We start from the raw sequence: 72,089 nt of genomic DNA on the forward strand, positions 1-72,089 counted from the left end.
AGTTTAAATTTAAATCAACTTCTTAAAGGGGAATGTTCCATTTTGAAAGTTTCCTGGGGTGGGTTAACTGTTTAAATGGAAAAGTCCATATTATTTTCATATATTTTAACACTGATATATCTGGCTTGCAACACATATTGTGAAATGTCAATTAATTTTCATTTATTAAATACATACCTATTTGATATGAAAGGGTCTTTCATTAAAACAAAGTTCATATACTCTAGTCACAACCAATTCACTGAGATTTCTAACTTATGGCAAATGATTAAACTATGATTTAATCGAGTTACAGTAGAAAAAAAAACATACTCCCTAAGAAAGTTTTAATAGAAAGAAAAAAAAATCCACCATGATAGTTATAATTTTTTACAAATGAGAAAAAAACTCATACAAATTATATCAATAGCATTGAATAAAACAGATGATGAGACATAAACTACATATACAAATAAATGCTAACCCATTACCACAAATAATAAAGCTTTCATTTATAACTAATCATTAAGAAAATGAACCACCAACAATATGTATATAGTTGGAAGAAAAGCAATTTGACAAGAACAGCTGAAATGGGTAGGTATAAAATTTCATTTAATCATAGAGCCGTATACTTCATAGAACCAGCTTTTTTAATGATACAGCGATTAAAAAACATAACTATAATAATAACTATAAAAACAAAAATATTTTGATTGCAACTCAAATCTCTTCTTGTATGTAACCTAAGTCATTATATTTTTTAAATAATCAATCACAAAAACATGCCAAAAGGCTTATTAGCCAAGGGTTGTAAAAGATACAATCGACCTATCTATGGATAAAAAAATATAAATTTACCGTACATCAGAAAATACTTAATTTCCAGGAAGAATATTGTTCTTGATTGTTAAGTCTTTGAAATTGAACCTTTTAATGAACAAGCCTTAATTATTACACTAGCACCTGGCATCATGTTCTTTCACAAGCCCTGCTATATCAAATCAAGAATAAGAGCAAGCCAAGAAGGCATTTCACCAGCACAGGGCTTGCGGGTTGTGTTAATTTCAATCACTCATTATTTTCTTGGTATTGTATACCTAACATCAGATTGTAAAATTCAAATTATTATAAAATATGTATATCTTTCAACAAAAACAGATAAAACACATCAGACAAAAATCCAAAAGTCTCATTAGAGAGAAACACACCTTAACATAACTGGGTATGTGGAATGCCTTAAGTTTGGAAGAAACAAAGCAAAATTATTGTATTTCAAATGGTTGTTCTACATATTTTAATGTGTTTTTCCCAGGAATCTGAGCTTGCATGCCTAAAGTAAAATTAAGTCGTATTGTTCAATCTTATCTTTAACAAAGATACATGATTTAAACATGATCCAATAATTTCACAGTAAATTGACAAATCAGGGTGGGGTTTCTCTCACCATTCTGGACTGTGGCCTTTTTGATAGTGATAAATATGCCATTTTGACTTAAACTGGGAATTTCCAATTTTGCCTAAATTTGGGAGCCGAACTTTTACCTTAATTTGGTCAGAAACCCCCACTACAAATACATTTTCAGTGTGGTACTATTGATATTGTGTATACATTACACAAATTATCACCACAAAGTAGAAACTATAAAATGTAGAATTTTCATCTTTTACTATACTTTCAACCATTCCATTTTGATCAAAATAAACTGAAATTGTGCACATGCCCATGATAATTTATGAGAAAATGATAATTCCTTTTCCTTTTGAAGTGGCAATAATTTTGCTTCATCTTTTCAAGAATATGTATAATCTATAAGATCATTAATAGTTATAAGAACTAGCTAAATGTGTTGGTTAGAAGAATTTCTTTGCTTGATTTTCTTTGTTTTGCCTGAAAAGTAAAAGACAAACAATGAAAATAAACTAAACATAGTTCAATCATTTCATTATTGGAAGTTAATATTACCAGAAGCACTTGACCAAATTGACTTTAGTGAATAAACATCTTTTCTAATTGGTCAGCCAACATTTTCTTCTGAAATACTGCTATAAACTGACAAAATATCTATTCTTCTGCTGTTTTTAATTGAAGGATGGGTAAGTATATCATTAAAATAAATGAATTTTAATGCTGCTTATTTTCAAATCACCCTAGTAATTTGCCAGGATAAACACAAGCACAGCTAGACTCGTATGGTACGTTGTAAAACTGATGTAGAAAACATTTTAAAGAGCAATATTTCAGAAAATGAACAAAAATTATATCTCATAATCTTATTCCAAAGGGATACTAAATCTGTAAATTTGGTAAAGATATGCAAAAAAAAAAACATTGCTTTAAAACAGTATACAATTACGGGTTATTATGTGTGAGGCCATTTCCAATAGTCCTTAATTGAAATCTAATTAGAGAAATTGCTTAATGAGCACACGCTTAGCTTTAAAAAAATGGCATTAAATAACTTTGCAGAAATGGTAATAAGATTATACCAGTACATACCTATAAACCATATAGCCTATGATAAGGGCGCATTGTAATGCTATAGCTATGAAGAATACTGTTGATGAAAGGCACGGTGGTGGTACTGGGCACCCTCCTTGACCCTGTAAGAAGAAAACACAGGTTATGGATGTACTTCAGTCACATGTTTGCAGATAAGCAAAACCCGAGACCTTACCACATACATATTTTTTTAGATAAAAATGGATGTCAATTTATTCATAAGTTTACAAACATTTAGTAATTCTAGACCTTGTGCTAACAGTCAGTAGTAACAGACAGCAGCCCATTGTACAAAGCTGGTTAATTATTTGGTTAAAGCTAGTCAGGCTGTTTATTGATAAAGTTAGTCAGACTGTTTATTGATAAAGTTAGTCAGACTGTTTATTGATAAAGTTAGTCAGACTGTTTATTGATAAAGTTAGTCAGACTGTTTATTGATAACGTTAGTCAGACTGTGTATTGATTGGTCAATATAATATTTTATATTCAATATTAACTGCTGATCAATTAAAATGCTTGCATGTGTTAAATATAAGATGCGGACAAGTTATTCAGTTGTAAACACTTACCCAGGTAAACAAAGATGAGATAACACAATTAACACAGCGCGTTTGTCATACAGCAGCCCAGTTGACCAATGAGAGGATAATATTTACCAGGCTTATCTAAGCTCCCATTTGCATAATGTTCATTATATTTTGTCAATATATTATAGAACATTAAGTTTAATCCAATGTATTATTTTGACTTCCTCTGACAAAAAATGTCCAACAAGTAACTGGGCAAGCAAGGCTCTTATTCGCCTCATGTTAATAAACACATGCTTAAAGGGTACCCTTAACATATGGTTTAATGTAGCTATAGCTATAATATAATATATCTTTCTTAAATAAAAAAATACTCAATATGCAAGCCAAAATCTATACCCATAAACACAAAGTATTACTACTCAAAATTAAAAAAATGGTATAATGTAACCTACCTGAGGTCTATTGAGCATATGACTGACATCTGTTTTGACAGCACGGAGGTTTTCCTGCACCTCATGCATAGCAAGCTGCATCTGGGCGTTGGCACCACCCGCATTCCCACCACCCCCTCCTTGCTGAACCTGACCCCCCTGGCCTAGATTGCTCTGTATGTAATTGGCACGCTGTTGGACATCATTAACGATGTTCCTGAAAAAAAACCACAACATTAAATCACAACCATTTCTACAAAGCTTGTAGAAATTGGGGGTTTGCCCCGTCCTTATGGCAACCCTTTGCTTGCTTAACTTGACCATCCTCTTTGGTTAATATTGTTGCTCTGTATGAAATTGGCTTGTAGCTTGGGTACTATGTTTCTGAAATAATATACTATATACTGCTTTCATCATTTTCTACATACGGGCAACTGAAATTTGGTCCCTCTCAGTTGACCCCTCCATGTTGAACTTGTCAATATACTGCTCTGTATAAAACAGGCACATTATTGTACACAATTCCCTGTGTTTGTGAAACAAAAGTCAGCATTCAAATTCTAGAATATTTTAACTTATCAATTTACATACCTCAGACAAGTTATGTAAAATGCAAAATTAATTTATCCAAACTAGGTAAGTGCTCTTTTTCATATTCTTCCAATATGTATGTAGTATATCTTAAATATAGATGGGCAAAGTATCAGGTTATTTTAAATTATAAACACAAATTCCTTTTATTATCTTACCTTATTTGTTTGGCCTCTTGTATAATTTCATTTTGAGTATTCAACACTCTGTCAACTTCATGTCTTTTGATTGTGTCAATCATTGGAACACCGCCGCCACCTTGCTGCTGACCCTAAAATGTTAAGAAGAATTTGATTGGTTATATTTTGCAAGAGTAGAAATATGATTGGTTCTTAATCTTTGGCACACCTCTGTCTTGCTGCTGACCACTAACAAGGAAGAATTTCATTGGTAATAAAATTTAAGAGGAGAAATATGATTGGTTCTTGATCTTTGGCACAGATCCTTAATGCTGCTGTCTCTAAACTGTATAAATGAAAAATTTCAACGCTTTTATTTTGTCTACTTTATTTATTTACTAAATTCTGCTGCCTTTATGAGCGCCTGGGTGATCCCGATGGTATCATCGTATCGTCGGGATCATTTCAAACGCTCATAACTGTAGTCGAATTAGTCGAAAGGACCTGTGTATGGCAAAATTTTGGCGATAGTGTGTATATTTTTAATCTGATTTCTGCTTCAATTTGGAATATTTGGTAAGATTGTTGTGTCATTTCGATGTAAAAATGATTAATCTTTGCGCAGAACGCAGTGATACGCTTAGGATTCGTATATTAACCATAACATTCATGTATGAACTTTTCATGACAAGTTGTGTTTTGAAGAGTTTCTTCTCTTGTCAATTATATAACCCCAGTGTTTTTTTTTATTTTATAGAAAGTTGAAATATCGTTGACAAATCATGTTTAATAGTTGAATTGTGTTCCATGACGTGTTAAGCAGCCCATAAAATGTTGTATTTTCTTTATTTTCAGGGTCAAGACCGATTTTACCCAACTGATGCCACAGGCAACTATTAAAAGTAAGCCAGGGGCAGCTGTTGGGATCTGCATCATACATTCAAATCTCTGTGGTGCAAATTGTCATTGGTGCTACCAAGTTTAGAATGCTTTTAAATTTTAAAATGATCATGATTAAAGGTTGAGTTTTTTACAGCACCATCACTGTCACCAACAATGAAGACACTTAGTCATTTCAATAGCAGGTGGGTTTTATGTGGAGAAAGACAGACAGCTAAAAACAATTGCTCTTACAGTCACATTCACTTCTTATACAAGGTTAAGCTTAAACATAGGTTACTGTATAAGTCATAGATGGTAAAAAATATTTTATTTGGATATTCTTATTTGTACATTATTCTATATTTTATAAAAAAAAAATATTTTTTTCAAAAAGGTTTTCTTCACCATCTTTACTTTAACAACAAAATTTAAGTCTTTAAGTGTTTTGTTTTAAAAAAAACCCAGCTCACCCCGCCCTGCGGAACTTGAACTCCTCCTCCTGGTGACATCTGCGACACTTTGGACAAAACCATCTCCTGCCGTCCCAGAAGCTCGTCAAACCTCTTTCCAAGTTCTCTCAAAGTCTGGTGGATGAAGTTCTGGCCTTCGAATATCATTCTCAGTTCTCTGTCTGCCTGGTTTTCATACGCATTTTCCATGTTTTCATGTTGCTGGCCGGCTTTGTCAGGGTGCTGTTCTGCGTATCTGTGGAAGAAGAATGTTCATTACAATATGTCACTAAGTTTCACTGACTATGTTAATTATAAGATATAATACAAAAAGATGGATGCTTATGATCCTCCTTCCTCTCAGTTTGCCAAGGGCATAACTCAACAATTATTTAAGGAAGGGTTATGGTCCTTGCTTTAGGGATGTGTACTTTCATTGGTGACATGTGTTTGAAGTTTCTTATGAAAGTCTTGAACATTTTTATGTCCAATTTATTTAATGTGACTTTCCACTCCCAACAATGTTGATGGCTGCATGGCTCTAATAGAACCCATCACTGTATTCTTCTTTAGAAACAGACAAGCGTAAAATCACAAAACATACACCACTATAATATATCTCGAGAATGTCAACACTTCATTTCACTAATTAAGCGTCAAATGTCACACGCAAAATTAATAAAATCTTTATTATGTGTTGATGTATGTGAGAAATTTCTTAAATGTGTTACCCATTTAATACAAAATTTATTGAAACTAATAACAAAAATGTCATAAGGCTTGCAAAAGGCTGTCTTCATAATTTTTCAGAAACTTTTTCATACAATTTTTATTTATATATGTATTACATGACAACCCATGTGATATCCTACTGTACGTATCTCATTCAGAAACACATAAACACTTACTCCTTCTTCTGTTTCTCTAGCTGTTCATAATACTGGTCAAATTCCTTGTCATATTTAGCCTTCTCAACATCATCAATCTTTGTCCCAACATTCTGGCCAGGTGGGGTGAGAGAATGGGTCAAAAATGCTAGAACATCATGATCATCTGAAAAGAAACATTTGATTGGTTGGATGATTTGTAATGAGTTATCTCATTGGCTAATGCATCACCACTATAGGTCTCAATCATCTGACTGGGAGAGGTAAGATAATGAATCAGGAGACATTTCATTGGTTTAGGAATTGTTATGCACATCCTGATTGGCTAAGAAAAGTAAAAAAAAAATATCCTGATCACATGAAAGGAGAAATTTGATTGGTTGTTCATGTTATTTAAAGTGTTTTTATTGGGCATAAGCAACATTGCCTGAAGAAGTTAGAGTGGGTAAGGTACGTAAAAACAGCATGACCATCTGAAAGGAGTTACATTTGATTTGTTGGATGGCTGAATCAGTTCGGGTTTCCAATTTCAAATTTGTTATAAGAAGTCTGATTGGCTCAATCAGGAAGGTAATTGCTGATTGCTAAAGTAATTCCATTGGCTAAAACATCATTGGCCCAGAAAAGGTCATCTAGCAAGATATTTGATTGAATGAACTTCAATTTGTATAAATAAAACAGAAGTTTTATTTGTGACTAGATATCATCAAAAAACAGAATTTTGTTTCATACTTACTGATACACTAAAACAAACATTAGTTCTTTAGTTTGAACATAACTTACCAGCAAGACCGCCAGTAGCAGCACTGACACCAAAGTACCCAGATTTCGGTAACTCAACATTCTCAGCCCTCAGACACAGTTCAAAGTCATCTTTGTTGTTTGTGAGACCACTGTTGAAAAACACCTGCAAGGGGAAAAATCCAAAATGTTTCACATTACTGGTATACAAATAACAAAAACACTATGAGGTCATTAAGTAACTGTTAAAGAAAAATACTAAAATAAAAGTATGAGGTATTTGACGAAAGTGTAGCAAAAATGAGTGTCTAAAGGTATGAATGTGGTACATGTGTTTGTAATGTTAAACAAGAAATCAAATTTACAGATAGACCTTTAGGAATTAATAAATCTGATTGCCCGGATGGCGAAAGGTCTGTTCACAGTTTATAAGTGTTGACCTACTTTGAAGACATCACATGACCAAAGCTTAATCCACTTACAGTGAGGACTTTCTGGTAGTATTCAATCTTAGCCCGGATGGGGAAAGGTTTGTTCCTGAAATCCCGCATACATCCTCCCATCTGCTGGTTGATACCATCACTAGAATAAACAAATAACAAACATTTTCTTCATGCTCAAAATAATCATTAGTCACCATGGGAGATTATAAGTATCTTCCATGGCCGAGAGTGCAAGGTTCATCCCAACACGAGTGTAGGGTGTTCTGCGGAAACCAGGTTTACACCAGCGGCAATGGTAAATGCTTTTTCTCCTACCTCAGGTAAAACAAAATAAAGTAAAAATGTGTTTTTTGTTGGACTCGGAGCTTACCATTATTTTAAGCTTTGATGACAAGTTACAATTTTGACAAAATTTTTTTTTATATGATACAATACAATTAATGCCCTGTATGTCTGCACTACTACATTTTAAGAACTTAGTTTTTTAATCTGATATCTGCTAAAGATGCACTCTTACTCCCAAATAAGATTTACCATCAATTAATACAATTGTTTTAATATATCAAATACGATGATTTAATGTCGAAAACAATGGCTTTTATGAAGGATCCTGAGTTTAATTTGAAAGAAAGATGCAGAAAATATGGCATTTCTACCTTATAAAACTATAGTAGACCACAATAAATATTTTAGCACTCACCAATTATTTAATATTTGTGGGTTATCAGCTATTTAATATATATGGCTAAAATCTTTATATCAGTATTTAATATTTCCGTCAATGCATTATTTACTAAGTGATAAAAGGTTTATCACTTAAAATCTATGTTTGTTATATATGGTTATGTATCAATTATGAATAAGCATGTCACTTAAAGATGCAATATCATTTCTATATGTAACTCTCCTCGTTCATACGTCATCATGGGAGAATTAAGAATTATATCTCTATTACACAGAAATGAGTTTGTCAAACTTATGCTTGATCAAAGCTTGCCATAATTTTAAGCTTTCGGCAACAGTTTTCCATTTTGGTCATACAAAATTTCACATCTAACAAAAAAATAAATGTCCTACATGTCTACAGTACTGCATTTTGAGAACTTTGCTTTATAACCTGATTTCTGTATAAGATTACAGATACTCACTTTTGGTGTTCGTACTGCTTGGTGCCATCATTGTTCATGGCCATGATGTACGGGTTATTGTGCTGAAATAAATAACAACAAATATAACCAGTTGTATGAAGAAAAAAGAAGCATTTCGTTTAAGGTACATTCTGTAAGATGGGTTGCTTTTAGGCATTGTACTGGTTTGTGTTCTGAATTTACACAAACCAGTTTGTACAATACAAAAAATACATGTTCATGTATATTATTTGGTGTGTTTTTGAAGGTGTGTTTTTTTAAAATCATTTAATATTATTTATTTGTACATTCCCGTCATCTTATCAGCAACAAATTATGTTTCAATTGTTACCAAAATTATAAAGGGTCACTTTGCATCAAATTTTAGAATTATTGTTAATGTAATTATCTGACAACTAGCTTTTTGTAGGTCAAATTCCTTCATGCTGATTTTGCCAACAAACCTTTGAATTCATTGGTATAAACAGATCAAATAAATTCAAAAATATATCTGAATGCAATCAATACATTTTGGAATACCACGGATGCAAAAACAAATTTAAACAAAGATTCAGCTTTGAATACAACACTCTTTTGTATTCAAACCTACCACCGAAAATGACAGAATGTACCTTAAAAACAATAGTCCTTTAATTATTCATTAGCATGTTGTATACTTCCTTAATAGAAAATGTATAACATTGAAGTATCATCTAACATTTTCAAACACCAAATACATTTTTAATACCAATTTCTTTATACTTAAGATGAAAAAAAAATGAGGTTAAAATAATTCTTCTTATTCTTAAGTAAAGTCTGAATACTGCCCAACCCTCAGTCAGTTAAAAACATTCCTAACATCAAAGTATACTTATAGAATAATGACGTAATGAAAACATACATGTTAACAATAGTAATAAATTTACTGAATGTGAATAAAATAATTTAATTAAAAGATGAACTGCAGAAAAAAGTTGAATATAAATAAAAATGAAAAGGGTTAAGCTGAAGACAAATGTTTGAAATAAAGATATGAAAAAACATGACAATAACATTATCAAAAAGCTTTAATAAAATGTATGAACTATTGAAAAAATATGGCAAGAAATGTCATGGTTTGATGGAATGAGAATTAGTTTGTTTCTTGAAAATGTGAATTAGTCACTTTTTGGTTTTTGGTTATACTAAAATGGTTAATATGTTAACCATTTTAGTATAACCAAAAACCAAAAAGTGACTAATTCACAATATGTTAGAAGCATTATAAGCTAGATCATGCTATGTGTTGCTATGTGTATATAAGCTTGGCTGGACAATTTCATAAAACGATAAATAATGTATACTTGTCTTTTAACAATGATTTACATTCTATATAGCAGTGCACATGTGTAAAATCGGCTAAAAGCTTATTAAAATGTTAGTAAGTTTTCATTCTGCTGACTAGTAAAGCAGTTATAACATCGCACCTTGGTGGAATAATCATGACAAAATGGATAAAATAGTAAACTTTAAACAAGAATCAAGGATATAAAGCCATCGATGTTATTCTGAGCTGAGGAAAGTCAAGTTTTCCTTGAGTATTCTTGCAAATCTGCCAACAAATGTTTTGGTTATACAGATACAACATGAAACAATGAATGCCTCATGCTGATGAGATTGATATGACTTTATTTTGCTCTTGTGAACATTCACCTTTTTCAGTAGCTTTTTTGTTTCTATCAAAATTCTGAGCCTTAATGTAATATCTCATCAGTGCCTAATGTCATTGGTTCCCTTATGTCACACAGGGAAACAGTACCCAATTCAATGCTTGATATATAGAAGCTGATGTTTCTATCAAAATTCTGAGTCTAAATGTAATATCTCATCAGTGCCTAATGTCATTAGTTCCCTTATGGCACACAGGGAAACAGTACCTATTTCAATGCTTGATAGAAGCTAAACTCAGTTATAATGTTCCCAAGACATAATTACAAATGTTGCATTTGTTCTTAAAAACGATCACATTACAACTTAAAGTGTTTAAATTTGGTTTTCTTTTCGTCTGTACTAGTGTTAAGGGCTGTATTTACCAGGTTTTTCTCAACATTTTCCCCTACACATTATCTACAGTGAAACTCAGTAATGTCACTCTGGTCACCTTATATAACACAGAGAAACACTACCAAATGTATATTATAGATTATATTAATGGACATCATTTTCTTTTCAAATTTGTTTACTGTACTTCCCCCATATTAAGAGCCTTTACCAGTTTTTTAACAATATCTTCCCTCTATGTAGTATCATGTATTATCAACAAATAACTTCAGTAACATCACTCAGAACAAGTAAATAGTGCAGAAAGACAAAAGACAAGCTATGTGGAGGCTTACAATATTGTTACATTACAATACATTACAATACACAAAGTCAGAACTAATCCTGGTCTATCTACTAATTCTAGGCACATCAAAAACAGAACTTAAATTAAAATCAAAATGAAAATAAGTTTGATCATTATTTTTACTGTAAACCGTCTCAAGCTGTATTAATTTTGCAGGCATCACATAATTAACAACATATAACTTACAATGCCAAGACTGTTTTTAACTGCAGCCTGAATGGAAAACAAACACATCTTTGATGCTAAAGATACATTCACAATTTTGTTGCTATAGAACCAAATTCCCTTTGAGAGTTTGAAAGTTCTTAAAAAATATTCCTAAATTTGTCAACTTGCTGTACAAACAAAATTCCATCTTTATCTTCTCATTACTTTAAAAACAACATCCCTTAACTTTGTGGTTGCAATAGAAACAAGCCCCCTAAACTTTCTCATTGCTATAGAAACAAGCCCCCTAAACTTTCTCATTGCTATAGAAACAAGCCCCCTAAACTTTCTCATTGCTATAGAAACAAGCCCCCTAAACTTTCTCATTGCTATAGAAACAAGCCCCCTAAACTTTCTCATTGCTATAGAAACAAGCCCCCTAAACTTTCTCATTGCTATAGAAACAAGCCCCCTAAACTTTCTCGTTGATATAGAAACAAGCCCCCTGAACTTTCTCGTTGCTATAGAAACAAGCCACCCAAACTTTCTCATTGCTATAGAAACAAGCCACCCAAACTTTCTCATTGCTATGGAAACAAGCCCCCAAACTTTCTTGTTACTATAGAAATAAGCCCCCCAAAATGTTTAGTTACTATAGAAACAAGCCACCTTAACTTCCTCATTGCTATAGAAACAAGCTCCCCAAATTTTAGTTGCTATAGAAACAGGCCCCCCAAACTTTCTCATTGCTATAGAAACAAGCACCCCAAATTTTAGTTGCTATAGAAACAGGCCCCCAAACTTTCTCATTGCTATAGAAACAAGCTCCCAAACTTTCTCATTGCTATAGAAACAAGCCACCCAAACTTTCTCATTGCTATAGAAACAAGCTCCCAAACTTTCTCATTGCTATAGAAACAAGCTCCCAAACTTTCTCATTGCTATAGAAACAAGCTCCCAAACTTTCTCATTGCTATAGAAACAAGCTCCCAAACTTTCTCATTGCTATAGAAACAAGCCACCCAAACTTTCTCATTGCTATGGAAACAAGCCCCCAAACTTTCTTGTTACTATAGAAATAAGCCCCCCAAAATGTTTAGTTACTATAGAAACAAGCCACCTTAACTTCCTCATTGCTATAGAAACAAGCTCCCCAAATTTTAGTTGCTATAGAAACAGGCCCCCCAAACTTTCTCATTGCTATAGAAACAAGCACCCAAAATTTTAGTTGCTATAGAAACAGACCCCCAAACTTTCTCATTGCTATAGAACAGCTCAATAAAGTTTATCATTGCTATAGAAACAAGCCCCCTTAACTTTCTTGTTGCTATAAAAACCACACAATACTCTCCCATTGCTATAGACACAAATCCCATTTACATGATGTTGCTATAGAAACAAAATCCTTGGTTAACACAACACCTAGAACTGGCTTTGAAAAGAATGATGCATGTAGTATAAACACATATGCTACATACATAAGAAATAAGGGTCATAACACAAAGCATGGACTAACAACTACCTATATGGTAGATTCACTGACCTTCACATCGTCACACATATTTAGGCCAACAAGAATTTAAAAGGGTAGGTAGTGTGGGACAATTTCATTTGGTTATGTTTGAACATTATTGTCACACTTTGAAACAGTGCCCATTGGGTTTGCATTCACATTTAGTAGAGTGCTATATGAAAACAATACATTTAGGTGTCTCGTTTAATCGCATAAACTACCCAAAAAAATGTAATTGGGGGAGTAAAAAAAAAGTCACATGGCAAGTTCCAAGTTTCATTTGAATAATACAATTATTGTTTAAATTCTGGACAAAATGATAGCTTTTGCACACAGATATTGTCACACAGGCTGTTAACATTGCAATACGTCAAACTTTCCTCTTGAAACACCTGACGAGCTGAAAATGTCTAATTTCATCTAAAATTAGGTAATGTTATTTGCTGAATGCAGCCTCCCACCCCCACTCCCACTCTCACAATACACTAAGATTTAAATTAAACTAGCTCTATACACATCAATTCAAGTCTTAAGCCATGCATACATATAAGTACATGTGTGCCATGCAGTTCTTTATTTCATTTAATACATGTTTATGTTAAGAATTGAGCCAAAAAAGTTTTTATGTAAGATTCCTTTGCAGTAATTTTGTATTTATTTTAAATGGTGTTGCCAGCATGAATTAGTCATTATATATTTTCTTATAACTGAATGCGTTGAAAATGTGAGCATGAAACAGCAACATTTTATGTACTTAGTGCTGTCAGTTATGAAATTAATAATTATTATATAAATAGTGTATCATTGTCATCCAATCTGAACTTCATTCGTCTGGCCAAGGCTAATGTTTTCATGATTTATAGAAAAAATTGTTAAATAAACACCGTACTGAATGACCATTGACCACTCATGTACCGGTAATATCCTATATATAACTTTGAGAATAATAAACTAATTTGGTCTTTTAATTTATAGCCATTTTGAGTTGGGCATAACGAAACATTTGTACACAAAAAGACCAGAGAAAAAGAGCTCCTTCTCCTTAAATTATAAAAATATATATAAGAAATATAAATCATTTAATTGTGCTCAAAGACAGGAGTGCATAAATAGACAGAAAGGTCTCAAAACACAGAATAGAATATTCAGATATGCCATTTAGTCCGAGTTTTAGAAAATTGTCAGAATCGAAAGTATTGACAAACATGAAACGGATGCCATCACTTCTATGTTACTCTCAGGCTCGTCTGATTGTTTCACTTGACAAAGGTAGATAATTTGAAATATTTGAGCTATTTAAGGGATTTAGGTACCAAATAAAATATTTCATGCCTGGCCCATTTCAAAGTATTTGGTAATCAAAAGGTATTTTTAAATCTGGAAAAATCGTATTTCCAACTTTCTTGCATTGTAAATTAAATAAATCGGAACTACTGGAACTTATGAAAACTGGGAATTCTACATGACTTTCTACAGAACATTACTGTATGAAGATCAAACTATTAGGTAATGAGCAAAACGACTTTCATCTCAACCAGATGATAGCACGAGGGCTATGACAGTACCTCAACATTTCTCCCCCCCTCCACCTCCCACCTCCCCAGAAAAACAACAGACAGGGCCACAAAGCCATAGTCAATAGATGGAAAAGATTTATGAAAAGACAATAATTTGTTTGATCCGAACAGGAATTGAAGTTAAACCCTGACCACTTATATGTGAAATATACTCATATGTATATAGATATATACCAAGGCCGTCAAACCCTATGACAAAATACAAGTGTGTTAATATTGAAATCTAGACAAGCATTTCTTGGTGGGTTAAAGCAAAAAGCTTCTAAGTGCATAATTGTTATATATATCACTTAAAGCCTTTTTGCAGCTAAACCCCTTGCAATTTACCGCTGAGTTAGGATTATTCTGAAAATAACAGTTGTAGCAAACAATGTGAAAAAACACAAAGTGACGACTGAGGTTTAAATATCAGTGGGGTGACATCACACTCCCTGGCTGTGAACTGTTAAAGTACATTGTTAATGGAAAGAGAGCTTAGATAGCTAAATAAAAGTGAATATGCAAAGCCAACTTTGCAGTAGCTTTTTCATCATGTGTCTTTTGGTAGAATAATTTGTAACAGCAATGTAGTTAAAGGGATTAATGAAAAAGAACTAGCTTATTAAAAGTAACTATACTACAACAAGGGTCGCAGTATCTGTCAGAGATGGTGGAATAATGTATTTGTAATATAACTTGATCAAAACTTTTGTTTCTACCATCCCTGACTTAACTGCCACCCCTTGGCTTCAGAAGGTCACTAGAAATATGATAAAGCTATTTGAATTAATGGAATACAAATGGTGAAGTTACAGCGCAATTTCTCTTTTAAGGTTATGTTACGTGTTGAATGAATCAATGATTATATAAAGTTTAACTTCAAGAACAAATACACTTGACATGAAGCTAACATTAAAAAAATTGTCCATTATATTCATAGTAGCCAAAAAAAAAATGAACGAACTGTATTTAAATGTACATGATATTTTTATATAATTTTAAAACCTTTTTCATTGATTGACATATAGAATTAAAATTTAATTTAACTAGAGAAGACCCACATTTCTCGAAGTCCCTTATAACAGGATTGAACCAAGATCACTATTTTGTCACCTTAGTGCAAGAACTCAATATCAGTTATTGCACTAAGGTGATGATTTGTGTTCAGGTACAGTTTATGTAATATTTACATTTTTAAAAGCTTTTGGACTTTCAAAGAAAATTATCTTTAAAAAATCACGAAAAATTCCTTTTTTAGTAAAATCAGTATTCAGTGAGAAATTTGGCTTTATCAAATAAGCTAATTTGGTTGTAAGGCTTAAGAAATTTCTAGAAATTGGGACCAGATCAGCTTCATGTCAATTCTTTTTTAAATACAAATTTATATTAATTCAAGAAAAGCAGAAATTCATTAAATTCTATATCATACAAAAATATGTTAATTTAGTATTTCAACTCAATGCTACAAGGGTGACATTTGTTACCCCTTTTTTGTTTGCAGGACCCTGTAAAATGCATTGACATGTATGTACAAGTACATAAATATGCTTTTATATCTGTAAGGTTTAAACCCTGACTGTAAATTTTCATAAAAATATGAGCACTTAAGAGCAGACACTAACGCTTATATGTTTATTTCAGTCAAACAAGGGAATGATTACTAGGCAGTTATTAAAGACACAGGTATGGATCCTGCTTTACATGAGCATATAGTCTCTCAGTCATCAAAATTAGGCTTTTGGATGAACAGGCTTGAATTCTTATACTATTGCTTGGCATCAAATTTTGGAACAAGCCCTGCTACATAAAATTCAGAATTTGAGCAAGCCCCGAAGACATTTTACCAGCGCAGGGCTTGCAGGCTTGTGCTAATTTCGAAAATTGGTCTCGAGCAACATGTGTACCAAGTTTCATTCGAATATCTTGAAATGTATTATAGATTTCTCACTCAGGCTAACAGTACTGTTAAAGGTTAATTGTATCAGACTTGATTGATTTACATGTTTATGTTATATCATCTAAAAATTACTCAAAATAGCATTCATGGCATAAAATCATGAAACAATGCACCATCATGTTCTGTCTTAAAGTATAAAATACGGGCCCCAATCTCTCGAAATATCTTTTACTAGCATATCATGTTTAAGTATCTCATTTTATTGAGACAAGTAGCTAACTTAATCTATTTTCTACAAATAATAAAATATTTTATTGCAATTTTTATATGGATTATTTTTATTAAAAGTCTAATATTTCTACATGATAAGAATATATTAGAAGTTACACACAAAAAAAACAGTGTGTTAAATAATCTTGATCCAGCTATAAGAGATTGTTCCAGAGATTGGATAATTCACTAAGCTTAGCAAGAATTTCAGGAACATGATGCACAAAATTATCAAACATATAATAACAAAATACATTAATTATATCATGCCTCATTGATTATGTCTTTACATTCATAACTTCAGAGAATTTTAGCTACATGTTCAATAGGATGGGGAACTTTCTGAATATAATTCTACAATTTTAAATCACTAAATTAACATTGAACTATACAACTCTGCAGTGTTTTTTCCACTACTTTGGGAAGATAGTCAGGCCTACTAAATTAAGAAAACTGTGTCGATTCGGCTTTACTTAGGAATTCCAATTTTTTCAAGAAAAAAAATAATGCTATAAAAAAGAAAAGAAATTGAAAGACTTTGATCAGATTTGTTCCAAAAAATGAAAACATTGATTGTTCCAAACAAAATAATTGATGTCGAATTTCTGGCAAAATTATATCGCCAAAATTGAATTTGGAAATTTTAATTTTATTTCAAGGAAAAAGAAATTCAGTTTTGGAATTCAGAATAAGACCGACTTTAGATCTAAATTTGGTCAGAAAAAAACAACTGCAGCTCCGAATTACTAGCATTCTTGCAGGAGTCATATTTATTAAACAATTTTGGTTTAATTTTCAACTCAACAGAGTAATAAAAGAAAACTAGATAGTTGAACAAAACTATAAAAATAGGTGGGAAAAGATGTTAATTGCAATAAAATTACATATATGAAAAATAATTTACTCAAATAGAATGATTTTTTTGTCATTTCTTTTAGTAAATTATGTCCGAGTTGAAACTTGATATAAAGTTGTTTGATGAACATGGCACCAGAATACAAGGAAAGGACGACAAACGGAGGCTGGCGCTTGAACGCTGACTAGGGGGATAGCTCATTAGTTAATAAAGCTGGAGTTATGGATCTTGCTACATATATGCGTATTTTTTCTTGCAAAATGTGAAATGAGCCATATGTTAATGTACTGAAATACTTTAGAATACTTTTGCAAGACGCCATCAATGACAACAACAAGGCTATTCCTTAACAGACAAGCTTAACATTTCAAATACTATTGCGCTAACTCTTAAAAAATATAGCCATACCTGTCCATCATTATCGAAGGAATCGAAGAAAACGGCCAATCCTTTCCAATAATCGTTGCTTCCGAACACCGGCCCCTCAATTCCCTTCATCTCAGTAAACCATACCGCCTGTGGATAAAGAGATTATGACAATGATTGAAGTAACATGTACAAAGAAAACAGCAGTCTATCCACATCAGTTATTGTAGGCCACTGCTTTGGGGTACCAATGTGTAAACCAAACAACCTTGGTGAGAAATTCCATGAGTGACTAGTCAAAATTGGGAATTGTGCTTGATACTAATTTAATACAATTTTGCTAATTGGAGCGGGCCAAATTATCTGACCCATGATATGCATAGAAAAAACTTTTTTTACACCATTTTAGGTATGGTGCCTGGTCTTTCTGGTTCGCAAAAATGTTTCGTTTAGGCTTAAATTGGGAACACTTATTGTGATTAGAAATGTATCTTAAAAAACAGACAGAAGAGAAAACAATGTGATAAAGTTTGTTTCTTTACGATTTTTTATTCCATAAAAAACTGGTTTGGGGTTCAATATTATTACTAAAAATTAATAAAAAACAACAACATTAAATTGGGATTTTTTTTCACATTTCAGAAGAAAACTACGGTATATATTTTATCATTATGAATAGGGCTGAAATTGCCTCAAATTGGTCAGAAAAATCTCACAATACCTAGTTAATTTTAAGACATTTCAAACTAAATATTTATTACATTTTTAAATCCACATTTTAAAGTGATATATTGTTTCACAAAAGGAAGTCACCCAAACCTGTCAATAATAACTAAATCTATTGTTGACCTGTCAAATATGATTGACAAGAAATATTGATGCAAAAATGCCTCTAGCAACCACTTATTGTATAATACCTTGTCCAGTGTTCTTGTCTCTTTAAATGTATTAAAATATAAAAATAATTTTAAGTACTTTACCCTTGTTGAGAAATGAAACATAACAGCTCATTGATGTAAATTTGAAAGAAAGAAAGATACACTTTCCAAAATTCGATATGAATAATTAATTTAATACATTGTGTGTTACCAGTCAGCTTTTGATAAGAGTATTTATTAATTTTCACCCTTTTTCAATTTTTAATCACTTATTTCAATATCACCATATGTTCTTAAAACAATGAAAGTAACTTTAATATAACCATTAGCTAAAAGACTGGATTCTTCTTTTTTGTAGCAACGTTTGCTTTAGCATTATTAAACTGTGTATACCAGTCCATCAGCACCAACGCGACCTCGACCTGTGACTTTGAAAACGACCTCTATAGACCAGTGTTCATAGTTAGCTGGTGTTTTTGTCCAAACAGAACCTAAAAAAGTTAAATGGTTAATTCAATAACACGATTTACATTACTTCACATTTCAAATTGATACCTTTTAGTTGAAACTTCATCTCTATTTTACATCATGATTCTATGCACAAGATGGCACCTATGATTCTCAGCAGGCAATATCAATTTCTTAAGCCTGTCTTTTACAGCATTTACATTAATTAACATTCAAAAATATGCAATTCCTTAAGCAAAGTATGCTGCACAGTTTAATAAGCCTGATGAAGGCAAGGCTAAGATAAATGGTAACAAAATGGTGTGTGTTTTACCTTTCTTACTCCGCAAGGAAGGTGTGATACGTATGTTGTCATCGCTTGCAATGGCATCTGAAATACATGTAACTCAATTGTACAGGGATCAAATTTTGAACCACATCAGTGATTTTTTTTGGTGCAATTTACTGCCTTCTTAATTTTATTATTTTTTCCCAATTTGATGAATGCAGATTATGTTAATGAATAAAAAGCAATGAATTTCTTGAAATATAAACAAAATCTTGACAAGACTTACTCTTACACAGCATAATGGGTGCATTAAAAAAGTAAAACATGTATATTTTTCCATTTATTAGCTATTTTTGGCCTGATTTTGTATTTTTCCCAAAGTCGATTTTTTTTCCCAAATTGCAAGGCACATTCGGTAAAAATAATTCCAAAAAAAATCACTGCACATACATGCAAAATGTTATTTGAATATTGTGATTGACAGTTCTGCCGAAAAATGAATAGGATGCTTTAGAAAAATAGACGAAAAAGATCAAAAAATATAAAAAAAATAAGAAAACAAAGCTTTTCGATATAAAAACGGTCTGGACTGGGGTCCTTTTTTTATAGATAATTACAAAAAAAAATCCTTAAAATTCTGTTTTGGTGCTCAATATGTTCTGTAACAAGATTTGATACATATGGGAATTTCCTGTAGGATGGATTTCAAAACATGTTTTAAAATTAAATAGATTACTCTTAATTATTTAAAAAAACTATACATATTCTGATTAGCAAAGTTGAAACAAATCGATGCTTAAATGCATACATTGCAAACACATAGCAATATGACATAATATTCAACTTTATGCACGAGTTTATGCAAATTAACATAAAGCAACCGTCAACGACACCATATGGCAAAATTATACATGTATGTTTTTATTTACACGTGTCCTTTTCTAACCACCGGTTTACTAACCTCCGTTATATTCCCAGAATGGCACCGTCCGATCCTTTTGCACGAGATGTGGTCCTTTAAAACTGTATTTGTACTCAAATCTTATCTTTGGTAATTCTGCAAAAACGCATAATATTGCAGAAAACAGCAGAAATACGTGAAGTTTCATTTTTGACAGATCAGTTCAGTTTGCAAGCCGGAAGAACTTAGAGCGCCCTCTAGCCAATGTTACAATCTTGGTAAAACTCACATAAAACAGAGGCAGACAACAGTTTTAAATCGATTTCAAATGTAGAGCAAAAAGTATCGATGAGGAAAACAATAGGGAAAATGTTCAGGCGAGATGTGAATTTACATGAATTATCCAATATCAGAAATTGAACACTTGTGCTTCTGTCAAGTAACAAAGAAACAGCGCGATCAATTTCAATGAATAAGACAATGAACACTTTTTATCTCTACAGATATTACTTACCTTTAAAATGTTGATACAGTAACATTCAATATACGTATACAGTCTTACGTGGAAATATAAATAGTAATATTACACTATTTTGGTGGCGTTGCTAGACCTAGGTAGGTTTAAACTATCTGCCGTTTTTGGTGTTTTTATGTGTTGTAAAACTGTGTACTTGATCAAATTATCAGGCAAATTGACAAATTAAAATGCTTTTACAACAAGAGAGTAAAACAGATTACTCGATTTCCAAAAAAAAAAAAAAAACAACAACAACAAACAACATTTTGTTTATTAGATGTAAATTACAAACACTTACAAAATGTCTTACTATGATATTGCAAAGCAAGAACGTTCATGGTAAGTTTTTTGAAAATACTATAATGCATGGTTTTTGATACAGCACGGACGCACGCATATTCACGAAACCGCAATTGAGACAATTATATCTCGCTCACCGCACACCAGCTCGACAAAAATCATTCAGGATTAGGTGTTAGAGGGGGCGCACTTTGGAAGCGTAACTAAGAACGTACACCCCTTCCAAAAGTATACGAACAATAATATAGTTTTAATGCATTAATTGCGGCTCTAGGTCGCTCCCGAGGATATATTAAGTTATTTCATTATTGCACACCGGATAGGCATAGCGGGGAATTTAGCCATGCAAAAGGCAATGTATAACTATAAAGAGCATTATTTTTTTTTGTTGCTATAGGAAAAGAATAGCTATATAAGGCAACTTAACAAAGTAGTATATTACTTCTGCTACCATAAGTACATGGGCAAATACTACAACTACAAGGCTATGTTTGACGTTGGACGGGGCGCATCCAGGGAGATATGCGCCCTTTTCATATGAACTCACAAAATTGGCTCTATAGCCTGTACACACGTCATGGGGTGTGTTTGGGAGTCGTCCGTCAAAAATCGAAAAAATGGCTACTGAATTGGTGCAAATTTGGGAGGGGGTGGGTCCTAAATCCGCTAGTGATATTTTTCTTCTTTTCATTATTGAACACGTAAGATCTAGTTTTTGCTGAAAGTTGTGTAGGTTTTTGAAAGACCCTGTATCTTTGAAATATGAATGTCCTTAAAAATTAACGAAAATGTGCGAATTTAAAGAGGCCACAAAATGTATGTAATGAAGATCATTAACTTTACGTACGTTTCTGCATGCAGGTAAGCCAGCCTTAGAATTTAGTTATTCTTAACACAAAATAAGAACTTCAGGAGACTGTAGATAGTGATTTATCGGCTGTAAATAACCGGTTTTGATACTTTCTCTCGTTATAATTTCCACACTCTATATGTTGTATATTGACTCGTATATATTTATTTTATTGATCGATATAACAGTAAAACAAAGTTACATGGTTTGCATTTTATTGATTTTACCTTTTTTACATTGCCATTAAATTAACAGAAAGAAACTTACACCAAGATACAAACGTTTCCAATAATAAACAAAAAATAACATTTACAAATATCGCTGGTATATTTGTTAAACAATATTATTTCTGTATCAATAGTTTGAGAAGAGGGATGAAGAATACATTTCTTAAAATTGTAATAAAAGCTATTAGTTTTCGGCGACAGAAACATCCTGGAATGCAATTAAGTTCTGTGTAACTGTGTTTTAACTGGAGTTTTGTTATACAGTCATAAAATAGCTTTAAAAACATGCTCATACCAACAAGCAATTTAGGAAATGTAATAAATGTAATATCATTGGAACTTAGTAAGATTTAATACAATAACTGCAACATACGTTACAACAACGAAGGGTATTCTGTTGTTTTTAAGAAATTTTCTTCTGAAATCTCAAGCAGCAGTTTTTCTTGTTCTATCAACTGTTTAACTGTCTATACGAGAGTTGTTTAAGCAGTTCAAAGACATCTTTGATAATTCCTTACTTTGATGACGACATGTTTAGTATTGTTTTCACACTCAGAAAAGACATATTCTTTATCACCTAAATGCTAAAATCGAAGCGATTTTCTTGTTAGGTTGACACTAAGTGAAGTTTAGAGATTGTTGTTGTTTTTTTAAATATTTTGCGTCGTCAAAATCATGTATCATTGGATATAATTTCGAGTGCGACACCTAACATTATATCCTAATATTGAGAAGCAAATTATTTTATGGAATATGAGTGTATAAATTAAATTCTTGGAAATGAACAGCACTCTCCGACAAGTATATCTAGTAAGATATAATAAATATACTGAGAAAAGAATCCCCTGTAAATACTATCAAACTTGTTCAGTAGTTGAAAAATTGTAAAGAAAAAAACAACAACAAATAAGGTACTATACACACTGCAAATAAAAACTTTTAAAGAAAACCATGGAAAAGAAGATACTAGTAAACGTACTCAAATTCTTGCAACAAACAACGTGTCATATGAGTAGAATGCCGTTAAATTAATATTATGTAACATTGATAATGCAATTAGAACTTCTTAATTAGTACTAACATATTTATAGAATTATACCGACAAACAAATACTTGTATCAATGCAAACTCACAAACTCGAACGTTTGTCAGTTTTGTTTTGATAATTCTTAGATAATGTAACATTTTAAATATATATTGGTGAACTATTTGCACCGTCACACAACAGAGCGATGGTGCTATGCGTACACTTTATCATTATCAAACCTCTGATGAATGAGAATGGAATTTTTGGAACAAGCTAAAACATATCTTCCTTTCTAGGATATCCTAATTTGCCGAAATCTTAGAACGTTTTGGCTCTCTACAAATCGTTCCAGCTCTAGACGTCCAGTTATTTTTTAACTGTGTTGTTGAAATATTTCAAATACTGCATGAAGCTCCGCGATATGGCTGCTACGTTTGCAGCTTTTAAAACTTATATAAGTCTACGATACGAAATCGAACATAAACTTGCACTTTGACAATATTAAAAGCCGAGAGCAAAACTGGCAAACATTGAAATAAATATTTTACTTCGTAACACTCTTTAGAAAAGCTTTTTTTGTTCGCATCTGTTTTACCTTTCACCACCGTTTTGTATAATTGTAAACGTTTTGTTGAAATACATTTTAAAAGATTCCACTTACAATTTCACCCTAACATTACATAATAATATTTAATGTTTACGTTATATAATATGTTATCTTATAAATTGCATTACAGTAATTTTGTGTAATTAATAATAACAAAAACAAGAAATCGTACTATCAGCCTCTGATGCTTACTTCATTTTTTGTTTTGTAAAACCCAACACAAGAATTTATTTTTTTCCAATCCGGTTCGCACCAACCATAAAAGTGTTCTGTCAATGAGGAAGGTCAAGACAAGGTGCAGACAAAAACGTGTTGAGACTAAAAGCGAAAGTTAGAGTGAATGATTACAAGCGCCAGCGGTGAGGTCTCCTTAAGCGCCCACCAACGATTTTTTGGTCACAAGAAGAAAGTAAATATTTTTTTGGGTTGCGTTTGAACGGCAAGGCACTTGACTGCTCTGTAGTAAGTGATCAACCATCATCTACACATGTAGTCTTGCAATTATATATTTGAGTAATAGACTTGCGTAATAAGAAGTCAACTTTCATTGAATCATTAACACTATCGGCAACGACTTTGTTTACATGTTTAAACATCGCCCAGCGTGGCCGTGGTGAAGTATGTGTTCCCCGGCCGTAAATCATCTAAATATATGTTGGAGTATAGCCATTGGGACTTCTGCATTTATTATTTCCCTTTAAAATTAAATATATTTTTTGTTTTATTTATAAGCGTGATTTTAACATTGATTTATTTTAAGTATATTACTTTTTTAAACATAATTATTAGTTGCAAAATATTGTTTGTAAAGAATTATTTATAACATTGTTATTTTTTACAGTGTGTGTAGTAAGTTTCATTACGTATTATTCATTATATATTGCAATTCGTTATTGGCATTTAAATAGACTTTAGCTTATGGCTCTATCAGGGTCAATACTATCAAAGTATCACGACCAATGTAATTGTACTGTAAGAAATGTGCTCCTAGGCCACGCCAAATTAATAACTTGTTCATTGGATTTTTTCCAAAAAATAATGGGGCGAGCGAGCGAAAAATAATAAAAATATTTGTTTTGCATTTAGCAAAATAGTGGAGCGAGCGAAAAGCAAATAAATATATAGCCATTTAACTCACTTTTGCTCACATTTTTTTTCACTTATTAACTAAACAATGATATCGTAAACAGTACAAGGATAACATCCAGTGAAAGAATGATAACACTTAAAAATAATCCTATACAAATATTAGTTTTGCGATCAAACAAATGCTATTTGAGATCAAGCAAATGTATATCTTTAAACTATTTAATAAATGAAAGAACTAAAAAAAAAGGTTTCCAGTTTTTTTTAAACCTTTTTGAAAAGTTAGTTTTCAAAATACCCTATGCATGGCAAAGTTAAAGCCTGGACACAAGCGCCAATGGTCACAGTCACCTGTTTGCCCAATGGCATATCCAAATCTATTAGGTTTTCCACTTTTCCTTTGGAAAAATTGGTTAAAAATAATTCTCTATTAAAATACATTGTATTCTCTCATGTCATGGAAATGACTAGACAAGGTGACTTGAAAAATAACTCACAAAATGAATATAGGCATTTGCAATCAAATATAAACTAATAAAAGTAATGAATTTCGGGGTTGATGTCATTATCGGGGATATGAACGCAATTGGGCTGGTAAAAGTACGCGTGGAGTCCGAGGCTTCGGACTCCACATACTTAGAGCAGCCCAATTGCGTTCATACCCCGATAATGACACCAAGCCCGCAATTCATTCCTTAAAGGGAAATAGATGGGAAAGAGCGAAGAACTCGCTTGGTTAATATCCTAAGCCTATAAATAGTCAGATTTTTTATTTATAAATACGGGGAAAAAAAGTCCAACAACAACAGAGCGACTTATATAAATTTGTAACTACTAAATTATGCATCTTGATAAGTATGGATTTAGTAGTTGGAACATAAAATATACAAAGACTCGATTTCTTACCAAAGGGATGGGCACAACGAGCCCACGATGCATGATTTTAATTAATGCAACCATACGACCTTTTTTTTCAAATCGTGGGTCATTGGGGGTCGTCGCAAGACAGCCCTTCGAAATTCTAAGCATCGTGGCATGAATACAGTATATATTGTAACTATTGAATAAATACTTTGTTTTTTAGTTCGTATATATTTTTTTATTGAAAACATATATAGTTGACATTATAGACTGCTGCAACGTTTTGTCATGCCATACAGCTCTAAAAAACAATCAAACGAGTGTCTAGTGTCTACGTACGAAGTACATTGTATATCTAGTATTTGATTTTACTCCCATTTGCTTACATCGATATCATCAATCTAATACAAACAGTTAATGCGCATAACATTTTTGATTAGTAGATTTATTTTTTAAACTTCAAATGATTTATTGAATTATGGAGAGTCAGCGGACTTGCCTCTAAAGTGACATCATGACAAATGATGGATGAGGCAGACATGCTTTTGGAAGACTAGCTGATACCTTTGAATCGACTTATTAATTGGTTGAGCTTTATCACATATATTCACTGAAAGTAAGATCTTTTCGACTGATTTCCTTTCATGCACGTTTCTTTTTACCGTCAGTTAATTTTCTAAATATGTACAATATAGAAGTTGTTGTGCCTTTTATTACTTCCCTTTAAAATTAAAAGATGTATTTTTATTATTTTATAATGAAACGCACAGCAAGGGACTTTATATAATGCAGATTTTAACATTTTTACAAATATTTTCTTTAAATAATGTTATAAAGTATGGTTATATTGTTTACCTTAGCCCAGTTTTGAGGATAATGTGTACTAAGTTTCACTACGCAATGACCACTCTAGAATTTCGGTTTGGTTAGACGATATTTGAAATTGATTCTTTAAGGGTCAATGAACAAGTAATTGAATTACACTTGACATTCTATAACTTGATTGACTTGATATGTTTAAAAGGATAATTATGTTACTAAATTCTGGGATGTCTTTCAAATGGCTTTTTTTCTGGTCAAGAACTAGTCCATATAAACAGCCGCTTCAGAGTCTTTGATAATTTTTGTGTTGGCGACTCTACGCGTCCATACCCCACTTGTTGTTTTCCTAGCCAAGATCCCAGCGCTAAGTATATTTAGCGCAAAGATAACGCGCACCTGTTCCGGTTAACCTCCACTAATAAAATGCGCATTTGAAATTAGGTAATCATCTTCAGTTAAGGGCATCAATATTTGATAAAAAATGTGAACACAAATAAATAAGGTTTTTTGAAAGCATTAATAAAACAAATACATTTATTTATATATACTAATCAGGAAAACAGTCGAAAAAAAATCAACCATATGAATAATGTATCATGAATATTGATGTCCCAACAGGGGAGGTCACTGCGTAGGATAAATATACTAATAGTGGCTAACCCAATATGGCAGTGAAAAGTTGACAGAAGCCGATCAGCGTCAGTTTATCATGGAAAACTTAAGTTATAAATAAAATGAATTAACCAGTATATCATTTATGTGTCCCTTTTAACAATTCAGTGTTGTTGTAATATAATAGTCTAATATTTTATTTCACACGGGTATAAATAAATCGACTTGTGGCGTTATAGGGAACACAATAAATATCCAAATGTTAAAAAACGTTCCCTTAACGCGCATTATTGTGGCTAGTCAAGAACCAAACTGACTGACCTCATTAAAAGCAATAACTGTACAATATCTCTACATCATTTGGACATTCTTTCTGTGATGTTCTGATGGGGGAGTCTGAATAGTTACTGAACGAAATAAAAAATATATTATAATTACAGTGAGGTTGAACAATTTATACATGGGTATTATGAAAAAACACACACAAAAAGTACAACACCAAAGCCAAAAACTTTAGTTTTTGAGGTTCCAAAATGGGCCGAATTTGTATGGAAAATAGTTTGGAAAGTTATTGCATGGAAGTTTATTAAGTGAGGTTTAACTAATCTCATTTAGTGACACACCATTAGAGTCGAAGTTAATGACATTTTTGGCCTGCCTTTGTTTCTCTTTTAAACGATTTCTATTCATTTTCTAAGATGAAAAATACAGTCTACGTATAACATTTACTTTCTCAATGCTTGTTATTTGACCTAATAAAGGATAACATAAAATTGTTAGTTATAAATTATATATAGCGTGGTGATTGGCCATGTTTCATCGCATTATTCAAATACACTACGCCTCGACCACTCTTGTAAATACCTTTTTTTAAATCTCACTCTACATTGAATGTTCTGGATGGTCATACTTGTACCATAAGTGTTTCTGAATCGGATAAAGCAACTATGCCTGACTTCAATTTTTGTACTATTTTTGCATTTATTTTGCCTTCGACGGAAGAAGCTATGACAGTCTTTAGTGATATTTCTGAAGATTATGACCGTGTTTGGGACAAAAGTCTTCTTTTTAAACTACGGCAAAGTGGCATTTCAGGAGCATAACTTGCTTATATTACTGGTCATCTTAGCGAAAGAAAACAACGTGTTGTTCTTTCTGGTACTAAATCAGACATATATCTGTAACAGCTGGAGCCTGGTCAGCTTTTTCTAGTTTATATACATGTATAAACGACGTTGTGCAGGAAATTAGGTCTCCTATTCGCCTTTTGCAAATAACACAGCTTTATACATTATTGTCGATGGCCCTATTGCTGCAGCGAACCAATTAATGACGACTTGGCAAAGATTCATACCTGGGCAGAACGCCGGCTAAGTCCTTTAAAGCCAGAAAAAAACGAGACACATCTTTTCTCCACAAAGATGAACATACCATTACATCCACCTGTTTCCATGAATAAAAACACAGATCAAGGAAGTTACCTCACATACACCTATGGGTGTCACACTTTTATGTTCCTGCTCCTGGTATTATATTTTATACAACCTTTATCAGACTCTTAGTCGTGTACACTGAAGTTGCCTTGGATAATATCTTGCAATCGGAAGAAAAAAAACCTGAGACAATTCAAGACGAGGCCGTTATCATTATTCTTGGTGGAACACGTCTTGTGTCCTTAAACAATCTTTACATCAAATCTGCCCTAAAACCCCTAAAAGACAGAAGACAAAAACATAAGCTCACCCTATTTTACAGAATGTTTTATCCAATGTATCCGTCCTACTTGTCATCCATGATACCCTTCTTTGTTGAAGATACAACCACTTATCACTTACCACTTCGTTACTCGGGAAATATCCGCAACATCCCATGCAGATCTCAGCTGCCGTCCAACTCTTTTCTTCCTTTTACTATATCTTCGTGGAATGCCCTTCGTGGCGAATCTCGATTAGCCCCATCCCTTACAGCTTTCAAACGCTATCTGAACAGAACCACCAAAACTGTTCCTCAGTTTTATTACGATGGAGATCGGAAGTCGAGTGTGCACCACGCAAGGCTACACATGCACTACAGCTCTCTTTACGAGCAAGGCGGAACCTAACAATCCTTGATAAACATACCTAGTTTATATATATATATATATAGAATGTATGCACTGTGCTGTTTGTGGAGATTTGTGCTGTTCTTCCAGGTTTCTTGTTTGTGATTTTATGTTCTATGTCTTTGGCGTTTGCCCGGTGCCATTATACCGGGTTTATGTTTAAACCTTTTGCTACTGAGCTTGTTTCTGTAGCTTTTCGCATAAATAATAATAATAATAATAATACTTATAAACTAAAAATAATGTAGATAGTCGTTGCCAAAGCGGGGAAATTGAAGACACAACCCACGTTTTCTTTCTCTGCCCACTTTACCGAGATTCAAAAGCAAGCCTACTTGACAAATGACATTCCTTGTGTCAGATCACACTTCATCTCCTTCTCCACGGCTCGAAAGAGGCTAATGACAAATCGAACTCGACTATCTTCAAATTTGTCCAAACGTTCATCAAATTACCAACAGATTTAAAATCATCATCAACATAGTTTGAACAGACCTGACATCTACGATCTACTTTTTAACACGCCATTTTTCTACCTTCGCAATCACTCGTACTCTTCTACTTACTTATTCATACCTGCTTCACGTTCTCTGTTATTTACTCATATAAATTACTCATTACAGGTCACAATACGATTCATAATAATTAACATTATACCATATTGTAACTACTAAGCACTTCAATACTCATAGTTTACACCAATCATTTTTTAACATTTAAAATGCAGCTTTTGTTTTCTTTATCTTGTATTGTTAATCTTTATGAATAAACCAACCAATATAGCGCGATTTATGAATTTTCAAAAGAGCGGCCGAGCGTTCATACTGCATGAACGCACGAACAAAAAAAGAATCAATCCGTAAATGAATATGCGTTACGGATTTAGGCAACACATCGGATATTCATAGTGTAGGTTAAAATTGCAAAACATTCCGTTTAATAGTGTGGGATTTATACAGATTTATCTTTTTTGTAATGCAATTTGTGCTTCTTTTCTCTGCATGAGTGTTAGAAATTGAAATAGGAATTGAATGCTGGCGTTACACTTCGGTATTTCATCATTTCAAGCATTCCATGTCTTTTTTAAACATTAAATCAACTACTACAACTATTATGAAATTGATCGCATAAAATCATAAGTAGATCAATTTTGATGAATAATGGTATCAAAAAGGTATACAAAATTTCGAGAATAACTTCGTATAACATAATAAATATACTGACTTAAGACGAAACTACTTAAGACCATATTATTGCCACTGGCCGATTCTACAAAAAATGAAAACATTATGAATACTACGTCAAGAAAAACAAAAGAAAATATGCAACTAATCGACATGTACAAAACCAGTGTCAGATTGTTAAAGTCGATTCTATCTGTAGAAGAAAGTGAGAGTCGATCAAGTATGCAGTTTGTATACAGATAAGTCAATCAATGAAAATTCAAAATATTTCAGATCTATTCCCGCATGAAAAATATTCATGACTGTTATGCTTTTTACTCGAATACTATAATTTTACATTGATTCACTTCTATATAATGTTACTTTTAAATGTTCGCATTTTAATTCATTGCTTCGATGAAAATGGTTAAATGTTCATTGTTTGTATTTTTGTTTGTATATGCTATTGGTATGTACGTACCTGAACGCGTTATTAAAATAAATGGTAAATGAATATATGTCATGGTGAACTATATGTGACCTCGGTCTATGCTTCTTGGCCTCTTGTAAGCTTGTTGTCCTGAGATTATCATGAACCAATCTGGTATTAATCGTCTTAAAATGCATGGCCTCCTTGTGTTTCCCGATAATAATAATATATAACCCTGTGTCAGAAGAAAAGTGATTAAAAGGGTATTTTATTCAATGGAATATTATTTCATGCACGTTAAAAATGTGTTGCTGTTGATTTAAAGTGGTTTTTCTCAAAACTAAAAAAAAATAAAAAAATGGATTCCAAAGCACCGTCAAAGATTAAATTCAAACCAAACCAAAACTGAAACCTTCAAAAGATGGGAACAAACATTCAACTTGTTTATGTTTGCTTTCCGACTGGACACTCACATCCACAAAAGTCCAAGTCGCTGTTCTTCTTATATGCCTAGGAGAGGAAGGAGTTGAAATCTTCAATACTTTCATATATGAAGAAAGTAACGAAAATTAAAAAAAATGTTGTGAAGGTTCTGTGCCACAACGAATAAAATACCTGAATTTAGATAAATGTTGGTCAATTTAACAAAATGTAAGAAAAGATGAGTTCGTTACAGAATTGAAAACAAAGGCAAAGCAATTGTGTGTTTGGCGACCAGAAAAAAATACACACTAACATCAAAATGATCAGTCACAGGTTGATTTATTTATATATATATTTACTTTTAGCTCGTATTAAGATAGGTATATGTAAAGCTCCACTAGTTTCTATACGAAATCCATCAATATGTGAAATATTGACAAAATGTAAGAGGTTGTGTTGTGTCCCTTATCTATTGTAGCACTCCAATGAAATATGTACATGTAATATTAATCATGATTAGTTTTCACATAATAATTATAGATTATACGATCCATTGTAATGCAAATGTATCTTCTGTTCAGCATTGATTAAACACGGTTATGCTAACCACGTGACAAGGTATATTTGTTGTTTGTGTGAACGACCCCAACCTGCAATCTCAGTATATTATGTTTTCGCATAAGTCTTCTTTATACTAAGTTACATCATCTCATTTTTTTGAAAATAACTTAGGTATTAAATATTACTGATGCTATTGTTATCACCGTTGACCCTTTTTAGTATCAGCGACCTTGACCTCGCAATTCCTAAACACAATTCCAAAGAAGGTCATCACATAAGCTTCCGACGCAAGGCAACACATTTGTGTACTGGAAACCATTCTTCCTTTTTTAATGACAGAGTCCTTGACCACGACCCCATCAATTAAAAGAGCAATCGCTATCTACCACATAATATTTATGCACTACACGTTTCATTCTTATATGTGAATTATATGTAATTGAGGTGAAACCATTTGATTATGTGTATTAACCTTGATCCGACTGCCCCAAAATACATTGTCAATGTACGTCTTTCCTTGAGCTTTCTTTATGTCAAATTTCAATACTCTAAAATTTTCGTCATTCAATTTTTTGTTCAAAACACTTTTAATGTTATTATCAGCAAACAATCTCAAACTACGTCTTGATTTAGCCTACCTACACACCAAGTTTCATCACTTTATATCAATTATGTCTTAAGTTATATAGCAGAAACCGTTTTTCTATGCAAAGTGACAGCGACTTAAACTTGACCCTACTGACTCCAAAATCAATCTCGATGAACGTCTAAATAATCATACGCAATCAATTCATTATAACACGTCAATTATAACCAAATGCAATTATACTCATAGAAACAGCAACTTTGACATGAAAGGGTCTAGTCTCCAGATGGTTCCAAAATCAGCAAGTACATTATTTCCTCAAAAAAGCCTACAATTGTCAATACGAGGTAGTATGAAACCGAAATACATCACTTCACATAGTAAAAAAAATAATTGTTCGCCGTCTCAGCTGAGTTTACTCGTTAAAGAATAGCGCATAATGTTTTCCCTGTTTTTTTTTGTCCCTGTAGGTACACAAACCTAGTAAATCTCTTAGTGGAACACAACGACTTAACTGCGAAAGATACATGTGTCGTAAGCGATGTGATACATGAGTAGGTAAAATGTAATGCGTTGTATACAACTATATCAATTTTATCTAAGTTGTCCACAATTTTTTTCTTCTTCCAATCATATGATGCCTAGTCCTTTTATCGCCTTACCCGAAAAAAACATTTCCAAGCAACGTCTGCACATAAGCTTCATACACAAGACATTTAATATGTATAATATGTTTCAACTATACATCAGTGCTAAAGTATTTAGCGCAAACCATCTTTCATATGATTAATAAGAGCGACCTTGTATCCGGTGAACCCAAAAGCAAACACAATGTTTTTATTCACATTGACTTGCGTTCTTTTATTTCTAATCGATGTAAGTTCAAAGTACCAACACATTTTTGTTGTTTAGATAAAGCGACTTTGACCTGGACAGCATCGACATAAAACGCAATCCAAATTTAGCTACTTTTCGAAAAAAGCATCACTTTCACACCAATTATACCTTGACCTTGACCTTACTGACAAAGCAAATAAGGCAACAACAACGCACCTTTTCGCTAAAACTACATACACAAGAAGTGTCATTTATATTCATCAGCTATATCTTACGACATTAAGCCTGTCCGTGTCGCGAACTCCGCCAATATGTTATTAAAACATTTTTATCTTTGTATAAGTGCTCGTTCATGTGGAATATTATCTTAAATAATTAGTTGAATATAAATAACATTGATATTTGTCAACTCAAAATAACGTATAATGATTGTTTTGAACCGTTGAATTTTCCATCATAAGTTGATCTTGTTTTTTTACTGTATATGTTTGCACCGTTAAGGTTTTACAAAACGGCTTACACCGGTGTCATTGCTCTGTTAGCATGTACTTCCATGTTATCCGCAATTCTCGTGCATTTGATGTGTAGTTGGCGGGAAAAATCAGTATATAAATCGTTGCGCCTTTTTGTACCACAGAGATCATTTTATTGGACTTACATTTATCAGTTTATATTGGATTAAAAAGACGTAAAATATAATTGCATTTTTATTAACTATTGTATTTAATACTGAGTGGATAACATTTTGTGTTCTTAAAGAAAAGGAAACACAAGTTAACATAACAAATACTAAATGTGTTTTGAGTGGCAAGTTCGGGGCCTAATTAAATGAAACTTTGCCACAGTCCGTTAAACACTGTAACTCAATATATCGGAGTTTTTCTACACAAATCCTGCTTAACATTTTGCATTTGGAACTTTCAGTATTGTTTATTTAATGTTTTGTCTTTTTCTTATGATCATATAATGTTCGTGATGGTCATTTGCTGCAAGTTTCACAATAAATTTAAATGATATTTAGTTAACATCTAACTAAATTTATTAACGCTCTTATATTCTTTACATGGTGTTATTATAATGTTTATTACATTATTCATACATATTTGAAGAAAAGAACATGAAAAATAAATATGTTCACTACCCAAAATACACATAACAACCATGGATATAGATTATTAATGAATTCAAGTTCTGAAAATCAGATATAGTTCTTTTCTTTTACGTTAAACAAATGACTTAAATGATGCACCGAGTAAAGTATTGATTTTAAAGTTATTTGATTTTGGTGTTTAAAACGAAGTTATATAACCAAACACGAACATGTATTGTTATTTATTGAGGATAATTGTTTTCTACTTGTATGTCACTTGTGAAACAGTGCGAACGAAAAGAATACCGTTTCTGCATTCATTTCGGCGTTCTCGGGACGAGATAGAATCTCACTAAAACGATCAATTTATCTAACTTAATTGTTCTGTTATGAAAATATCACGCAAAATATATTGTAGACATCACACCGTTTTGGAAATGACGTCATTTGTATTTGTCCGAGCTGTGTTAGGGCGGAAATCTCGACTTTCTGTGCAACAACGAAAACTGTCATTATAGTATGCAAATCGAAATAATGAAGTTAAGAACATGTACCTTCTAAAATACATTAATGTAGAAGATGAGACATCAACGCGTTCCTATTTAATCCGCATAAAAGGAGGACAACTTTGTTTTCTTTTTCAGAATTGTATCCCTAGAAACGTAAGGGTGATTGTTTGGTTGAATTTTATGACTAAATTTGAACACATTCAATGATAAAACAATAACTCCAATTAATCATAAAAATCCTTTTATTTAGGCATGCATTTAACTTCGTGAATAGGAAAAAAACATCCCTTTAAAGCATTATACAAATTCATCGAATTATCTAATTAATTAATTGATTATACATTTGTGGAAACGCAAAGACGCTTTGTGTCGATTTTGTACCTGTATATAGGTAATAAACATAATAACAGTATTTAAAACGTCTATGCGTCCTTAAAGTTAAAGGTTAATATATGAAAGTAAAGGTATGAGAGCTGATCGAAACATTTGGCCTTCAGGCACTTTACCAGCTGCCGCATTAGTTTTCGTGCCCGGTATTTTAACCCACGCCACTCTTCTGCAAAATAATTACACAGTCGTTCATTCTATCCAGTATATATATCTGGGTTTGTATATAGGGATATAGTCATTGGCACGTAAAAGAATATACACGGTCTAGAACCAATTTTTACTATTTCTTAACTTTATATTTAAGTGCCTGTATGTCTTATGTATATTCAAGCTACCCTTTTGTTACATTTCTTGAGATAGTAATATTGTTTTGCAGGTTTTAACGAGGTAGTTATTCACTTAACACGTTTCTTATTTATCTTATAGTTATAAGCCGTTTTGTCGGTTTGAAATACAAAGTAGTTCACTAGATGTGTTTCCCATTTATTCTGATAGTGATTAAGTGTTTTGTGGGTTTGACGGACGAAGAAATTCACCAAGCATCGTCCTTATTTCTTCTCTAAGGTTCTCATTAACGGAGTGGATTTCTGCCTTCAGGTTTTGCTCAAGGGTTTGAACGCTCGTGTCAAGTTTCTCTTCAAGTGAAGCTATCTTCATTGCAACGTCTATTGATTGTGTGAAATCTTTCAATTTTGTTACACCCAATGCATCCAAAACGGCTGCTATTGGTGTGACAGCTACATTTCCATTGTCTGTGCCTCCTTCTACCATACCTATGCAAACTAAGTTGGCTTGATAATCCTCACAAAACACTAGTGCACCAGAATCACCATTGTCTGAAAAAATACTTCCGTTGTTTTCAATTTCGTACTGATTTGGCAGAGTAACGGCACATTTCTTGCCACCGAACTCAAATGTTTTAACATGTGTGAAACTATCATTAAATTTCAACCTCCCTTCTGTCATTCCTGTAACACATCCAACCTTGTAACACTTATCATTGATATGGAGTTGTGTCTCGTCTCGGATTTCCCCTGAATTGAAAGTAATTTCTGAAAAAAACACAAAGTATAAATAGAAACTTTATAATTATAATTATTTACTCAAAATAGTCTTATGTTATTTTGAACACAGATAAATTTAGAACATAAAATTTGTCCCGTTAGTGTCACCTTAAGCAATGTCAGGAATATACACTTTTTCTTAAAAAAGAAACCTTTTTTATTTTGTTTATATTAATGAAATAGCTAAGGCAATCCATATGTATTTAACTATCGTATAACATGATTCAAATTCCGATGTTTCAAATGAATAAATCAATAAAATATTTGTTTGGTTTAACGTGAACGAATTTAGAAATGGAATCAATCCCAAAGGGTAATAATCTCATACTCCGTATCAAGTCTCCTATGAAAGTGCACACAACGTGAAACTGGACGTAGAAAAGGCATCCTAATATATTCTAAGAGTTGATAAAAAATATTACCTTGTTCGCAACAAAGTAACCCATGGACAGGAGCTCGGTGCTGAATCTTGAAAAGTGCCACTTCAACACCAACACCAACAGATACATCAGAATGTTGACCCTTTCCTTTATATACAACTTTCATTATTCTTGCGATTTCTTGTAAGTTGTCATTTCCCTGGTGTACACCGTAGGTGCTGTCATAAGAGTTGCATATAACTCCATGTGGATTCCTCTTTAATATATCAAACTCTTGCGGAGTTAGAAGCACGTGCGCTGAAGTAAAACCACAAAGGCCGTAATGGGGATGATCAACAAACCCGCCTAGCGTGCCGTATGCGTTTACGTTTTTCCTATAAATCTGGCACCCCATTTGAACATTAGGAAGTGAAGGGTAATTCTCGTTACCGAACAAACGAAATTCACCAGACCTAATATCAACCGGTATTCCATCGTATTCTTCCTCAAACGGGTCCTCCTTTAATGGAATAAAGCCTTTCATATGCACATACAACACCAAACATGTTTGTCTTCTAAGCTTTGTTTGGCGTTGGTAACTACGTGTTCGTCGAACCGAACTAGCAGTAATGATGCTCAGATATTTGTGTTCATCCATCAGTTTCTGGCCATGTTTCCTAATGCATGCCGATACACGCGTTTGATCTTCCTGAGAAAGACTGCATTTTTCAAATGCTGTTTCCTGTCCCTCCTCACTGTAATTCCAATGCAAGCGTACCCTTAAGGTGTAGTTTCGAAACTGTCTCAAATCCATGTCATACCGTAAAGTAACAACAAACACAACCGCAGCCGGATCGGAACATTCAGCTAGATACGACGGGTAAACATCCATTACCGCGTGTGAAAGTTTTCGTATGTAAGAGCACGCCTCATCACACATTTGCAACACAAGTGAAGAACCTTTTCCTAGTGTTGCACACATGCAGTTAATCGTCTGCTGGTCAGGGTAGTAATAGTGCGTTGCAGCATAGTCTGAAAATAACGTTAGAATAAGCAATCGTTATGCATTCTTATATACTGTTTATTATGCTTTTCTCCTCTTTCGATCGTATACCCGATTTCCCACCTCAGATAAGTAGATCCAAAAATTTAACCAGGCTAGAAATTCTTATCTTGCCCACGGGCGAAGATAAAATGCCCGTATGAAACTCCTTTTAATAGTCACCACATTGTAATTACCTCCCTTGTTGAAGACTGTCGTCATAGAAACCCTGTGATGTGAAAATATTTAGAACGCTAGTTAGCTATTTCTCGCTTCAAATTGTACCATAAACTGTTTTCGCGCACCTTTCAGGAAATAATGCGTCACTCTCTTTAGAACTATTTTAAGACCGATTTGACTATTAACATACATGTAATCGGAATCACTACGGGCATATCCATGACGACCACGAATTACCGCATATCCATACGCAATTATATTTACTAAGCAAATAAGAGTTCCAGCAAAAAATACTTTTTTTTACTTAATTTTGTTTAAATGAGGTGGGAGAAAAAGCATCTACCATAGCCGCTCGTGAACGATAGGTTCATCCCTACCCTCGCGCAGGTAAACCTCGTTTCCGCAAAACACCTTACGCTCGGGTCGGAATGAGCCTATCTAACACTCTCGACCACCGTTATTAGACATATAGTGTATGATTAAAGGACAATTATGTTAGTCGATTGTTTCGTGGTGTTGTATCACTTCTCGTTCCTTGTTGCAGAATCCATATCGGATACAGATTCTTCTACCAGCTACTCTATGGGACAAAACACCACGGAACGACCGACTAACATAATTTTCCTTTTATCATATACCTTCTAGCTATTTCTGTATATCAACAGCAGACTATGTTTACGTTTTAATATCATCGGACACGTAAGCAATAAGACACCAACTATAGTACCAACTATACATGTGCAATGCAACATATGCATGACGTACGAATATTAATAATTCACGCGTCTCTGTGGGACATAATTACTTTCACTATCGCTTAAGCGACGTTTGTTTTTTTATGGCGATCTGTTTTACTGGTTGATAGTGATGTAACAGTTAAGTAGCAGCTGCCGGCGGTGTACATGTATGTTTGCAGTCGGTTTTGCAGTATTCTGCATATTTTAACAAACAATTCTTAAATTAAAGGAATCTATTGCTAAACATTTCTTTACTATATTTAGAATTGCTGTCAAATACAACTGACCAAAACTACTATTTCAACGATTTGTTTATATTGTAAGTAAACCAGGTCATTCTTAAAATAGATCGGAATGGCGGAAATTACCGAACATGTACGATCAAAAAAGTAGTCCCATTCTAGTGTGTAATACGGAAACGATAACTTGCGGTGTTTAATGCGGGATTTTTTGTCCAATCATTTGTATTTTTCAGTAAAAACAACAGTATTTGGACAGAATATTTATAGGTATATAATACATTGAGTTGTCAACATTAATAATTTTCAACAGTCAGGATTGAGAAAAATACAATCTAAAAATGTTCAATAAGGTATTATTTATATCAGACGAAAGAGTTGTGTAAACTCATTATATGTATTGCCTGATTAGGTTGACGTTTGATATGTGTCTAAAGTCATTTGGAAAAATGAATCTTTAACATTCAAAAGAGGTGCTATTCGAAAATAACTATTGTTATATAACATTGCTACTGAAAATAGCCATGCGTAAGTGAGACATATTTGAACACTATATGAAGTTTTATACAACAGCAGTTATTTTCGAAACGTAACTCTTTTGATAGTTAAAGATAATTTCCCAAATACAGTCACCACTATGAGTTCGGTGTAACCCGAGGACAAAGTAGGCTGAGGAATGACTGTGAAACATATTTATTTGTATTTCTATGTCGAAAACTTATTTTTGAAAATGCCTTTAATTTTGGTACCCGGAACAATGAATAGCCAAGTTCAATTTTTGTTGAAAACGTATCATCTTGTCTTAAACATATATATTTCACAACTGTTTTTCAAATGTTTTCAATTAAATACTAACTACTTACACAGTGAACAACATGTTTCCGAAACTAAATCATTGTTTAAGAACGCATTCAATGCTTCCCAAGCCAATATCATGCATCGGTTCAATCTGATTTGCATAATTGGTGTCGATGGCAATAACGCAATCTCAAACGAATGCATCCTATTGACATCATATGTGCGTGAATTGCCATACATCGGACCAGTGAAGACAGTTGTTTTCGATGCTTCACATACAGATGAAAATCGTGTAATGTATCCTCTGTTTCGGTTTCTTACATCAATATGCAGTCCAGATGCAAGGTTGCAAGTCACAAATACATTGTACTCTACACTGTCTTTATAATTCAACTTTGAAATAATTTTTCTCTTTCCAATAACAAGATTCAAAAGGAACAAATGTGGTCCCTCATTCACGTTGAGATCAGTGGCCCAACCAAAATCAGCATTTATTTCTGTAAAGCCCATACGGTTCCATCCCATACGTTGTGCATCAACTTCCTCAAAAGCAGAGCACCCGACAACAACAATTGCTTTTGAGCTATCTTGCTTAATGAAAGCGAAAAAGCTGATGTTCCTTTTCACACTGCGTTCAAAGTGGGATGTCCTTTCGAAAAGAAATTTAATCAGTTTGGCTTTACCATAATATATCAATAAATGCACAGTTCAATCTCGACTCATTAAGCCTTAAACAATTAATAACAAAAGGTTAAAATGACTAATGTATGAATTGTATTAGCATGTGAGTAGTTATGACATATATCACTATAAAAAATAAACCAAAAAGTGTGACAAATGCCCCTGAATATACCAGTCAGCTTTACAGTCACTTGTAAAACAAATAATGGCTGATTTATTTCACTAAACTATCAATTGCGAAATCAATTGTGAAGGTAAGAGCAGCAGATATACCATATTTATTATAGAAACTCTTACAAAGTTAAAACATGTTAAGCCATGTAAGAAAACTTAAGTAATGAGTTTTTAACCATCACTTTTACATTAAATTGTGGTCTTATTCCTGTTAGTACATGCAGTGATCACATACAGCACTTTAAGCCCATAGATAACCATTTTTTTCAGAAACTATCCCAAAGTTTTTACAGTAGTTTCATTAAAAACATTTCATAATTTGAGCAAGTGTTTTGGGTGTAGTAACGTTTTTGTAATAGGACAACGTTTAATTAGTAACGTGCGTATAATTAAATGCGTTTTTAATTCATATAAATAATTTCCCTCATTTGCTATCAGTTTCAATTGCTCATGATGTATATATTTATACCAGAGATACATGTACATACTGATAAAACCAAACTTTCTAGGTTTGGATTGAACAGTCAAATATTATACTATTTTGAGTCTGCATTTTGAAAAATGATCGATATATACGACTTTTGATAACAGGACCCAAAATGTACATGTAATACAAACGTGTAACCATTACTTTATGCTTTCTTCAATGTCATGTAATCAATACTTACGTTGCTTTGTGCGAAGTCCGATCGTTTTTCACTTTGTCAGTCATAGGATATGCATCTTTTCTTACAACTTCACCTAGAAAATATAGCCAGTATCTCTCATTCTAAGCATTTAATTCAACATCTTGTCCAGGATTAATTAATCCGTTTTATTTTAAGTATGTAATGGGTTTGGTTTTGCACTTTGTTCCAATTTTTATTTAAACGTTTCAAGAAAAATAATGAAGAAGATTGAAGACTATTCAGAAATGTTACAAAAATGAATAGCAAAACATATTTGATATATTATATTTATTTGCCACTAAATTGTACTTACACTTCCAAGGCAATACGCCAACGTCACTATTGTTATCTCTTTGAAATTCCATCAAGTGGTCTCGTCTGTCAATGGTCCTTGATGTATGCTGCTCACCTTTGTGAATGGCCACAAAGACTAAATACTGCGTGTTTATTTGCACTTGATAATGAACTTCTTGATAAAATTCAGTAAAGTTTATTTCAGCTGTATACTTTAATTCTTTCTGCATGATAATTTGGAATTCTTCACCCAAACGGGCCATGACGTCAACTCGCCCATGAATACTATACCCATCTCGTCTCATTTGTTCAATACGCCCTGGGGCCATTTGTGATGTACAGCATTCTATGACCACTTCGCTTTTTTGTGTATCATGTATGGAAAAGCACATCAAACTTGCTTTCCTATTTTTCGCTTCACCAGGCCAAAACAATTTGTCACTTGTGCTTTTGTTCCCCCTAAAACATTCATTAGCATAAATGAAATATTAACAAACATAACATATCAAAATATTTTAGCCATACGTGTATTTGAAATAAAAGGAACACTATTTTCATTATAGTTTTGACATTATTTGATCATTAAACAAACATGGTATACCAAAAGCAAACAAGCGTATATACATTGTGTATTTAAATCGTTACGAAATTGAGAATTTAAATGAGAATTTACAATGATTGTCCTGGCGAAATACTTTCACAGTCAACCCTGGGAGAGCTTTCGATGCTCCTTAATATTTTCTGTTCGTTATCTGAAAAAAAAACACATATTAAGTACATTTTTTGAAAAAAAGTCCTTCGGATATAAAAAATACATCCGGATTTTGAAAAATAGTTCAGAAAAAGTGCAGACTGTCTCCAATTAAATCATATCATGTGAACCATGATTTTTAACAATTACCTTTATTAGTTAACAATTATCTGATTATAACCATTGGCCAATCAAATATATCTTAAATTAAAAATAGAACCTCAAAACTAAAAAAGGAATATAACGTCAAACTAACATTAAAACTGATGAAGAAAATTGAAGTATTCGACAATTGGATACAGGCATCAACTACAGGCAAATGAATTGAGCTGCAGCAGATTACTAACACACACAGTACAACGCAGTCACATAAAGACAGTTATCGAACACATCTATTCTAGTAAAACCAGACAAAAGTGCTGCAGTTATACTTATAGTAGAATAGAAAAAAACAATAGAGGGTATAAGGATACGGATAATATATAATTCAGTTGAATGTTTGAGGTTATGCATATGTTTCGGAACTGTTACTCTGTATCCCTTAATTTGGTACGTACTTGTTTCAGAAAGTGAAAAATGACTCTGGTCTTGTTGATTCTGCATCTCGCTTGCAGGAATATCTACTTCAAACATAGTAAGTTCTTGCATGTCTTGCCCTCTATACACTTTCACAAAAGCCGTGAGATCATGTCCGTCTATAGTTTGAAATTCAACATCGTCATGACTGCCATTGAACTGTAAAGGCGCAGTGTGTTCCCGGTTTTGTTTCATCACTATCACGAATGTCTCATCATCTAAATGATCGAAATATTTCCGTTCGTGCTCTAAAAACCCGTCCATTCCTCTTGTTCGGACACGATCGTCTGCCATTGATGGTACGCAACATTCTAGCACGATACATCCTTGCTTGTTTTCATATTTAGAATAGCAAACGAAGCATATCTCTTTTGCAAACGTCCGTTCATCTGGCATTTGATATCTGTGATTGATTAATAATTGTGTATATACCTTTTAAATCTGATATGTATAACACAATTACACTTAGGACAATACTAATGTGTTAGGAAATAGAATTGCATTTTGTGTTACACTTGTCATATTATATCATTTTCGGTGTGATAGTACATTTATTTGTTTGAGGTCCGTCTTTAAATGATAAGGTTTTATGCACGTTTTACTTTGTTCTGTTTCAACACAAACCATCAATGTTGTTTTTGTCTTATTCAGACCTCATCTTAAAATGTTTTACATTTACTTGTTTTTCTTTTAAACAGACATTTTTTTAAAAAGCTATTTAAAAAGTTTCATTTTACCCTCTTTCTTCCGAAGATGTTATTAGATTTCATAATACTTTAACGTTCTTCGTAATTTGTGTTACGAAAATGCGACGTTTTAAGCAGCAAGGGGTTTGACCTCATATTAAATGTCGAAAATGCACTCAGATTGAACCAGACAATCGCATTTGAGGCAACAATAGCGGGGGGGGGGAGGTACAAGTATCGGCGTTTTAATACAACGTTTCCTATTATCCAAAGACATACCAACTCGTTTAGTTGCTATGCAGACGACATTCGCGCCAAATGCCTTTTCTAATTTCGGTATTTGATGTTGTTTCGGATCATAAATTCAATTTTAAATTGTTATTGAGAAGAGTATTGCTCTCCTTGTATCAATGTGTAAAATAAATGACCGAAGTTCCTGCAAAGACGTTATTGAAATTTATGTCTAACTGACTAACTTTGCAATATTTTAAAAGCAAGAAGGTTTGTTTGTTATACATATATTGTTTGTTTTACATTTTGTTCACGTAACAAATCATCTTTCTACAAATCCTTGATTTTTTGTAAAGCGCAGATCTGAAATCTGAACGGTTACTTTATAACATTTATATAATATATTGATGACAAATTGGATATACAACATGTTGAAAGAAGTGTCTACATGTTGGTAATTACTGGTCGTGTATATATCTGTGATGTTAGCCTACGCGCGACTGGCATTCGTTTGACAAGTAAAACTCTACAATTCAGCTACTTACGCGCTTCTTTCTTTTTGATGTCTGTCTACGATACTTGAAACCTGCAGGTAGATAAGTTAAACAACGGATGAATATAATTTAACTACTATGCATATGCGTTTTCTTTACCAAAACATTTGCTTAAATAAAAATGTATATATAACCTTAATGGAATACTTTCGACATAGTATTTGCCTTTAACATACTTTTAATTTAAAACTGAGCTTAATGTTATTAAAATGTTATTCTGTTACAAATCACAGTAACGCAATGTTCATACCGGGTATACATAAAACTACGTGATTTTACAGCATATGTATACAAAATGTTGATAAATATATCCGATATATTTTGACTACATTAAAGTTTATCACGTACAATTATTTTTAAGAGGTATAGTACAATTTCGAATTGTACGGATGAATAATCGTCGAAATACACTTTCAAATGTTTACGTATGACGTTTTAACCACTGGTTACTACATAGTGATCAACAAAGCGCATATGTTTACATTTTTTTTATCTCATGATGCTGTGATAATGTCGGATGTTTATCAAAACGCGGTATCTAACTACCTGTGGCCAGTGTATTTTTGATCTATTCAGAGAGACAATTATGACCACATATGAACCTAGACCGTTGATGTAAAAATCAACATGTAATAAGTCTTATAAAATATGATATTCATACCTCTAGAGTGTCTTTGTACATGTCCAATCCGTGATTTTCCCCTAAAATGGTACAATAAGCAGTTCATGATATTTAGAAGAATCAAATAAAATGAAGAAATTCAACGGAAGCAATTAGGCCTAATAATAATGCAGATTCTGTTTCAAGGTCTAACTGACACACAAAGTCAAAATATAACATTAAGAATTTGTCAATCTTTAAGCAATAACAAGAAATATGAGTCAAAGAACACACGACAGATGAATGATTTTCCAGTTAATAAATTCAACAAAAATAAACCCAATACTCAATGTTTAGTTGTATATCAACATACTTGTTTGTATCATTAATGTGACAGAGTATAATTTAATTACACCTAGTATATACAAAAAACTGCAGTGTTGAAACTCTAAGGGCACTGAAGGGATCGATAAACGGAGAAAGTAGTTAAGACGTATTGTATTACGATTATTCAACCATTGAGGCACCCTGCGACTGAACCTTCGTCGTTCTGCAAATCGACACGATGAGCTGTGTCATATTTTCATCAACAAAAGGAAATGTGGAATGGAAACTGTATGAGGTCTGATGTATCGGCATAATCAATGTAAAATCGATTACTAAGTCATGTGAAAGACATCGTGTAAGGCCTTATCTAATCGCCTAATTTATGGATCCCTTTAGAACATTGCAGTAAAAGAACACTTTTGTTCATCGTTACAAGTCCTCATTAACACACTTTGCAAAGTAGAAGAAGGGACCTATATGAGTGATCAAACTTTGCTTTAATATACATAAAACAAATACACAGTTAAAATACCCCTTTTAATACCAGTTACACGTTACATACGTTTTGTCCTTCGTACTATAGCATTCTTGTTCTTCCTTTGGGGATGATGGCAACAAACATCCTGTCTCTTCGACTTGTAAATAACGTCTTCTTGGTAGCTGCTTTGATCTCTGGCCATTTCAATAAGCATCAAGTGTTGCGATGGTTCAAAAAAAGTTCGATCACGAATAGATTTGAATTGTTGAACAGGATCTTGATTTGTTGTATCTATGTCAAATTGGCTTCTTTCTTTTGATAGTTCCGAATTTAAACAATTTCGATCATATACGTCTTCTTTTTCGAACTTCTTTTCGGATGAAAATATATCAGTTTCCTCGGATCTTAAAACAATCAAATGTTATTAAGAAGGCAAATATAAAACAGGTTAGAAACATACAAGTTACTATGATTTTAACATTCTAAAATAAGCCAGTATCGACTGATGCTGTATGTTGTAAACATTCAACAAAATCAAGCGTATTTCATCACGGATGTTTATATTTGTGAATATAGCTTAAGTACACATATACACTCAAGAGACATGACATTAAGTTTACAACGCTACACAGGCCCAACATTTATTTTTTATATTCATATTTTACTTACGTATATATAGGATCTAAAACATTTTTCCTTGAATGGTATCGAGTGGTAAAATGTTTGTCAATTGTCGTTGCAGTTGGCAATGTCCTATAATGGTAAGCAACATAGGTTAGCACAATGTAGTTAATAAAAAGTTCACATCTTGGTATATCGTATGTCGAAATAAAGTAACTGACTAACGTAAGAGACAAGTCAAACTGTTTGCGCGCTTCCGGTCGTAAAAATGGAAACCCACGGTTAAGTAAATGGGGACCTCTTGATCGCCAAAACAATTGAATCTGTTAATTGTTAGGAAGAACATTTCTAATTGATGACATAGTACCTTCTTCTCGCTGATTGTATTGTTTGATACAACTATAACACAAATGTTGTGTGCATGTATTCGAGACTATATGCAAATGTATTAGCGCGAAATAAATTGTCATTTCAGAGATCATGCATACAATTTCTTTAAAAATCAATAACTATAACTTTTTCGTCTCAATAAAAGGCTGCATGGGTTAACTTACATTGTGTACATCCTTCCGTATCAACTGTAATATCACTTAAGCTTATCACAATACAGAACATGACTTTAAGTTGTTGGTGTTTACTCTTTGGAATTAGACATGCCATTCAAATTAAGTCATGTGGATATGATATGATTACCTTGTATTAAATATAGATTACCTACCTCTCGGTCTCATTCAAATGAATTTGTGATTGAACGTCATCCTCCTTTAGGCTTTTTAATAATTTGATGGCCTCAAGATGACTGAAGAAAAACGAAGACGCTTTATTACATTACCTTATAAGTTTAGGAATAAGAAATATGAAGTGTATGTCTCTTGATGCATGTCACTGTTATATAGATATGAGGAAATTTCTTATATGATATCAACTGTATCAACTGTCTAATATTTTTACTATGCAGATTCTCTACCTTTTGATTCCGTGGTGTTAATAATTTTAAACAAACAACTTAGATGCACCCAAGAGCCAAAACTTATGATACGCAGGCCCAAGATTATAGCCCCTCTCTCCTCATTCGTCTTCCCGTACCCTCCCCCCCCCCCCCTCCCCAACATTACTTCCTCGCACACAACTTTCTGAAATATACACATTTTTTACCGAAGTGAGTGAGTGAAATGTTTTACGCCGAACTAGTGCGGAGTTCAGTTCAAAGGTAAACTTTTATTTAAGAAATAGTGCATACAATTTCATAAAAACTTTAACTATTGTGGTGTAATTTAGCCGAGACATATGGATGTAAGTGATATAAAGATATGTTGACTTTGAGTGTATGGTAACAAGTGTATTTAATATCTTGTTCATGACAAGTGATACGTACGTGTTTGTACCTTTCGGCACCCTTTAAACGAAACAGTGATATTGACCGTTCACGCCTATATTTGTTTTAAGGAGTATGCTTAAACATTTAGAATCACAGAAGAGTAACGAATTTATTACAACATGATTATATAAAGTATCAAATAACTGGTTTTAGTCTCATGAGCAATATGCATTTTACTCATGTATAAAAAGGTGTAGGTTCTCTAAATGATTACAACTGTATTCTATAATGTAATGACAACTACATGGACAGGCCCGGTCGTAAAATAATGAAGCACTAACCCTGTTTAGAGGTACGGTAAAGACATAACATTGTGATAGTTTGGTAAGCAACCATTTAACTTAGGCTTTGAGTATGTCTTTTTGAAGTCATTAAGTGAATGCTAATTGCACAAAACTGTGGGTATATCTGTTCTAAAGTACATCTAGAATGAAACAAAAAAATCGATTATTATATTTGTGTTTCAGTGAACATTTGATTAACTGACCGTTCCATGTAGTTATCCCATCATTTAACTGTAAAGCAATTTTGAAAAGGATATGGTTTTTTTGTGGGGTTTGTATTTGTGTATGTGGTATACGTTTGTTTTGTTGGTTGTATTTGTGTATGTGATGTAAGTATGATTTTAAATACAATTTACTATTCGATATTGCAATGAAGCCCTGTGAAAAACTTAATGAGGCACGAGACGAGAATTTTTTATGAAATTGTATGCATTCGTTAACCGTAAGCTGAATTTATTCATATCTTCATGAGAACCAATTTCAATTTTCACAGCGTTTGGCGGCTTTGTTGCACCAGTCTTAAAAATGAACTACTTCCAATGGTACATAGAGTCCATGATGTTTTTATATTCTGTATAAAATATTAATTACGAATTTAGAGATTATGTTTGTATTGCTTTGTGAATCATTTCATGTATTTTGAAAGATTAACCTTAGTGTATTGAATTGCTTGCTATTGATTTTGATAAGAAAACCTTTTTTTCTTAAATTTTGCATTGTAATATCAATAAAAATAATACTATTGAATACTGTTTGTTTTAGGACATTTTATTTGCTCCATCCAGACGTTGAATATCAAGGTAAAGTTTAGTGAAAATAAGTGCAAATAATGGGATAAACTATTGGCTGTGTCACGGACATTACATCGTCACGGACGATGCATCAAGATTTCGCATCAGCATTGTGACTTTAACAGAAACAGATAGCGAGATAGATATGGCAAAAGTTTCTTCAAACTCAAAAAATAATTGTTTATTATGAATTTGTTGATCGTGTTTTATATGTATTTGTAAATAATGCGTCACGGGCACTACTGCTGTTGGTGATATTTAAACAATAAGGGCAATTTATAATTGTATTTATAGTGCAGCAATAACTTAAAAATGTGTTACAAACCAATGCCTCTATTTAATTTCTCATATTTTTACCTATTCGATTTATATTGACAATTTAGGTATCCGTTTAAAGTTAAACTATTTTTTTCTACATAGAAATGGTCATTCTGACCTGTGAATGGGTATTGATAAATATGTGTTTGAAAATATCACCTTATCTGAATGAATCAGCATATCATTAAAAATACCCTCCTTTTGGGGTACCATCCAAGCAGATGGAAGGGAATAATTGATATAATAATGCAATTTATCAGTAGATAGAAAATCAAAAGCCCTTTTTAACGACAAATGCATAGAAACTACGACAAACTACAAGCCAAGCCCACAATCTAATTAGTACTTTGATACTTAAGATAACATGAACATTGATTCAAATATTAACTATCAAATTAAAAATAATATGTTAGTTTTTACCAGCAGCCTGCAGACAATTGCATTAAACTGGTTAAATCTTTGGTTTGGTTAAATGTGGCAGACTATTTATTAAACAAATACATTTAACAATTCAAATGTGCAAACTATCCTAAAGATAACCTGTTGATAGCTTATCAAAGTGATATACAATTATACAATTAGTTGTAATTGTTTAAAAGTTATCTATTGGGTTATTTTAAGCTATCTCGAAAAATAACAAAACACATTTTTCGAGTCATCTTCAATCAAACCTAGGAATTAAACAGTTTTATTCTCTACTGTAGCCCATTGAATTAGTTACATTCAGGATTTAAACAACCTCAACCAGAAATTTATCTCGTATACAGACTTTAAAATTATTTACCGTCCATTCGATTTTTTCTCCATCGTCCACTACAATGCAATGTAGCCTGGCTTATAATTAAGTCCCTTTATTTCTTCTGTATCTGCCTTTATCCTGAAACAAAAAGGAACATACTAAAGCAGTCATAACCTGAACAATTTTGTCAACTCTTATCTAGCATTCCATAAGTACATGATATTATAAGAGGTTATTTTAAAACAAGCCATGGTGATTGTTTGAATTTAGGAAACAAATATATGATATTCAACTTAAATTTCCACAAACATGATACTCATTTAACATCATGCACACTTTCTCGACGCATTATAACACTTAATATTTAAAACGTCGTTATATAACAAACACAATCTATAATGCCATTTATAACGAAACGTATATTATATAATTATCGACTGGTATGCACCTCAACAACAGTCTACAACATATATTTCGTATACGATTTGGTGCACTTCAGACCGATATACGGTACACATAAAACGACTTAATATTTTTGCGCGTTATAACGCGTTCCATGTCATAACATCACGTTCATTAAATTGTCTGTTACGTTCAAAATGAATACACTCAAAAAGTAATTAGTGATTTAAAGAGTAATTACAATGATCAATATTATACTTCTCTTACGTCTCTTGAAATTATCGCTCTTATCCAATCATGATGGAAAACGTTTATATAAAATACGATATCTATATATATTTATAAAGTATATGTCACGAGACGTCATATAATAAAGTTTTTCTAGGTGCTCTAACCAATTGAGCTAAGGGGCGGTTGGTTATTACACAAACATATTTAACTCCTCCACCGTTTACTTATAAGGCGGAGGAAACCTAACCTTCCGGTGCCTGGATCGATTAAGCAACCGCTGAAACACTAGCTGCATGTCGCTCAAACCGATTGAGCTTACAAGGCTGGTTCTTACCCAGGTACACGGCAGCAAGGTTTCAGACCCGGTTTGTTAAAGGGAGTCCATCCTCCCTTGGACTTTATTAATCTAGTATACGCTTAGCTGCACTTTCAGATACATGTAAATATTGCAAACAAAATACAATCGGGCAGTTAAGAAGAATTCAATAATTTATTATATCATCCATTTGCCTCAATATGATAATCAACATCCACATATATTATTTTGTTTTGGCTTGCCGCTTTTGTGATTATGTTAAGTCAGCAGTGACGAAGGACATTGATTAAGCTCTTGTACATGTTCACAGATAAACCCTAACACTTGCAGGCTTGTGGCTGGGTGTTTAGTAGTACGTTATACAAATATACGTGAAAGCTGGGTAAATATCTATATGTATAGTGCCAATAGGAAAACAAATGCCGAAAACAAGAAGAGACAACATGACTTTAAATATGCAAGAGGCAACACTAGTATCATTTGACACATTTCATATACAAAATCAGACAATGAACCAAACGACAAATAAGCGAGTTGAGTCTCTACAATTCAGCATCGTTTTGCTTCAAAATCTGTTTAAATAAATGTGTTTTACTGTTGATGTTTTTGAGTATACTTTTAACACTTGTTATCAGTTCACAAATATGTTTCTGAAGTGAAGCAAAAAATGACTGTTTAAATATCTATGAAATAAGTTGATACAATGAGAACATGCATACACATAATGTAAAGCTTTATTAAACAATATACTGAGTTATAAATTAAAAAAAAATATTCAAGAAACAAATGCACTTATAAATCAGAGCTGTCGTAGGACAGCCCGCTCGACTATACGCTGCTTTATCGTAGAAATGATTACAATACCGATGTTATATGTGATTGTCAAAAGTAATAAAAAAGAAGCAAATTCAAATGTTACCAAGAAACACCGTAATTCGACGAAGCAATGCTCTCAATGATTGACAAAACATTTTTTGTTGTGAGATTCGGTTTCGACAGGTTTATTGGTCTACTTAAGTAACAGTGATCTTGACCTTGATCCTAGAGACCCCAAATGCAATCCCATGGAAGTCCTCTTTATACTATTGTTATATAACAATTTTGGTCACATTATGTCAGCCCTAACCAATTTATTCAGTACTAAAAAAATCTATTGTAGCAACATTGACCCTGATCTTGACCATGAGTCTTTGTGCCACAAAGACAATCCCATGAAATATCTATATAAAGCCTTCCTATATACCAAGTTTGGTTTCAATTCAATTTGTCAAACCTTACTGAAATTATTCGACACTATATGTGAGTTTTGCGCCGCCGTCCTGCCGCCCTACCGAAATACGACGTAAGTCATTCTAATATCCAGGTTTTACTTTGTGAACACCTGATTAATAATATTAATATACACCTGTCAAAAGCTATAAAAACGTAAAACAGAGTCAATCAAGCGCAATGATTTGTATTTAGGGGTATGGAGTTATGTAACCTAAATCCGTAATGGCTACTGTGTAAAGTATTAGTCATTGAATAAACAATATTTGAGGTCTGAGTTAAACCAAAGTTGACCGAAAATCATTTTCGACAAGGAGAAATAATTTGTATTTAGGAAATTATGTAATTATGTCCCTCGTTGTTAGATGGTCCTGAAAAAACTGTTTAAAGTATAATGTAAATAGAATGAAAGGTATAGAAGTAATAAGTGAAAACGCTAACTTGACCTACAACCTTCACCGCACACCGTGCGTCCTTTAACCTATGTTTCTAAGTTAATCAGGGCCATGTTTTGTATTAAGAATAAACTAAGAATGAATGTGTTATGTAACCTTTTTGTAAGTTGATCGTCAATAGTTGTGTGAAGTGTTAAGTCAATTGAATAAAGGATATAGAAGTTTTTTAGTAAAAATCCCAAATTCCTATTAAACATGAACCTGACACTATATGCCCTTAAACCTTAACCTATGTTATTATGTCAATCGATTGAATTAAGCCTACTATTGAGTTATGTAACTGCATTGTGTGATTGGCCTCAGTAACTGTGTTAAGTATAACGTAAATGAAATGAAGGGTATCAGGTGTTGTAAGTGAAAATGAAAACGCCCTAAAACTTTAGCCGGACGCCAACGTCGGTGTCTGCGTCGACGCAAACGCCGACGCCGGGGCGAGGAATATAGCCTCCTTCTTTGAATGAGCGTGCTGAAAATGTTTGCCTAAAGAAAAGAGTGAAATAAGATACGATTAATCACTGAATTCAACAATTATCCTTTACATAACCTTTTGTCGGTGACCTTATTTTCACAAATGAAACGGAAGACATAAAAAACGTGTTTAATCTTACCATATGTCCAAATAATAAATTATACAATTTATCTAAAAATGGTTAATTTAAAAACGGTTAACATCTGAATGAGTTTCGAATTAAGTCCATCCCTACACGTTATCTTCAGGTATTTACAGATAAACTCCACGTTATCGGTTTCATGTACCCAAACACAATATCTGTCGTTACATGACTTACATATATTGATAAAGGTAGATAACCATATTAGGGGTTATTATGTCGGACAATGATCTACATACATAAGCAGAAATCATTTCTCGATAGGACCCCAGATAAACTATACTAACGTAGTTAGCAGAAAGCGTTATTCGGTAGTATTAGTAATTTTGTTAAATTCTAGGTTGATTATAATATTTTGATCGTGATTACAAAAAATGGTTCATTGTCAGAATGTTCGTTTACGATTAGATTCATATACATGTAGTTAATTTGTTGGTACCAAACCTACATATAATCCGGAGGTCGTTATTTCAAGCGCTAAAATAGGCGCATTTTTGTAAATTTGTGTTAATATTTCAATATGAACATAGTTACTTTATTTTTATATGTTACAATAACTATTGTACACCTAGCCATAGTTTCATGGGATTGTCTTTGTGGCACAAAGACTCATGGTCAAGGTCAGGGTCAATGTTGCTACAATAGATTTTTTTAGTACTGAATAAATTGGTTAGGGCTGACATAATGTGACCAAAATTGTTATATAACAATAGTATAAAGAAAACTTCCATGGGATTGCATTTGGGGTCTCTAGGATCAAGGTCAAGATCACTGTTACTTAAGTAGACCAATAAACCTGTCGAAACCGAATCTCACAACAAAAAATGTTTTGTCAATCATTGAGAGCATTGCTTTGTCGAATTACGGTGTTTCTTGGTAACATTTGAATTTGCTTCTTTTTTATTACTTTTGACAATCACATATAACATCGGTATTGTAATCATTTCTACGATAAAGCAGCGTATAGTCGAGCGGGCTGTCCTACGACAGCTCTGATTTATAAGTGCATTTGTTTCTTGAATATTTTTTTTTTAATTTATAACTCAGTATATTGTTTAATAAAGCTTTACATTATGTGTATGCATGTTCTCATTGTATCAACTTATTTCATAGATATTTAAACAGTCATTTTTTGCTTCACTTCAGAAACATATTTGTGAACTGATAACAAGTGTTAAAAGTATACTCAAAAACATCAACAGTAAAACACATTTATTTAAACAGATTTTGAAGCAAAACGATGCTGAATTGTAGACTCAACTCGCTTATTTGTCGTTTGGTTCATTGTCTGATTTTGTATATGAAATGTGTCAAATGATACTAGTGTTGCCTCTTGCATATTTAAAGTCATGTTGTCTCTTCTTGTTTTTGGCATTTGTTTTCCTATTGGCACTATACATATAGATATTTACCCAGCTTTCACGTATATTTGTATAACGTACTACTAAACACCCAGCCACAAGCCTGCAAGTGTAAGGGTTTATCTGTGAACATGTACAAGAACTTAATCAATGTCCTTCGTCACTGCTGACTTAACATAATCACAAAAGCGGCAAGCCAAAACAAAATAATATATGTGGATGTTGATTATCATATTGAGGCAAATGGATGATATAATAAATTATTGAATTCTTCTTAACTGCCCGATTGTATTTTGTTTGCAATATTTACATGTATCGGAAAGTGCAGCTGAGCGTATACTAGATTAATAAAGTCCAAGGGAGGATGGACTCCCTTTAACAAACCGGGTCTGAAACCTTGCTGCCGTGTACCTGGGTAAGAACCAGCCTTGTAAGCTCAATCGGTTTGAGCGACATGCAGCTAGTGTTTCAGCGGTTGCTTAATCGATCCAGGCACCGGAAGGTTAGGTTTCCTCCGCCTTATAAGTAAACGGTGGAGGAGTTAAATATGTTTGTGTAATAACCAACCGCCCCTTAGCTCAATTGGTTAGAGCACCTAGAAAAACTTTATTATATGACGTCTCGTGACATATAATTTATAAATATATATAGATATCGTATTTTATATAAACGTTTTCCATCATGATTGGATAAGAGCGATAATTTCAAAAGACGTAAGAGAAGTATAATATTGATCATTGTAATTACTCTTTAAATCACTAATTACTTTTTGAGTGTATTCATTTTGAACGTAACAGACAATTTAATGAACGTGATGTTATGACATGGAACGCGTTATAACGCGCAAAAATATTAAGTCGTTTTAAGTCGTCAACAGACACGAATATTGAACGTATGTATTACATGTGATCCTAGACAAATACGGCTTTGCGCAATTGTTTTATGAACATATTGTTGTATGTTTACAAAGCAATGACATTATCTCAATACAAATCAGGTTAGTTTGTTTTCCTGCCATTATCTATGGCGAACACAAATGATGGTGCCTCCCTCGTATGTGTTTTTTTTTGCTATAGTGCATGCGTGAATGTAGGTCGTGTAAGGGTATAAAGCATGCTTAGAAGAAGTTTTGTGGTGTATTGTGTCCTTTAAAATTAAAAGAACTAATTAATAACATGCTGTAACTCTTACGCCTTTCATGGTGTTCATATCATCTGTATCGTTATATCGTTCTTTGCATGTTTGTTATACGTCAAATGATCACTAAATTACTACGTGTCTTGAGTTTCATTTGCACATTTTAATGCTCGTTTAAAAGCTAAAGACTTATGTAGAAAAGAGACTGAGACACTAATTAGATAAAAAAACACAACAATTGCAATCAAAATCATTATGGGTTAGAAATAAAAGATGTCTGAAGTTAACCGTATTATCACGACACAAAAATGTATAATGTTTCATATTGAAGGATTCCTTTCTTTCAAGAAATGTGTGTGCTATAAGTAACACTAGTATTACTTAACCTTGGTTCAGAAGTATTGCTCTTTTAGTGCTAGTTTGTATTCATAATGCTTTTTTTCAAAACAAATATCAGTTTGTAAATAGCAAGTTAGTACTAATAAATTACTTTTATCAAATATTATACTTAATCCTAACCAGAGTTTAACATAAGGCCATTGATTTTAGCCGAATATTAATATGACGTCGGTGGCAATGTTGAGAAAACGATGTTTTGAGTTACGACCAAGATCTTAAATGGTTACTATATGTATTTTGTTTGATATTTTGTTCGCTCTCCATAGATTTATTGAAAGCAGTACTCAGAATGCGCCTGACTTTGTCTAACAACAATATGCACCTTTGTAGACTTGTGCAATTATGTTAAACATCAAAACATGTTGAAAAAGGTATTAAATGGCATCTTTAAAAAAAATAACTTCCTAATTAAATCATTTTTCATTCCCGTTCCGCTTTTGCAAAATGTATTTCTAATTTTGTTACTGCGTCATTGTTTATATATATTAATAAAGCTTTGTACCTTAATATATAAAATTGTATAACGATTATAAAGGTGCTTCTTTCTGCTAAATGGCAATTAAAGCAATTGCTTTATAAATATGGTTACTAAGGACAATAATAAAGCCAATGATTATCTATGTTACTGTTTTCGTTTTACAGGCAAATCTATTCATAGACCGTGGGGTTTTGAACTTTTTACAAATGATTTATTAAAAGACAACGTGGTGGCATGTGTTGACGATGTTTTGGAATAATACGCCTTTGAGGTCCTTGACAGAGCTACAAAACCTCTTCCCGAATCAGGTAAATATGTTTACTATACTGAGCAATACCGTTGTATGTACTCTTTACAAAAATGACATTCATGTAATTGTTCAAAACAAAAAAAGTAAAATTAATGTGCCTATGTTCGTAAAAATTTATATCCTAATATGTTTCTTGTCAATGCCGTTGAGTTTTCATAGGATGTTATAGAGAGCGTGTAAAATGTCAATCACATTTTTGGTTAACAAGACGCTCAATGATCTTGTAAAAACATATAGTTTAAAAAATATCTAAATTCCTTTCTACCACATACAAAGTTCCGAAAAGAAAGATATTAACAATAATAAAATTGATACCTAGTTCATTCGGAATAAGCTTGCCTAATTATAGTTAACAATCTATTCTGTTAAAATTTATTCATGTGCAGTGGCATTTGTTAAATTAAAGTACTAAACGACAAATGATCACTAAACCAATCGACACAACACATCAACATTGATTTTTCAAATTTAAAGAATGAAACGATTTTTAAGCACAATTGCTCTTTTAAGATTATTATAACTGTAAACCGAACCCACGTGATTTATCTATGAGAATATTCAACCAAATGCACATCTCACGAAGGTCACGTGACAACACCGAATCAATTCAAAATCATCTTAATGAACTATTAGTTATTCTAACACATAGCAAATCTTTACAAATACAAAAGAAAAAAACAGAATGTTAAAAAGATGTATGGATTATTATGAAATCATAAAAAGAGACATTGCTGACTGATCGAATTGTGCCCACAAGTAAACGGCGATAACATGACATGGCTGAGCAAAATTCGATTCGTGCAAATACAGCGTCTGAAACGTGGTTGCTAACGCGTTAATGATTACATAGCTTAGTAGTGTTTTGTAAACCACATAAACGCAACTAATACCAATCGTGTGTCTTTTAATTTGGTCATCTCGATTTTTATCAAAAATGTAAACACACGAAATGAAATGAAATTATGTGTACAAAGTTCAATACCGACACACATTATGCAACAATTAAATGGTGCTATCTACATGATAAATATAACTTCTTTTAAATTCAAACCTGATTACTTCTCTCCAATCCGGTACTGTACCAAATTTTTCCACAGTCAATCAGCTGTTCTTTCTCTTCAATGCATTCTGTGAAGCTCTTGACGAAAAAAAAGAGTAATATTATGTGACACTTTTGGCTTTTGACAGAGTATGCCACATTTTTTACAAAGACTAAAATCAAAGGGCATTCCTGTTTTGCTTCTTTGTTGGTTTTTAAATTAAGTATATGACCGCTCTCAAAGAGTTGTTATCAAAGGCTCACAATTTATTGTAACACGAAGCAGGTGTTCTACAATGATCCATCCTCGGCCATTGTTACAATATTGCGATCAATACTAGTTTAAATGTGATCTTCGGCGATCATGTTACCGCCTTGGCATCTCTAAATGCGGAAATTCACGAAATCTCACATTGGGAAGAAAAATGGTTAGTTACTTTCAATCAACAAAAAACACTTATTATGTCACGAAAACAGAACAAACCGATTCACATCCCAGTCTTCATGAATGACACACACACAAACAAGAGATAAAGTTGCACAAACACCCTGGCCTCACTTTTTCAATCGACGGTCACTTGCAGAATCATATTCGTATTAGAACAGCTAATGCATGGAAAAAAGTTCATACCTCAAGATTACTGGTGTTCACACAGTCACTCGACAGAAAGTCACTGTAAATAATCTATAAATCATATACTATACCCACCTTGGAATATTGTGATGTTGTCTGGGTTGATTTTACCCAAAGAGAAGAACATCTTCTTGAACAAGTTCAACTCGAAACACTCATAATTATTACCTGAACTACAAAACTCGTCTCTCTCGAAAATCTTTATGAAAAATATGGGTTAACATCACTGAAGTCACGACGAGAACAACATAGACTTGTATTGTTTCACAAGACAGTAACATCACTGACATTTATATATCTATCATCTCTTGTCCCAGATCGAAAACGTAATGTGCATTCCTATCACCTCCGGAACTCTTATTTTACAAGAAACTACTTTTGCAATACACAACTATTTGCATCCTCATTTATCCCTTCCACAATTGCTCGTCCAGTACATAGCAGTAAGTCCGATTCACTTCTCTTTTCGTAACTTTCTGTTCCTTATAACAAACCAGATATTCCGTCGTTTTACTACGAATGCACTCGTAAAGACACAATTAGTCATTCACGCATTAGGAAACTGTACCACCCTTAAGGGCATTTGTTTTCAAAGAATATTGTTCCATATTCATTTTGTAAATGTTGCTGAATCGAATCAATAGAGCATTTATCTTTTTTAATGTCAACTCTACCACCAGAAGATGAAAAAATCCAACACACTGTACACATTATTGTCCAGACACTTCTTTTTGGAAACTCTTGATTGAACGAAATATCAAACAGAACCACATTGAAACATGTTCACAAGTTTATCTCCGACACAAAAATATGTTATTAGATGCAAAAGGCTTACTCGGGAAAACCCCTAAATTCGGGCATGACCAGTCTAAATTTTAACTCCCAAGTCCTTGAAGTATTTTGGATTTATCTATTAGTTTATTATTATTTGTTTAATTATTAAGTTTCCTCAGGCTAATGCGTACTTTGATAAGATTTACTTTGTACGTTTTTACTTTATTCAGGATTGATGGGATAAGAGTGAGGTTTGTGCACGTAAACTGGTTTAATTAAACCCCAAGTAAATTTGCTTTATTGACCGTTCCAAGGCGATACCTAACAATCCCTTTATCTTTTTTGGCTACTGAGCTTTTTTCTGTAGTTTTGCTCATACATATTGATTCCTTCTTTCTCTCATTCCAATCCATCTAAATATTTTCTAAAACCTGAATTAAAAAAAACCAAGTGCCCTGTATTAAATTTCAGTAAAATGTTGGTAAAACTGTTGACCTGATAAAATGACAAATAAGGAGAGATGTATAAATAATATACTTTCCGTATATACTGCTCAATCCGTAATTAGCATGCATGCAATTTATGTATTTGCTAAATGTACTTATACACAATTGATAGTGTTTAACCAAACATTTCCATTACTGTCCGTTTTATATTTATGTGAAAAGCTACAGAAATAAGCTCAGTAGACAAAAGTTCAAAAATAAACCCCGTTTAATGGCACTATTTTAAATATTTGATTTGTCAAGAAATGAGATATCTATAATAATTTGTGACTTAACGCTTTTTGTCCTGTTAAATATTGATATTTCTTTATATTGCTTACACTAGTATATACTGCATATCAGTTGATTATGTCTTCCCACCTGTCTGTAATGCATATATTTATGGCAACAACAGAGTAGGATTTTCGATATTACCATTTTGTGTTGGCTCTATTTATTTTACATTTGAAATGCGTAAACATGCTCGTATATCTTCATATATCACCTGTATTGATACGGATATAAGTACTTTAATGTTTGCATGTATTATACTATTCATTGTGCGTATTGGTTCTACTTCCAATATATATTATATTCTGATGCATATTTCTTTCATCTATATGTATAAGGTGAAATAACTTCAAGAGTAATTGCTAAAGTGCAAAGCTCTCATGATGAGTACATGCCAATGCCCGAAATTTTAAAGAGGGAAAATTCAGGAAAGAAAATTACAAAAATGGTAAAGTTTAAATATACTATTGGTATAACCTGTAACAAAATCTTTGTAAAATCGTTTAAATAAGCTCAACATTTAAAGCAATTACATTGATGTAATATTTTATTGTGGTAAGTGTTTTTTATATTCTTATCATTCTATTATATGTATAGAAAGTTTTTCCTTTATTTCATGCATATCAGTGAAAGAATGAAAAATATTGGTGAATGATAACTTGATCATTTCACTCTGTACAGACACCTCGGGACTATTTTGCCATCTTTTATAAGATTTGCTTCCCTTGACTTGGAAAGTACATGTATGTAACAAGTACATGTTTGTTGTCGTCTGTTGTGCAGTAATATACACATTGACTGAATCGTATAGAATTGTCAAAATCAAATTATGCAACAGCTTTAATAAAACAAACATTTTTGCGATTGATTATAACTATTAAAAAAGAACAAACGTAACAATTTATGTATGAACTATTTCATGGAACATACCGTTTCAATTAACCCGCTTGGTAGGTGTCGGCTGACTATGTACTTGGCCACATGTGCTGGTAATAGAGTTGATAGATCATTTCTTCCTACAAACTCTAACCGCGTACATGTATGCACAAACATTTTGAACTTGACCAATTTCCTTCAATTGTTTACCTTCATCAGTTCAACAATTCATTTTTCTTTTTAAAAATAATGCTCAGAAAAGGCTTGTTCAAAAACTTTCAAATCCTGCGCTCTATCCTTCTCAAAAGCATCTTCGGAAACATCCTCGGCATTTCCTCTGGGGTCTTCGTAAACACAAAATTTAACGGAAACGTGACATTCAACTTATAGATATGAAACTAATTCTCCGTCTCAACAACAAAACATTCTTCGACTGCACTGAGCTTGAATTTACCCCGAAAAAAGATCGTAAGATCCAGAGTCTGAGAGCAACAATGACAAGACATACACTTAAAAAAACACTAAAAACAGATTTCGATTGCTTTAACGAAAACACACTTGTATAAGTCCATAATTGTTAAATTAAATCTGTTTAACTTGTTCTTGAATGTACAAAAATGTCACATGCTCAAGTTTCATTTAATTGTTATTCTACGCGATACATTTTTTTATTTCCGAAATGCTTTTGTTTAAATACTTAATTTGGGCCTCAATAAATGTTCAAAATGATAGGTTTCGTTGATTGAAGTAGGGTTTTATCTAAAAATAATTTCCATTCCAACAACCATTTCCATAAAGTGTGGAACTTTTTTTAGTGGACAGACTGCTCGCGCGAAAAGTAGTAACTTTGACATAGCGGTTATGCCGCAGTTACTTCCCATTGCAAAGAGGCCACAGAAAGGAACTGTCGTCAACAAAATTTACTCCAGTGGGGAAATATATTAAAAAACACGATATATGCATGAAATAAACAGAAAATTTGTTGAATTCAGTGTAAATTCGTATTTATTTCACTCCTGGTCACAGAAAATAATATTTTCACTCGTGGCTACTCGTGAAATAAAAAGCGATCTTACACTGAATTCAACATATCCTCTATGTATTTAATGTACCTATATTAATGCCAACAATATATGCAAACGCATCTTAAAGATGTACTAATAATACTTGTAGGAGATGATTTCGAAACAGGTTTTGGCTCTGCCGCAAGTGTTTGCATGTGATATTTCGGAGAGTATATTGAGGGTGATGATACTTAAAAATTACGAAACAGCAAGGGAAGAAGTAAAGAACAACATAAAAATGATGGGACTCTCCGATGAAGAATTTTTCCTTCAGATTGTAGATATACAACCACTTGCAAAAATCGAAAGCGGCTCCCAAGTGTATGCTTGTGGATCACCACGTAGAGGAACACTCGGGGGGTTCGCAAAGTTTACCTACAGCCACATAGATACAACTCACGATGTTGCGATAACCGCTAAACATGTTGTTGATGTATTCGAGCCTTTGACGCTCTGTGTCAATAATCAAACAATTGGACCAGTATTGGAAGATGAAATCACATATGACATTGCCATAGCAAGAGTTACTGCTGATAAATTCCAATACGACACACGCTTCCGAAAGGAAAATAAGGTCTTGTGTTTCGCGGACTTGTATCATGAAAACATAAAAGCGCTGAAAAAAAGCAGTACATTTTTATGGTGCAACAACTGGTCTTATCAGAGCAAACATATCGGATATTACCATCGGGACTTCGTTTGAAGATGACTATAACTTGATAACAATTGGTAAGCAAAATAAGTCTGCTTTAGCTGCGCCAGGAGACAGTGGAGCGATGATACTTTTGGAACGAAATCCGCGATGTCCAGAAAAAAATATGTGTGCTTAAGAGACACTAGTCGGCGAATGTTTTCCCCGGGAAGAAAAAGGAGGCACAGAAGTCAGCCGATACAAGCCGAGCAAAACCACCTGTCAAGAACGAAACCGAAAATACTGTTCAATTAACAAATCAAACTAAATTCTCTGGAAAACCAACGCACACAGAAAACACCAATCAGTTTTTTACACCCTCTGGGCATACAATATCCTTTCAAAATGCAGTGCCCTCGGAAGACCAATACCAGACGACCATACCTACACACGCGGATGATACAAGGCATCCAGAAAATCCAATGACTCTCGAAGTCCCAACAAACACGGAAAAGCAATTGTCAACGGAAGATAAAATGTCCTCAGAATGTTCTTTGCCGATGAATGATGCAAGTCGGCATGGTTCTATACCTTCATCGAATACTCACAAAATGTACCTTATAGTTCCACTGAAAAAAGCATTAGATCAACTTTCAAAGAAACATGGTGGCACTTTTTCACTTTTTACAAAATATTACCACAATGCCGTCAATGTATGCTGTTTCTTAATGAAATTGAACAAAGAATTGTGTACAGAAACATAAGTTTGAAATTTTGTTGAGTTAATTTACGTCAGATGTACACTATTGTGTTAAGTGTCGGGACAAGTAAACAGTTACCCATAGACTAGTGTATTCCACTCCCCCTCAGTGAACCCTTTAATTCGTATTGTAATATAAAGGCAACTAAAACACAATGTCATTAAGAATTGTAAAAATGTTTCAACAACGGTTTCCACAGTTGCTGCTCATTACTCAATAAAGGAATATAGTTTTGATTGAAGAACACAGTATATTCAGAAGTGCTTTTGTTCTGAGAGCATTGGCCTTCTGGTAGTTGTCCTTGAGTTTTGCTGTATGCTCTAACACTTTTTATACATATAATAAGTTGGAATTGGTTTGCAAGTGGCTGAAATACTTGAATTTAAATAGTTTTAACTTTTTGTTTAAAGTTGTCCCTACTGCATTTACAATTCATTATTATATGTTATATTTAATTTGCTATGTTGATTGAATAATATCTACTTCACGGTACCAAATCCACTTTAAGAGGTATTTTTACTCTTACTTTTATGTCCTATTATGTTTTAGGGAGTAAGCCTTATTTACTTGCATCCATATCCAAATGCCTTCTATTGACATTGTTTATCCTTTTAGCCACTAGAATAATACGAAAATGCATTTGTGGCAATTACAAAATTCAACAAATCTGAACGCAAATCTTGATTTTGTGTGCACAATGTTATTACAAAAATTGTTATCACGTTTTTTTTTTCTGAATGCCTTAAATTCTATGTTGCTTTATATGCTAATATATGTTTTAAGTAACAAGTATTTGGTTTAAAAAGTGTTCCCAGTAATGCATCTGGAAACATATATTCTGTCATTATTTTGTCGTCGAAGGTAAATAAAAACGTTATAACACAAAATAAAGTTTTAAATTGCTTTAAGTTGGTTGCTAACCCACGCCGGTAAAGTCAAGAAAGAAATGAAATATAAAACTTGATCCACTAGACCACAAAGACTTTCATACTCATGGACTCTTATGTTGATGTATTGATACATACATTGATAACATCACGTGATTATGTCATTCAACCAATTACGCAATAACGAAGCTATTGACTATAATTAATGGGAAAATTGTGGTCTTCAAAAACGATAATTTAGCAAATATCAACATTTGCTTAAGGGTTCGATTTTAGTACCTTAGTTTAAACTCTCTTTGTGGGTTGCTGCACTTTATTTCGTTATACACAAAAAGTGCTTTTTGAAAAAACATTATCGAGTACCTACATTTATCTGAGATTTTATGCTAAACAAAATTAATCCTATGCTCCGCCTACTTATCTGTCTCATAAGCATAAAGTTAGTCAGTGGACTAGTTTGGAATTTCGTTGTTATCCCCATATATTTCTTTAAAATAAAGCATCGTATGGACCTCGGGAATATATCAGACACTATATGAGACTATATAATAGTTATAAACTCACCTTTTACTCTAATCATTCAACCCATTGTGGCACTGAGGCTTAAATTATTTCGCCACAGTATTGTGATTTTACTATATAGTAGGGATTTTTCAGCATCCAAAAGGCAAAGTGAAACATTTTAATTGTTTGTTTGGGACTTTTACTGGACAAACATGTTATATTTGTCGTGCATACACATTTCAAAATTAGACAAATTCGCTTCAAATGAGCGCTCCGATGTCGACCGCAACCATGAGGTAATGTTTGCAAACAGAACGTTTAAGTTTATGTTATAATACAGGTAAACGATCACATACGAGAGACACTTATAAGTGTTTGATAAGCTATACTTTATTTACACTGTTTACTCCAGTCGTATAGTGTTCAATAGTTCCGTACGAGAGAGTGGTCTAATGTTATAGGTGTCCGCCTCTGACCCAAGAGATTGTGGGTTCAAACCAACCAGGAATACTTTCTGGTGGCCTCTCAAAAAGGAAACAGTACTGGTTTCTGCCAAGGAAACGGACTCGAGGGTGATCTCATTAGATATAAGCTTTCGATATAATCGAGCTAAAATAAATAAGTATAAACCACCAATAGTGTCATCTATAACGCGATTAAATATTCAGTAAACCATATAAGTTTTATATTAGTTCTTAGTGAGTCAAAGTCGATGTTACCTATCATTAAGTCGTGATTAGCAATCGGGATTAAGATATAAACTGTTAGTTCTGTATACTAACGTTTACTCTCACAATCTTTATCATTCAACATGTCTTTTATGATAACAGGTACATTTAAGGCTCAATGTGATGGTAACGTGGAGTCGTACAATCCTAATCGTTCAAAATTCCCCTCGCTTATACAAGTTGAATACAAAACAATATTTAAAATAAGATCGTTGTTAAGCAGGATATCAGTATTTCGTACTCCATAGGACTTCTTCAAATTGGAATTATTTTATGTCTCCATATCGTATTTCTTCTTATGTCATATCGCCCATCATTTTGTAATATCATGATAATTAAAGAAGTCCAACTTCAACACATATTATTTATTAATGAAACAACATTTTGGCCATTTGGCCTTTATCAGGTCGTATGTATATAATGACAGGAAATGACGTCAACGCCAAATGACGTCAACGTTGATAACGTCAAAATTAGCATACACTTTAGCGCAAAATAAAGTTTAATAGGATCTTAAGAGATACAATTATACTGCTAAAATTCAAAATAAATGCATAAAAATATCAGTAAATCAGTATAAACTGTGCAACATTTAATAGTGAAGAAATAAAATAATATTTTTGAATTCATACCGTTAGTAATCGTTGTGCCAAGAATGTACATACATGTAAAGGTTTACCTGGTGGCGATCGAGACAACAACCTGATGATAGGGGGCGAATATCTATACTATTATATTAGACTTCTCCTTCACTCATTTAGAAGTGAAACATATGTTTGAAGATAACATATGATCTTGTTCTCGGCTTGCATGCGATATTCGATGGTGAATTCAAAATAAAATGGTGCTCAACTATAAAACCCGAATGACTGGTAAGCATCGGTTCAATAAGTCAATTGATTTAGCAGGTGGAATGGGAACATAATAACGATTAATTATTTGGAACAATTGTTCGACTACAACAAAAATAGTTCGAAAGTGCAGGTGAGAGATTGGGATACTGGGCGAGTACCTAAATCGGAACAGTACCTAAATATGGAACACCCATTATAAAAGTGTTTTTCCGATCGAGATCAGTTTATTTACGATTTTAATCAATAAAGACGCTTGCTTCAGATTAAAGTTCCAAAGAAGACGATTCTCCGGTAAGTATTTCAAATACTGCGATCATTTAAAGTTTTTCATGTTCAAATGTCAATACATGGCATCCGGGGGAAAGACCTCATGCTTGCCACAATCACAGCATATTGGTACAGCCTGTATTTTACTGAAACCATCAAATTTTACTGACAAAAATAACAAAACAAAAAGCTGGAAATAACACAAATTATTAATTTACTTAAACAAAACATGGAGCAATAATTTTAAAAGAATACATAAAAATAAAATACGAATTAAAACTGTTCCATGTTTAGGTACTCCGAGGACGAAAAAGGCAGTCCTTGATTGTGCGGTTAATAACGTACTTTTCATTCAGATTGGTAGTATCTTGAAAAATACCATTTACATCAACCAATTGGTCTTGAATCCTACAAATAGTGCCGAAAGTGTTCCGATTTAGGTACTCGCCCAGTAACGGTTATGATGTCCGCAACTCACCAAAAAAGGTTGTTTTTATTCGCTTAACCTGCATTCAGTTACGATGCTGGGCTTTTCGGGTTTCGTAGACATCGTTATTGCCGTGTCATTGTCAATACCATTTTACCCAGATTGCAATCCAACCACTGTTATTGTTATTTATATAAAACTGTAACATGTGTTCGAAGAAGAAGAGTCCGGCTAGTCGTCGTCGTCTGTGTTGTGCAAAAACTCTAACATTGGGCATAACGAATAAACCCATCAATTTATTCAAATAAAACTGTACACATGTTGCCAGAGACAATACTCTTATGTAAAGATGACTGCAGTACTCTTACATAAATAATGGTTCAGTAAGACTTCCGTTTCGACAAGAATCAAACATTAACTCATAATAACTTTAATCATAAGTGAAATGAGATTCAAGACATGAATGTAAATATTGGGAAATGTTGTAATAGCTTATACGCTCATTTCAAGCCAGCCACATAAAATTGATATTGATTTTCGTTAAGTAATTTTGACAATGAGCTGTAACATCTACCACACCTCAAACACCGTTTAATATACTTTGATGAAATTGTATTAAGTGTCGCAAATGTGTGTATCAGTTGTTACTCAAGTTACTATTTGTTGTACTGTAGTAACAACATCAGTTTTTGACTCATGTGAGTTTTAGCTTCCTTTTATGATATATGTGTGCCTATGAAAGCTGTAAAAACTTTCATTATGTACAAACTCCATGCTTTAAGTATATATGCGGTTGTTTGAAGATGTTTTGGATCATGTTTTTTTTACTAACATTTAATGTTGTCATAATTTCCAGTTTTACAGAGACTGAGTACGGTAGTCTTTAGTTTACATAATCTTAGCAATGTTGACCCAGTGCCATTAAACCGGGTTTATGTTAAACTTTTCGCTACAGAGCTTGTTTCTGTGGTTATATTTAGACCCAGAAAAGTTTTACAGAGCAAACTTTGAGTTCGCTCGATTTCGAGGGGCGTAGCTACAACCCCAGATTTCCGCTCCCAGTGTCAGAAAGGGGACGACCATAAAGTCAAACAGTTTAAAAAGTGTTTTGTTATTAAAGCGAACGAACGGTCTTTTATAAGATTTGATAGAGAAAACTGCATTTCTGATCTGATTTTAACTGGTGTTTTGCATCTGACCAAGAAAGTTGGGGGGGGGGGGGTAAAAGTAGACCCATATATTTATACATATAGGTTGCCTTCATATTTTGACCTTTGTATAACCAAGTTTCATAATTTTTCAACGTTTCGAATACAATTATTTTTGTTTTCTTTAAGTTAAGAGCCATTTCTACCAATGTATTCAATAATGGTTAAACAATCACGGTGGGACTCAAACTAGTTTATATGGCATGAACGTCACAATTGTTCCCAAAATAAGTATATCAACTCTTAGAATCAAGACCGCCAACATGGCTTTTGTAATACGGAATATGTCCTTAGAGGTTCAATAACAAACGTTTCTAAATTGAACATATTGCAAAATGGCTTGAACATGCTCATTATTCAACACCATTTCATAATGATAGGGTATTAGGTTTGTTTTTTTTTCTTTAAAAACAAAAATATTTCATGTATTCATACTTAATATGTAAAAGAAAACAGAATCAAGCTCAGTAGACAGATGTTTAAACATAAACCCAGTTTGATGGCACATGGTAAACGCCAAAGACATAGAACACAAAAACAAAAAATCACAAAGAAAAAACATGTAACAACAGCACAAAACTCCACAAACAGCACAGTGCATATATACTATATAAAACGAACTAGGTATGTTTATCAAAAAAAAATTATGTACCGCCTTGGAACGGTCAGTAAAATGTAAATGTACTGGGGCTTAAACCAGTTAACGTGCACAAACCTAACTCTTATCCCAACAACCTTGAATAAAGAAAAACATAAAAGATCAATCTTATCAAAGTATGCGTTAACTTGCTTTTACTTGAGGAAACTTTATAATAAAACAAATAATAATACACTAATATGTCAACCCCAAGTACTTCAATGATAAGAGATCAAAACTCTATCTGCAAACGGAGGAATACAATTCAGAGTACCTAACTCAACTCCAAGAGAAATTAAAAATCATGTAATAAAGCAATAGTGATATAACTTTATATTTAGTATGATTATCATCTTCAAATGTACTATATATATATATACCAGGAGTAGGTTTTTAATAATTAGTATTGTCATGGAAACATTTTTGCATGAACACTTGAGTTTTATCAAATATATATAATCGATACATGTTTAAACAACTTGCTCTTAAGAAAAATACCCATTTAAGGAAGGAATTGCGGGATTGGTGTAATTATCGGGGTATAAACTCAGTTGGGCTGGTCAAAGTGTGTGGAGTCGCAATCTATGTTTACATTCTCTCAGTAAAGGGTTTAAATTCTCCTATCTAAGCGAATTTGTTTCTTTTATAATAATAGGTTTATATTTTCCCAGTTCATCGAATATCTCATTCTTCCCAACAATTGAAAAGTCCCCGTCAACAGTATGAGAATGAAAGACTTTATTCGGAAATTGAAAGAAACCATATTAATAGGAAAGAGTTCGAAGTGAACAATACAGCAGACGCAATAACATCAGAATCATTGGAATAAAAGACGAAAATGCAAGAGAGACGGCTGAGATAACAACTACAAAAGTAATAGCCTTTTTGAAAGAGAAATTGATGATAAATCTAGGCCACATCGATGTTGATATGTTGATATTGCACATAGGCTCCCAAACAAAACAAGTACAAATCGCGATATAATAGTCAAATTTCTCAGAAGCAGGAAAATACTGAAGAACTCCTCATACTTTATAAATGAGGACCTCACCAGAGAGAATCAACGGGTCCTCATGTGTGTGAAACGCAAAATGAACGATGAAGTGGTGCAGGCGTTGACGCAGAATGGTACGATATACTACCGGAACAAGTTAGACAAGACTATTGAAGTAAAGTATGACAAGTACAAAGAATGGAACGACCTACCTTGGCCATAGGAGAAAAACTATCTAGAGCGTGTTGCGCTATTAATTTTGTATACAATATTTGTAACCTGTGAAATATTTAAAGCGCGGTCAGCATTGACAATAGCTACCTGTTGTTTGTTGAAGCGTTACGCGTACACTACTTAGGTATGACTGACCATTAACATAAATGATATTATATCACGTTTAACTGTATAGAGGCACTTTTTGATGACGAATTAATTTTAAATATCATAATGATTGTTTACAGGCTAATCAAAATGTGTACTATTAAATGAATAACATCATCATTTTATTAACAATAATGAAATATTATTGTTTTTGAAAAGATTAAGTAAGAGTGAAATAATACAGGATTAAACAAATACTATTGTCTTCAGCTGTAAATCATACTTTTTATATTGCTCTCACATCCATCAAAGCTATATACTGGCTATGTTAGTTTACATTAGTAAACTAAATACAAAGCAAAACAAAAATAAGATGCATATGTACAACTCATTAAAATAGAACAATTTTAAATGAAATATTTTATCATACTCATATACTTTGAAAAAATAAATAAACACAATTGCTTGTACCAAAGGGAAACAACTCAAATCTAATTTACTCAAAATCTATTTTTATTTTTTTTTAAGGTTTTGTATTGTTTTTTTTTTCTGTGTTTTTTTCCGATTTTTTCTTTCGTCTTTGCACTTAAACTCTACATTTTATATATGTTATAATAACTGTAACGAGTATATGTTTAATTAATTATATTATTGTATGTTAGTATGACACACACAATATATACATTTTTGGAATCTTAGTATTTCGTGTATTTTCGACTAGGGTTTTAAAATGCAGTTTAAAATCAAATAAACAATGCAATGATTCATTATTATAATTAATACCACTGTGTTTAAGGTGTAAGCATACACTTTTATATCGTTTTCCAACCCATTTAAGTTTTTCTCGAGTAAATAAGTGCTATTTTTCAATTTTAAGATATACATCGTAAAATAATTGAGAAGGACTTTTTGACATGGGTGGGGTGTAGTGCTTTACACAGATTCTGTATAGTCAATTCAATAGATGAATATCTAAGTTTTAGAAGTAAATAAGTACTATGATAGTATCTAGTAGAGATCTGGTCACATGTGTATGCTTCTTCTGTTTAGTTTTTTTTGTTACTTGAAAGCCAGTTTACTTATTTTTCATATGTTCATACATATTCTTTGATTGTGTTGTATACATATCTGTCCAACTGTCAAGGTGTCTTATTATTTTCCATTTTTTTTTTTAATATGACACCAGTACACTATTATAATAAGGTTGCCATGTCATTCTCAGTGAGTTCCATTTATGGGTATGCGGCTGTTACCTGCTCGTATCATCATTGTAGATCGGCTTTAGTGAAACAAAAATAATAAACATCGATATGATTAAAATATGCACATTTAATGTTAGAGGTTTAGGGAATGTCAAGAAGAGAGCACAGATTTTTAATTGGTTAAAACAGCATAATTATGATATATGTCTTTTACAAGAATTACATTGTACAAGTTCTGATCTAACGGTATGGCAAAGAGAATGGGGCAATAATATTTATTTAAGCGGCAATAGTTCAAATAATCAAGGAGTAGGCATCTTGTTAAATAGAGATTTTGAGATAATAGAGCATAACGAATTAGTAATTGGAAGATTACAATATCTAAAGTTAAAAATCCAAGAAAAAACGTGCTTTATTTTAAATGTATATGGACCAAATAATGACGATGACGATTTCTTTAAAATAATACAAAATTTTGTTAACGATAAAGAAGATGAAACCATGATTATTGGAGGTGATTTTAATATAGTAATTGATGTTGAAAAAGATAAAAAGAACAGTCACAATAAAACACATTGTAAAAGCAGAGATATAATTCAAAATTTAATCAATAATTATGATATTAAAGATGTGTGGCGGTAAAAATAACCCAGACATTCGCCATTTTACTTGGCATTCAAACCACCGGCCTCTTATATTTTGCAGGTTGGACTATTTTTTGGTCTCTTCAAATATTTTAAATTGCATCTCGAAATGTAAAATATCTACTGGTCTAAGG

At 32.8% G+C, this 72,089-nt stretch overlaps 2 protein-coding genes across 5 annotated transcripts; both read right to left on the reverse strand.

Annotated features, from left to right (window-relative positions):
* Positions 1-850: 850 nt before the first annotated feature.
* LOC128240780 (protein ERGIC-53-like) lies at positions 851-20,431 on the reverse strand. 4 transcript variants are annotated; one of them, XM_052957656.1, is made up of 14 exons: positions 20,249-20,431; positions 19,333-19,389; positions 18,945-19,042; positions 17,716-17,823; positions 14,480-14,494; positions 8,704-8,765; positions 7,595-7,694; positions 7,155-7,278; positions 6,393-6,537; positions 5,506-5,740; positions 4,193-4,305; positions 3,465-3,660; positions 2,480-2,583; positions 851-1,870 (listed from the first exon to the last, which is right to left on the reverse strand). In XM_052957656.1, the coding sequence occupies exons 1-14, from the start codon at positions 20,394-20,396 to the stop codon at positions 1,834-1,836; spliced, it is 1,542 nt and encodes a 513-aa protein (XP_052813616.1). In that variant the 5' UTR covers positions 20,397-20,431; the 3' UTR covers positions 851-1,833. The 4 variants fall into 4 exon arrangements, with proteins under 4 accessions (XP_052813616.1, XP_052813615.1, XP_052813614.1 ...); XM_052957655.1 differs by lacking the exon at positions 14,480-14,494 and adding an exon at positions 14,633-14,650; XM_052957654.1 differs by lacking the exon at positions 14,480-14,494 and adding an exon at positions 15,769-15,789.
* A 14,707-nt stretch (positions 20,432-35,138) lies between these two features.
* Positions 35,139-47,017, reverse strand: LOC128240778 (uncharacterized). Its single transcript, XM_052957652.1, has 12 exons — positions 46,967-47,017; positions 46,297-46,380; positions 45,712-46,031; positions 44,883-44,923; positions 44,213-44,253; positions 42,732-43,153; positions 42,097-42,175; positions 41,443-41,882; positions 41,130-41,202; positions 39,672-40,255; positions 36,674-37,642; positions 35,139-36,239 (listed from the first exon to the last, which is right to left on the reverse strand). The coding sequence occupies exons 3-12, from the start codon at positions 45,839-45,841 to the stop codon at positions 35,686-35,688; spliced, it is 3,333 nt and encodes a 1,110-aa protein (XP_052813612.1). The 5' UTR covers positions 45,842-46,031; positions 46,297-46,380; positions 46,967-47,017; the 3' UTR covers positions 35,139-35,685.
* Positions 47,018-72,089: the final 25,072 nt, after the last annotated feature.

Source organism: Mya arenaria, chromosome 7 (assembly GCF_026914265.1).
Source record: "Mya arenaria isolate MELC-2E11 chromosome 7, ASM2691426v1".
Classification (NCBI taxonomy): Eukaryota; Metazoa; Mollusca; class Bivalvia; order Myida; family Myidae; genus Mya; species Mya arenaria.

Bases quoted from the DNA above. Each gene is read 5' to 3' on its own strand.
- LOC128240780 (XM_052957654.1), bottom strand. From the start codon at position 20,396: ATGAAACTTCACGTATTTCTGCTGTTTTCTGCAATATTATGCGTTTTT. The intron at 19,390-20,248 runs GTTAGTAAACCG...CATGTATTTCAG, and splicing joins ATTCTGGGAATATAACGGAG to ATGCCATTGCAAGCGATGAC. The intron at 7,695-8,703 runs GTGAGTATCTGT...TGTTTATTCTAG, and splicing joins AAGCAGTACGAACACCAAAA to TGATGGTATCAACCAGCAGA.
- LOC128240778 (XM_052957652.1), bottom strand. From the start codon at position 45,841: ATGCTTATTGAAATGGCCAGAGATCAAAGCAGCTACCAAGAAGACGTT. The intron at 44,924-45,711 runs GTATGTAACGTG...GTACCATTTTAG, and splicing joins TATAGTACGAAGGACAAAAC to GGGAAAATCACGGATTGGAC. The intron at 36,240-36,673 runs GTAATATTTTTT...TGTTTTTTTCAG, and splicing joins GTTACTTTGTTGCGAACAAG to AAATTACTTTCAATTCAGGG.